This window comes from Platalea leucorodia, assembly GCF_965183815.1.
Source record: "Platalea leucorodia genome assembly, chromosome: 13".
In the NCBI taxonomy this organism is placed as follows: Eukaryota; Metazoa; Chordata; class Aves; order Pelecaniformes; family Threskiornithidae; genus Platalea; species Platalea leucorodia.
In genome coordinates this window covers 16,815,969-16,885,454 of record NC_138835.1, presented here as the reverse complement: position 1 = coordinate 16,885,454, position 69,486 = coordinate 16,815,969, and the positions used below count along the sequence as shown (strand labels likewise).

Sequence of the window (69,486 nt, the reverse complement as noted above, 5' to 3'; positions counted from 1 at the left end):
CTGTGTTCCTTCTGTTCCAAGCCATGTAGGCAGGATGCAACACTGGCAAGGAAAAGACCAAGCTGCTGCTTTGCTGTGTTAGGTACAAAGAGAAATGTGGTGGAGCATCGTTCGGGCAGGCTGGGCTCCAGTCCCTCAGGAGGCGGACGGGGAAAACCGGGGGGTCCCTTCCCAGCCCGCGTCCCCGGCTCACGCTGACAGCACGATGAGGTCCTGGTGAAGCAAAGGGGTCACCTTCCCTCTCCGAGCATCCTCTGCACAAGTGACGGGCGCTGCCTTTGCTCCGGAGCGGAGCTGAGGTGCTGGCAGGGGAACCTCGGGGCACGGCCTGGGCACTTACTTCGATGATGTCGACGTCCGCGCTGGTGAAGTCGATGTTCAGCAGCCTGGGGAGGGGAAGCCCCGCTCCCAGCACGCCTGTGGGTCACAAGCCAGCCCAGCTCAGTGCTGCGGGATGGGGGGTCGCTGCCAAGCTTCTGCCCGGGGCTTGGTCCCCAGCTCCATCCTCCCTGCATGCAAAGCCCTCCCTCCGCGAGTGCAAGGCTCTCCAGAAAGGCTTTGTGTCATACTACACCTGCATAAATTCAGCGTCTAGGGTACGGCCTAGCACAAACGAATACGTGAACAAGGTATAAGAGCTTCCTTACTGTTCAGTGCAGGCAAGAAGGCAACATCAAAAATCTGGCCAACGAGCATCTCCAGGGACGAGACCTGCAACGGGGAGAGGGGTCGCTTGGTGCCACTGCTGGTCCCGGTCCCGTGGTCAGCCCAGCTCGCCCTGTCCTCGGGCACGTGGGGATGCTCCGCTCACACCAGCTAAACCCAGCCTGAAGCCTTGGTGCTCCAGCTCCACACCCACCTAACGCAAGCTCCCAGTTTCACAGAAGTTGGACTTTAAGCATTCTATGGTCAATTTTTAGTCCCAAAATAATGCCATTCCACAGGGCCCTTCCCACTGGCATTAAAGCTGCCTGCAGTAACTACCCCTGGAAACCAAACGTGCTCTGTCTGCAGGTATCCTGCGACAGGAGAGCCCAGGATTCCTCCCAACTCTTGCCGTTGTCCCTGATGAGGCACAGGGACGAGCCTCCCCAGGCACATCCCGAGGGGACGTCGTGGGCATGTGCGGGACGTCCCTGAGGACCCAAAACCTCTCCCTCTCAGTGAGGATTTTTTCTGAAAATTGCTCATGGATCATCCATAAAAAAAAATCCATCTCCAGAGGTGAAAGAAAGGTGCTATTAAAAATACGACACAACCATTAGACCATAATTGGCCCTTATTTCTCCCGAGGCAATATCTATCAGCACTCCGCTTTCTGCAATGGATTTTGAGTGTTGCTGAGGCTGCTCGTGTTCTTACATCAAAACCACCGATGGACGAAGACACCAAGGAGAGATCAGCCCTGCAGGAGGAAGCAGAGGTGAGTAAAATCGGAGCAGTTCCTCTGACAACCCAGTCCTGTCAATGCCCTCATCGTCACGCAGCCCAGGAGGTCCCACATCCATGGCCACCCTGGCCACCCCCCAGATGAAGACCAGTGTCCTACTTCTCCAGGCTGACGCCCATCTTCAGTTTGTTGTCCTTGACCGAAAACCGGGCCAGCAAAGAGGTGTCCTGCGGTCAAACAGAGAGGTCAGGGCAGGGGTGGCTCCTCCAGCCCTTGCCCAAGCCCAAGCCTGCGGCCCAGCCGTGTCACGCCGGGTGCAGGTCCCATCTACCGGCACCCCTGCACCCACTGCGCGGGGAGGGGGAACCGCGGGAGGAATGTCTGCCTGGGTTGCTCCTTCATACATACAATATTGAGAAGGCAGAGAGACCTCTGGACATCATCTGGGTGGATCACCACCACCTCTGCGGTAGCCGTGAGCTGGATCACACCTTTATTTTTCTTTAAGGTCACCACAGGTGCTTCAGGGACTGCAATTTTCAGCAGCAATTCACATGACTTGGGGTACACCTCGAAAACCTGTTAACATCCAAAGGTGGAAAGTTTCTGCTGGCAGGAGCACAGAGAGTGCTGAGACTGGACCAGGCAGAGCAAACGAGTAACCAGGAGCCAGAGGGCAGGCTGCCTGCTCCGGCAGCATTTGCACAGTGCTGCTCCCGGGGGCAGATCTGGTCCTGAATTGCTCCAGTCCAACAAGTTTGCATCTCAGCTGGCTGAAGTGAAGCCAAGCTAGCTGTGTGCTCAGCCCATGGACGCCCTGGGTCTCGCTGAGAGCATCTCATCCCGGTCGGAGCCCCACAGACAGCCCCGCATCCAGGCGGACGGGGCAGCTGCGAGGCTTCCCCCGAGAGGGATGCAGAGGACAGGGTGACAAACTGGGCTCTGGCCTGCCGTGGCTTCCAGTTTTGGACCTAAGTCAGAGCTCGTGCAAGTCCATGGGACACCGGAGATGATGCCTCTGAGGAGGATGAGACAGGGACACCTCCCCTGCCCGGGACACTGCTGCTCTGACCGGGTTACCTGCAGTGCAAGGGGGAACCAGGACTCACCGCAGGCACCAGGGCTCCAAGGGTCGATGTTGTTAGCGGCGGGAGCTCAGGAAACTGTGACAGAGAAGAGAGAAACGCTGCATGCCCGTGTGGCGGTTTTCAGCAGAATCTGCCTCCACCGCAACGTGCCTGAGGGCGTCAGGCGCACGGCCTCTCACTCGCTTTTTTCATCTAAGATGGCAGAGACCCTGATAAATGGCACGGAGGTGCTAAGGCATTGCACGGTGGGACCAGTCTGCGTGGCTGCCAACCCTGAGTCCTTCCAAACCCGGAGCTAGGCAGTGCTCCCCGCTCACCGTGCCGGTGGAGATGTCCAGGTCCAGGGCACCCTCCTCCTGCAGGGCCGACAGCACCGAGCGGAGGAAGTTCACAGAGAGGCCCAGCTGGGAGGAGCTGGTGTCCGCCATCGGTGGCAGGGGTGGCACGGGGACCCGTGGCGGTGTGGGGACAGCTTCTGGCTTTCCCAGCGGGTAGTCCACCAGGCCTCCTGCCATCCGCCCGACGACAGTCTGGAGTTACAGGGGAAGGAAGCACAGGCCAAAATGTTTGCAATATTTGCCTTTACGGATCACTTCATGTTCCTTCGGTGTGAAATTGCTGCACACACGACCACGCCAAGTCAGGCCCTGTGACACGTCCTTCTCCAGAGGTTCATGAAATGCAAACCCTGCTGCGCTCTCCCATGACAGCGGCAGCAGCAAGAGCAGGGCACCGAGCTGGGACCTCCCCCAGCTTTTCACAGCCACCTCGGAGCCCGCTGCTCGGGCGCAGGTGGCCCCAGGGACAGCCCGAGGAGCCCTTCTCAAACCCGAGTGAAATAGCACACCCCCTGTACGTGGATGGAAGGAGAAGATGCAGGACTTACGTTCAAGTCCACCTCGAGGAACTGTCCGGTTACCAGGGGAAGGCTGGACACGGTGTACTGGATACCGCCCAGCAAACCCAGGGGCACCAGTGCTGGGGGGAGAGGAAGGGACTCAGCGATTCCCCGCTGGGCTCGGGTGCCAGGACCCTCCCCTGCCCAGCAGCTCTTTTTTTCCAGAAGAGCCCTGGCTCGCAGGTGGGCTCAGGAGAGCCGCTTGGCTCCGGCCCCCAGTGCTCTGTGCTCAGCGGTAACGCCGCAGGAGACATTTCCCTAACCAGCAGTGCGTGCCACTGCTGCAGTGGAGGGGACAGCTCACAGCTCACCCCATTGATGCCACCCTTATGCACCCAGGGGTCCTTCTGTCCGTGATTAGAGACAGAGAAAGGGGAGACGTGGGGAGGGGACAGCATCCCTGCGGGCACGCTGGGGCACTGCTCCCTGGCTGCTGCCCGGGGGTGGCAGGGAGCTGCCGGGGGTCACCGCTCCCTGCGCAGGGCAGAGCTGGGGTCCGTGGTGCGGAGCAGGGGGGTGCTTTTCCTGCCTGGGGTGCAGCAGGGGGGATAGTGTCACAGTCCTCGCGTGGCCAGAGCGGAGGTGACACGAGGGGGAAGGCAGGGAAAGGCGTGGGACCCACCAAGTACTCACAGTTCACAAGACCCAGCTTGTCATTGACGAGTCCCAGGGCGATGTCGACCACCGGGCAGAGCTGCAAGAGTCGGGGAGGGATGGTGAGTAGCCTGCGTTCAGAGCCGGACAAGGACACGCAGCCCAGCCCCGCTCTGCCGCGCTTTCCCTGGGAAGGGGAGCACCAGGCGTGCGGGATGGCAGTCCCCGCTGCTGACTCCACGGTGCTGCTGAGGCTGCACCGGCTCTGGATCTGGCCCTGGGCCCTTCATCAGAGAAGCGGGGTTAGGACTGGGTCCCAGGAGCCCATGTGGGATGGCTGGAGAGACCCTGGGGCTTTCAGGAGGGAGGAGAGATGCAATTAGCCCACGACACGGTCCAGAGCATCGTCAGAAACTCCCAGGCACTTGGGCAGACCTGCGCTGGGCTTGCTGACCTGGCATTTGGAAGGAGGGAGCAGCTCCTCCCAAGCAGATGGAGACATGGCACCGTCGCCTGCTAATCCCAAAGCACCGGGCGGGCGGGTGGATGCAGCAGCCCTGGGACAGCGGCCGTGCTCCCGCTCTGGGACAGGAGCGATGCCGCAGGGAGCTGCACTGCAGCCTTTCGGACTCATTGCTCCTTTCCAGGGTGGAGGTTTTTTCCAACTTACCACATTAGGAAGAAGTCTGTTCAGGACACTTGCCAATAAATTATCCACAATCGGGAGCAGGCTGTGGAAAAATAAAGGAGCACCATGAAAAAAAAAACTACTGCAAAGTAAATGGGTCTTGTTAAACAATTCCCTGTGAACAGTGTGGAGCGCAGACCTCCCGGAGCAAGGCAAATGCAGCAGCAAAGTGCATCGTGTATGCTTGGATTTTGCATGAGATAAGTGTAATTTGCATCCCAAAATAGCCAGTGGGAAATTATTGCTGCCTTTTATCTAGTAGTGTATAGTCTCCTTAAATGAGCAGAAGCAACCTCAGCCCGCGTGGTTTCTATGATTTACATACCACGTGCTTACGTCTTAGAAGCTCCCATGCGATGTCAGTTAAAACGGCCCGTGAATGCGGCACTTGGGACAGAAATGTCCCCCCAGGACCGCTGCGGGGTCGTGCAGCCCTCTGGCACAACACGTCCATTTGCCGCGACTGGGCAAGGGGCACACGGGGACCACCACCACCAGCAGCCCTTTGCTCAGCCCCGTGACGTGGCCGGTGAGCGACTGTCACCTGCCGGGACGGCGGCTGCCGGTGTCGCAGTTGCCTGTGGGACTCGGACGCGCAATGGGAAATGCCCTCGAGCATTCGTTGTTCTGTGGGCACGGGCTGGGGGCCGGCAAAGCCCGGTGGCGAGGTGGCTCACGCCGGCAGAGGACACCTCCATCACTCACCCTCTCAGGAGTCTGACTTTAATGCCACCAAGGAGGGTATCACATCTTTCTGTCACCAGTTTGGGGCAGCCCGTGCCGTCCATGGTTAGCCTGACCCTTGATGTGATGTTCACTTCCACTGCGATGTCGAGCAAGCCCAGGAGGCTGTGCAAGGGGAAGGGAGCGACCTTCAGCGGAGCAGCCTCTTCCCGGTGAACGGGAGCAGTGTCCCCCCGCCGGGGACACCCCTCGTGGTGGTGCCTCCACCGGGCCCGGGGGCACGGCTGGCACTGCCACCAGCAGCACCAGCACCAGCCCGACCTACCTCTTGGCATTGAGGGCCACCCGGGTGTAGAGGTTGAGGTGGACGCCGATGCCAGGCAGGAGCTGCAGGGACACCCTGGGGAGCGTCAGCTCCACGATCCTCAGCCTGCGGGGACAGCGAGGGGAACACCAGGAGTGATGGCTCTGAGCCCAACACCCCGCCATCAGGGCTCTGCCGCTCACACAGAGCCACTGCTCAAGGGCTGGGCGAGTCAGAGGCCATTTAGACCAGAAATGGCAAAAGACACCAAGTTTTCTCAGTTATTTTCCTGTTCTAGCTATTTTCCAGTTTTATCAGAAGCTTTCTTCTAGTTGCCTTATTATTGCTTGTGCTTGTGCTTCTGCTTGGTGCTGGGCTTCAACTAAGAGTTAAAATGGGACGGTTGCAAACAAGCGAGCATTGGTTTGGCAGCGGTGGCACTGGCTCTGCAGGGCCAATGTATAGTTCAGTGCACCCTCTATGGGCAAGCGCCTTTCAACTACTGTCTCCTTTAACTTTCCTTGTGTAGCTCAAGAGGCTCTTTTGCAGCCAGCAATGCAAACCTGGTGGGACTTCCAGGCAACGTTTATCTCAAAGCATCAGCTCCAAACCAGATCTGAGCCTCTACTGAAGCACCACCATTGCTGCCCCTGTACGGCTCTGAGGTTGCCCCCCTGCAAGGAGCCCGGACGGTGCTGTCCTTACCCGGTGAGCCCCTGGGCCGTGCTGAGCAAGCCGCCTTCCCCGAGGACGCCGAGCAGGCCGCCGCCTCCCAGCAGCCCTCCATTGCCCAGAAGTCCTCCTCTGCCAAGAAGGCCACCGGGGCCACCGAGGATCCCTGCCGTGCCAAGGAGATCTCCGTCACCGAGCAGATCTCCTTGTCCCAGTGCTCCTCCAGCAACTCCCGTGGGGATGCCACCCCTGGGGACATCACCACCAGCTGCTGGCCAGCCTCTGGGAGGGTTTCTGGAGCCCCCCTCATAAGCACCTCCACCACCTCCTCCACCCAGCAAGCCACCGCCAGCATCACCCCCTCCACCAAGCAGACCACCAGTCAGCCCCCCCAGCAGCCCTCCACCACCGCCACCCAGCAAACCACCAGGAATACCACCAAGCAGACCACCGCCACTGCCACCACCACCAAGGAGACCTCCTCCGAGGCCTCCCAACAGATCTTCACTTCCATCTGTGCCGGGACGTCCACTCCCGAGCGGCACCTCTCCGAGGACACCTTGGAGGGCATTGCCTTGCCTGAACGAGCCTGTAAGAGCTGGAAACATCGCCCGCCATCAGCCTGCGAGGCAGAGCTGCATCCCTGGCCCCCGCTGCAGCCTTTGAGCAGCGACTGGCAGGCAGCTGCCGGCCCCCTGCCCACACCGTTACTCATTGTGCTCCTCAAGCACGGGCTGCCGAGGGGTTTGTGCTCTTCATGACCATCGCTGCCTATCCCAGTCTCTAACTGTCCGCTGTCAGTTTTTCCCATGTATGATGCAACAGCAAAAGGGCTCCAGGACAGGAGGCACCACGTTGAGAGCTGCGTAAAGAACCTCGGGGGAATTTGCCTGCAGCCGCACCAGTAAGACAGCAAATGGTGTGGAACAGTCACAGGGCGAGCACTGATAAAGCCTAAATGTGAGATAACTGAGGTGCGGCTCACGCCTCCTGAGAGGTGCAGGTCCCAGGCGGAGCAATCCCCGACACCGGCAATGTCTCTGCTTTTAGAGCCTGGCCGGTTGAAATTTTAATTACAAAAAAATGACTCCATGTTCAGTTTGGAGGGGGAGGTTTGCACGCAAGCCTCATGCTCTTCCCCTTCCATGTGCAATTACCGTCCCCTCCCCGGCTGATCGGGCGTGCTGGTACCACGGCGGCAACCCCCAAGGACCACCATCGGTTCCCATTTCCCAGAGTCCCGCTAAGAGGAGGCAGAGGGACTCACCATCGCTTAAAACACCTTTACTGAGCCGGAGGACGGCATCTTTTGGCTCACTTAGTGATGGGGTCAGCAGGGCATATAAGAGGGCGATGCCCAGCGCCGGTGCCATGGTGACTTCTGCTCGGCTGGGAGCGCTGTGGGTGCCGGCGGGACCTGGGGAAGGACAAGGGGAGAAGAGCGGGAATAGGCTGGGCGACCCCCTGGAGATGAAGGGGAGTCAGATATTTTGAGCTGGGTGAAAATTTTTCAGTGAATAGAAGACGTGGGCTTTAGGAGGACCCAAACGGTTCACGAGAGAGCCACGTTCAGCAGACAGGTCTGGACACACACAAAAGGGGCGAAGAGGGAGGGCGTCCGCGCGCTCATCTGCAGGGACGGTTTCGAGCACAACCCCAGCACCTGTTTGCTTGTTCCCGTTGATGGGCACCCCGGGCGACCTGCGCCTTGCCGCCCCGGTCGCCGTGACGTCATTTCAGACTTGCAGTATGAAATCGTTACTCATAACCTATAGACTACACTGAGCTCCCCTCGCTAATAACCGCCCTGTCAGGAGGCACGCAAATCCATGCTGCAATTATACAAGCAACTCACATTTGGAATAAAGCCTTTCTTTTTAAAATGGCATGTTTTAACCTTATAACAATAAAGATGATAATAACAACCTTAAGAGCATATTGCAACACAAAAAATCCCTAACTTCTGTGTCACATGATTGTGGTTTTCTTCAGAGAAGGGTTTTCATTTTACTATAGCAACCTCCTTTTCTGATTTTTTCAGGCTAGTCACTAAATATAAACTAAAATTACTTACTTGCATTTCTACCATTATTGGTATTTTTCCCATGTTTTTTCCTTGCTCACCAGAGAATACTGCGAGGCCCGCAGGTGAAATGGTGGCTCTGTCCTCCCAAGCTTACGACACCCTGTACCGCCATTTTGACCATATTTACCTGGTCTTATCCCGAATTTCAAAGCCTGGCTTTGGTCTTCAGTGCTCAGCTCTTGGTCAAGGGGAGACCTTACGGCTGTCCAGAGGCACCTCTGCTTTAACGTGTAGGAACAGCGGGTCCTTATATAGCGAAGCTGATGTGGAAAAAAGTGGAAAGATACCTGAATTGCAAAAGCTGGATGAGTGGATTGAGTGTATAAAGCAGAATTTGTGGTTTTAATATATTCCAGTATAAATAAAGACTTGTAAAACAGGGAACAACATTGAGCAACAGGTTACTGGATGCCCAGTTATCAGCCAGGGCTGTTAACCAAGAGCCCAGCGCTAACGCCAAGGTGAAGGAGCCCGAGCCTCTGCGGGCTGCAGCACATGAAGCTGCCGCTGATCCCGAAAGAGCCCCGCTGATCCCGAAAGAGCCGTGCTGGAAAATCAGCTTATTCCAGACAAATCCCTGCTAACACTTGCACTCAGGCAGTCACACACAAATTACTGTGTCAGGGTAATTTTTCAAGTTTCAAGGCTCCAGAAAAGCACCACGAGATTTTTATCTCCTTTAACGTTCAGCCCAAGAAGCGGTTCCTGAGGACCATCCCACCCAAGAAGCGGTTCCTGAGGACCATCCCACCCAAGAAGCGGTTCCTGAGGACCATCCCACCCAAGAAGAGGTTCCCGAGGACCATCCCACCCAAGAAGAGGTTCCCGAGGACCATCCCACCCAAGAAGCGGTTCCTGAGGACCATCCCACCCATCCCCGCAGCTGCCAGCCACTTCCCGGCAGCGGGTATTTCCAAAGCCTCAGAAAAGCCCCTGTGCGGTGGGACATGCGATCCACACCTCAGCTCCAGACCATAAGGGCGCTTTTGTCCTGGCGTCCTCAACACTTAATACCTTTGTGAGATAAAAAGCGCTGCTAACAACCCAGTGCACCTTACACAACAGGGGGATAATACGCTCCTAAACAAAGCGGTAGGGAGGTGTAAGCTCAGTTTATCTGTGCCTGGCTCCGTACACAGCCTTGCACCGCAGGCGCTGCTGGGCTCCATGTGGGACGTGCGGCAAACGAGCCCCCGGCAAGGAGCTGCTCCCCTCGCAGCGGCTGCCATGAAGTCTTCAAATGAGTGGGAAATACCAGCAAGCCCTTTGCTAAATTTGCGCCGTCGTTGCATTGCGAGCACCTCCTCTGCACCCGTCAGCCTGGCGCGAGCAGCCCCAGCGCTGCTGCAGCCGGGCAGGGGATGGGCTGCAGCAGGGCACCCATGTGCACCAAACCCCAGCTCCCGTGTGAGGCTGAGCTTCGAAAACGCTTTCTGTAAGGCATCGGCTCGTTCCCTGTAGGTACAGCCTCCTCTTCGAGCTGCACTGCCTGTCCGCGGGCCGCACGGCGTAGGGGCATGGCCAGAAACCCGTGTCAAATAAACATTTAGAGAGGGAAATACTGAGGCAGTGAAAGGTTTTATTGAAAGAGCAATATGAGAGCAACCTTAATGCCTAAAGAAGAGCTCTGCTTCCCAACGATGGATGTTAAAACTGGCCACAGAAAACCCTCCCTACCATCCACCAGCCGAGCAGCTTCCCCTACACCAATGCCAGGCTATGCCAGGACCGGCCGACCAGAGACGGTCGCCAGTCCCCTTCGGGCCACGGCGATACCACAGGGCAGTGCTCAAGGGAAAATGAAAACGGAGAGAGCAGAGATGAGCAGGGCTCTGGGGCTCGTGGCACGTTGCCTGCCTCAGATGGCGAGCAGGGTTGAGGATCCTCCTGAGCAGGACCCTTTTAGAGAGGTCTGGTCGGGAGAGTTGTCTGCCTGGAAGAAGCAGCACAAAAACTATTCAGTTTTCTCATTCAGACCTTTGCCAGCTTTTCCCATATCCCAGGTGAGGTTTTCCTGTGGGTCCGTGAAGGCAGAGGGACCTCCTGGAAACCGGGAGCAGCCCACGGGAGATGGGCTGGCCGGGGTGGCGTGGGGCTCATCCCCTGGCTCCCCGGGAAAGCAGGGCTGCGGGAAGTGTGATCCTTACGTCGGTGATGTCAACCCTGGCGTTCCTGAGGCTGCTGTTGAGAACGTTGGGCAGAGGGACCGACACGCGCAAGGCATCTGCAAAAGCCAAGTGAAAGCATCTCGTCACGGGGGGAAACCCCGAATGCAGGCAGCGAGGGAAGGGGGAGAGCCCCAAATCCAGCTGAGTTTGAGAGCAGAGGGGACCCAGGCCCCGGCCGTACCATTAATGGCAGGTACATATGCAGTCTCAAGGACTTGCTTGATCCACCCTGCAAGCGGGGAGACCTGCAGGGAAAGACGATGTGTGTTGGTATCAGAAGAGAGCAGCGGTTATTGGGATGAAAACGGCGATGTCAGGGTTAACAATTAGGCTCTGTCACTGCAGGATGCTCAGAGCTACGAAAGACAAAGGCTGAAGTTTCCTTCAGTGAAACTCTTGCAGGACTGAGGGCGGGGGGATACACAGGGACATGCTCTTCGGGTAATTTCTTCTTGATTATTCCTCCCCCTTTCCCAGCACCCCCAGTGTGCTGCCAACAAGTGAACATACTCGTCCAAGTGTCACTGCTATAGGGCATAGGGGATCGGCAGGGCAGACAGCAATTGGCCTCTGCCAAGAGAAGAAGAAATGTGAAGACTGAAGAAGAATTGGCATTTTGGTGCTCCCTCCCTACGCAGAGCCTCTGGCCATCACATCGCCTCGATCCAAAGCAGCATGCACTTACGCTGAGAGGGTCGAGTCTCAGGGGTGCCCGGGTCAGGTTGATGCTACAAAAGATGAAAACAAGGCAGAGTTGGGGTGCATCGGGTGCAGCCCTCCTCCAGCTTTCCACATGCTATCAGACCCTTTCTTGGTCCGGAATTTGTCTCATCCACATAAATATACAAGGACTTTGGAAATAGGGTAACTTTTTTAAAGCTTCTCTCATCCCTTCAGACGTGCACTTGGTCTGAGGTCGGGGCTGGAGGAGGCAGGAAAGCTCTGGCAGCCCCTTACGTCCCTACCACGTCTACATCGCGCTCCCCGATCGCTGCCGCCAGCCCCATCTTGTCGGGCTCCTGGGAGCGTCCCCAGGCAGAGCCCCTTCCCTGCCCGCAGCGACCGCGAAGCTCGGCTCTACCTGTCGAGAGCCAGGGAGGTCTGCAGTTTGCCATCAGAGACCGACGGGACGATGTTCAGAACAATGTCCTGAAATTGGAACAACGAAAGGAATGAAGTTAGTTCCCCACGTAGCTCCCAAGACTGAAAAGGAAACTCAGAGTATTTGTAAATAACCCATTCCAAGAAAAAACACCTGACTCTGCCTAGAAATTGCATTTTTTTGATGGATGGCATCATGTATATCTCTCCCCAGGGTTCGCCTTTCCTGTCCTTATTTTGTACTATTCCTTAAACATTTCACTTGCGCTTGGTTACGAGCATTTTAAAAGGACTGGACCCCAGCGTTTTCGAGCTGTACTGACTTCAAAAGTACAAGGACTACACGGCCACGGCAGGACAAGGCGAGCGATGCCGGAGAGCAGCCAGGCTCACCCCTCGCCCTGTCTTGGAGGTCTCGTCCCCCGGGAGCACACTCACCGTGTCGAGGGAGAAGAGGGGCCTCTGGGAGGACTGCAGGGCGGGACTGAAGATGTCAATGGAGGCTTTGAGGGTGGCGGTGGCTCTTCTGCCCCTGACGGCCACCACTGGCTCGTCGGCCACCCGCACGCGCAGCTCCAGCGGCAGAGAGCCGGGGAGGATCCTGGCGAGCTGCACGGGGCAGGGGGAGGTCAGGGCAAGGGGGTCTGTGCACGGCCGGGGCGGGCAGAGGGGTTGGAGATCAATGCACACAAAGGAGGTGGCTGACCTGGGGGATGAGCGGGAGAAGGGCAGAGGTGGACAGCGAGATGCTACTGGGCACCTGCGGGGACAGCACCAGTGGCGTCGGCGGCTGGAAGGGTTTGTGCAAAGCCCACACTGGGCTCGGCTGGACCCCACAAACAAACACAAGCACGCGGTGGCGGGCACCCTTGGGTCACCCAAGAGCAACCAGGACCCCGACCTGGCCCCGGAGAGGGGTGTCGCGACCCACCTTCGAGCTGGTGATGCTGAGGTTGAAGGCTCCCTGCCGCTGGACCGACTCCAGTAGGACGTCGAGGGCGCGCTGGGAGAGGCTGAGCTGTGGCGGGCGGCCGGTGGCCAGCAGCAGGGTGGCAGCGAGCGGTAGTCCCTGCGCGGAGGCCACCACGCCGCCCTCCGTGTCCCCAACGGGGAGCTGTAGGGGACAGAGCAGGGGGGGGACGTTGGCAGGGCTCGGAGGGCCGCAGTCGCACCAGGCACCCTGCCCACCCGCGGACCTTGCGGAGAGGCTGACGCAGGGTTAATAAACACACAGCCGCTGCAGGCTGTTCTAGCACAGACGGTGCTTGCACTTGCTACAGCTTTCCCCTTAAAACACTGCCACACCTCCCGGTCAGTAAGAGCCATTGCCAATACTTTTGGCCTGATTATGGTCCCTATTAATTACGTATCAAACTTTTACAAACCACTGGAACCTGCTTGGGAATGGTGACCACTGACCCTGTATCAAATTAAGCTTTTCTAATTAACAACTATGAGAGGGCTATAATTGTGCTTAATTAAGCAGTGCCAAGCCAATCTGGCTCATGCTACCCTCAAGGATTAGCGAGTAAAAAATAAGGTAGAGACCCAGTGGTGGCATTAGCACGGACGTGGCCGGACCACGCTCGTCAGCCCCTTCCAGCGAATGCTTTCCTGAAGACAGCTGGAGTTAGAGGAGCCTTCGACAAATGGCCACCGCATTCAGATGAATTAATTACCCAAACTCACTAAGTCAGAGGGTTTGGGGCCGGGGAAGCGGTGGCACTTACGTTCAGGTCCAGCTGGATAGCATCGCCACTGATGATGGAAAAGGGGGGCAGATCTCCCAGGGCCCCGAGCGGGAGCACGGCTGTGGGATGCAGGGAGGAAAACTTTGAAGCTGCAGTGAGACAGAGATGCTCCTAAAGCCCGTGGTCCCAAGCGATGTCGGAACCAACGGCGGCTCCTGCTCACAGCGTTCCCAGCTGGACAAGCCACTAGAAAGCACTATTTTGCAGAAAAATATTGTTTCTAAAAGCAACAGTTCCTGAAGTGGCTTTCTGCAGGAAAAATCGTCTGCTACTGCTCTGGGGCAAGGGAAATTGAATGTTGTGCTTCAGCCGAGAGGTGTGTTTTAGGAAGATGTTAAAATATTTGTATTTACCCCATGTTAAAAAACCAAACAACCCTAAGTGCAGGGGGTCACCCGGGGGCAGAAGAAAAGCAGGGTGGCAGCACTTACGGGTCCCGGAGCCGAGCAGAGCGCTCACCGCGTTGAGCCTGGTGTTGACAATGTCGCAGCCCTGGGGAGGCAGAGGAAGGTCAGAGCCCTGCGCCCGCAGCACCGGCGGAGGTACATGGCGTTAACACGACTCGTAAAAACTGGCTCAGCACGGGCAGGAGCCGCTGCCGGGCAGGCTTTGGTGGACGCCCTGGTACTGCGGCGCTCAGCATCAGGCAGGCGAGTGGCCCCTCTAAGCCAGGGCGGGTTTCACCTCCCGGGCAAGACCGGCTCACTGCGACCGCTAGACCAGCGCGTGGCTCAGAAACCCGTTTGCCCGCAGAGCCTGGCACAGGCGATGGTGCCGGCGAGGTGCCGGTGCCCGCTGGCGGGGAGGACGGACTGGCCGACCCGGCTGAGCCCGCAGCTGAGCAAACAGCCGCGTCCGTGGGGGCAGCCTGGCCTGCTGCCTGCGCTGCCTGCCCTGCCTGCCCTGCCTGCGCTGCCCGCCCTGCCTGCTCGCCCAGCACCGTCCTGGTGGCTCGCGTGAAGACCGCTCTGCAGACTTACCAACGCACGCAGGCCATCACTAAGGAAGTTTTTTAAAGGCTGATCGAGAAGTGGCACTTTGGGTCTGGGGAACAGGAAGATAGAAAATAAAAAGTGATGTAGATTAATGGCTGGAAAATAAAAGTACTTTGCACAGGAGAAATATGAGGCCTCACTTGCACTGTCCAGGGCCACATTCAGTGCCAAAATATTACCAAAACCACGCCCTCTGAATCTGGCCCAGTGCTAGGTTCCCAGAACAACCCAGAAATATTCTTTCTTGAGCCCAAATTTTAAAAGAAAGCTCGGCAGTTCCCCTCCGAGGCCAGCACCCGAGTAGCTCAGCCTCCGAGGCGTCGGGCAGAACCGCACTGCCTTCGACGGCCAGCAGCACTGAGGTTTCCCACTGCCGCGGCGGCCACGTGCTGGCCACGAGCACCCCGCTCACACGGATGCCAGCCTCACACTGCTGCTACCCCGCACGGATGCCTACCTCAGACGGATCTTTATGTCAACAGTCTTGCAGTCCTTATCGTCCTGGAGAGCCGCCCACTTGTCCTGGACCAACAGGGCCACATCTGCTTCCACCTGCACACAGAGCCCCCTGCCCGGCGCGCTGCGTGGGGGGAAACACAGCACACGGCTCAGGAAATTTGCTGGCCGTCTACTTTCCAAAGAGATGGGGGCCCCCCTACCCCGAGCCGTGCCCCTGACGGACACTCCGTACCTCGTGCTCTCAACCAGCAGCTGGGTGTTGAAGCCCACCTGGTGCCCAAAGCCTGGCAGGGAGCGCAGACTTATTTTGGGGAGGGTGTTGTTCAAAATTTTTGGCCTGGATGGTTGAAACAAGGAGAAGGCAGTAAGTAGAACATTTGTGCAGCGGATGCCCTGTCCCCTCAGCCCCCAGCGCTGTGGGTGATTGCAGAGCTGCAGTTTCAGGGTCCTCTCCACCCTGGGTCAGCAAGGATCCCTACCCGCCAGAAGCAGCTTGCAGCACATACAAGGCACGCTTGCATGGCAGGCACATACAGCACCTCCCAAGAGCTGAACCCTCATTTATGAACCTGCCCCAGGAGGGGAAAAGAGAGGGCCCCGTGTGTTCAGACAGCAGGCTCCAGACCAGAGCCTCCTTTCCTCAGCGTGGCCCAGATGCCCCAAGGGCTGCTCAGGGAAACCCGTCTCCCACTCTCACTCACCCTGTGAGATCTTCTCCATTTCCACGAAGAAGACTGCCAGCGAGACCATCTTTGCCAAGGAGACCACCTTTGCCAATGAGAATATCAAGGACAGCATCAAGGAGACTGTCAACAAGACCATCTTTGCCAAGGAGACCACCGAGGACACCATCTCTGTCAAGGAGGCTGCCAATGACACTATCTCTGCCAAGGAGACCACCAAGGACACCATCTCCGTCAAGGAGACCACCAACAGCACTATCTCCATCAAGGAGACCACCAACGAGACCATCTCCGTCAAGGAGACCGCCAACGAGACCATCTCCGTCAAGGAGACCACCAAGAGCACCGTCTCCGCCAAGGAGACCGCCAAGAGCACCATCTCCACCAAGGAGACTGCCAAGAGCACCATCCTCGCCAAGGAGACCACCAAGAGCACCGTCTCTGCCAAGGAGACCACCAAGAGCACCATCTCTGCCAAGGAGACCACCAAGAGCACCATCTCTGCCAAGGAGACCACGAAGAGCACCATCTCTTCCAAGGAGACTGCCAAGAGCACCGTCTCTGCCAAGGAGACCACCAAGAGCACCATCTCTGCCAAGGAGACTATCTTTTCCAAGGACACCACTGAGCAGATCACCGCCAAGGAGACCAGCTTGGAGCTTCTGGAGGTCACGTTTGGCTAGTGAATGTGTAATATCTGAAAAAAAAAGGATGAGAGGTCACTGTGAGCTATGTGGACTCAGCACACAAGCATGCGGTGTCAGCCTGGCTGTTCCTTCCCCTCCACTGTCCCTCTATTCCCCTCTCTACAATAGGGGTGGTGGCACCAGACACTGTAAAGTATCTGAAGTGCCATCTCCCAAGTGCTTTATAAATGCAAATTGTCAGCATTGCCACTGCTGCTTGATGGATGTGGTCCAGCTTCTGATTTTCTGAGCATGGTCAAGAGACAGACAGAGCAGAACTGGTCTCAAAAAAACCATAAATCCTGTCTCTTCCATACACTTACCATCTACATCTGCTTTGGCAACCGAGGACATGATTCCAAGTCCTTGTGAAGGGCTCAGCAGGCTGCAGAGGAGGAAAACAGCCCAGAACACAGACATCTTCGGTCCCGATAACTGTGGAAAGTGATTGTGATCAGTGCAACAGCGAGCACAAGCCAGCGGAGGGAGGAAAGAGGAGGATGGAGGAAAGAAAAAGGAGGAATGCCTGTCAGAGAAGACAAAATCGGAGTGGAAGCTGCTGGCACCTCTCCAACCTCCTCGCCACAGTGGTGGGCACAGTAAAACTCCTGATGGCGCTTTCCTGCAGGAGGAACCAGGACTTCAACAGCAGTTGCTCCAAAGCCTGACCGTCACAGCAGCCAAGTGAAAAGCAAGTGGTTGTTCTGGCTCTAATCCCTCAGCGCCAGTGAGCGATGGTGGTGACCGCTCTGGGCGATCTGGGCGCACCTCTTCTGGGCGGGAGTTTGTCCGAGAAACCAATCCTGCATCCCGCATGATGGGAAACCGGGATGTTTCTGACAACATGGTTGTCTCCAGTCACGGAAAGGAAAGCAGTGGCCTCTCCACCGGACAAATGCACCGACATATCTAGTAAGGAGAGCTTCTCCTTGTTCGAATGTCATGATCTCCACACAAACATGAAACATCTGAGGCTTCCCTCTGCATAAAAGCACCTTTTGCTAGAATTGTCAGAAGGAGAAAATATTTTTTAAAGTTTCAGTGTCATTGAACTATTTCTGTGGGACCTACAATTTCAAGTAGCTTTTTTTTAAAAAGAACTATAATGAACTTCATTGCCCCAAATCTATTTAAATGTAAATAGTGTATCAAAAAGGGATCAAAACAAGTGTGAGAGGTCTAATTCACCTGAGGTAAAAATCTACCTCAGATAGCAGAGCTATACCAAAAACAATTTAAGTTATAATTGTTTATGAAAACCATGAAATATCCTTTCTTCTTCAAGGACTGCAGATACAACGGACATGCATGTCTGTTCTTCAGAAACTCATAGGGAAAGCCACCGCACATTTCACTTGTTGGACCATAATTCAGGCAGGCAAGAATAACAACTTTTGTTGGAAAGCCAATACTCAAATGAACGTTAAGGATTCTCCTTTGGAGAACATTCAGGTTTGCAGAAGCAGAAGCTAAGAGCATGCTTTTTGAGGAATAGGTTTGCTCTTACCTGACCAAGCTCAGGAGTGCAAGGCTCTCTCTAGCCGATGTCCCTGTCTTCTGAAGATGACCTGCAGCAAGCATCCTCATATATAGAGCTTTACAGCAGGAAAGAGGTAGGCGATGTCATCGAGGACATCCAGAACTGGATCCAAAACAGAATCCAAAACAAACACTGTATGGTTTCTGGTGACTTCCACTGCAAATATTTCCCTAGAGATGTTAGGAGTTAGGTAAATCATTGAGCAACGACCCGTAGGCGCAGAGGCAAACTCGGCCAGCTCTGGGTGCCAGTCCGCACACCGCTGCCTGGTTTCACACATGGGCATCAGCCTTCGAGCTTGCTCTCGTGTCAAGATGCGAACATGGCTGAAAAGTCATGCCCTGATAAAATACTTATTTTTTCAGATAAAACTGAGATTTTGACTGAAAAAAAATGTGTCAAAATACTAGCCCCCCCCTCGCTGTTAAGTACTTCTACAGTTCTTGGTGCTGCAGTACTGAGCACTTTACCCTCACAGCAAGCCCATGCAGTGGGGACGTGCCACACGTTATGGGTGATACATGGAGGACCAGGCAGCACCTTCCTCAATGTAAAGCCAGACCGTGGTGACAGTAACAGAGCCGGGTATTCACCGTCCAGGCCAACAGGGCAAGCCCAGCGTTCCCATCCCGACGTGCCTACTGACTGCGCCCTTACCCAACATTCACCGAAGCCAGCAGCGCCTGTCCAGTGACCTGAATGGCTCATAATCCATTTGAGGAAACGGAGGTATTGAATTGGGAAGGAATAGTGACACCGTGATAAGGTGTATCGACCGGGTGTCGCGGCTTTACGGATACCCTGAGCTGACAGACTCTTCGGAGAGATGCTACCTGATTCCGAAATGCTGCACTGGTCTCACTGGCGTGGCACTGTTTCCAGGTCCATCACCTCTGCCTCAGAGCACTCCAGGAGGACGGGAGGTGGGATGCGCCGTGATGGGGAGATACCGTTGAGAGGGTGGTGCCATCGACCACGAAGCCAAGGAGCTCCCAGGCTGGAGCTTATCGGCGCCGGATCATTTTGAAGTCCTGGAGGGACTGTTGATCCCAGTGTGGGCATGGCAAGAGAGGTGGCCTCCCTGCCACACCATCCCATGCAACAAACGTGCTGCAGCTGCACGGGGTCTTCTGCCTCCGCAGCGTGGTTCTGTCCAGGCCCCTGCCCTCTCAGATTTTTGGCCAGGTTTTTTTTATGCTGAAAAATTGTGTCACACCTGGTCCATCATGGCTCATTTACTGCCAGATGATTTACTGCTACAGGCAGGAGGAAAGGAGAAAAATTTCTGCTGAGCTGTCATCATGTGCCCCCACAGCCATGCTGGCTTTTTCCCTTCCGCCCCGTCCCGGTCCCGATCACCGGCACCGCATGGATACACGGAGCCGCTGCCTTGAGCTGCACCAGCGCAGCAGCTCTTTGGGGCAAGAAAGAGCAAACTCTCCTCTGCGGGCGACAGACCAAATGCAGCCCCTGTGAGCGGACCGTGTCCCGGTGCGCACAGCCAAGGCTGTCTGCGGTGGGGGGAGCGCCGTCGGCCGAGGGGACGGTGGTGAACTATTCACTCCCCTGATGCGCTCCTTAATGGCAGGGGCGGATGGGCTGCTCCTCAGCTCGGAAGAATAATAGTCCAGAAAAATGCTTGCTCAGAGTTAATACTTTCTGCAAACTTGGAAATAAGTATTTTCAGCAGATTAGCCAGCTTTTGTCACATTAATTCCGGCTTTAGAAAATATCCTAGCTAAGGGCCAAGGAAGGGACGGCAAAGGTGCCAAAGTATTTAAGGAGTTGTCACTCTCCTTGCAACCTGCTCAGCCAGGCACCTCGGGAGCACAAAGCCTTGCTGTCACAGCTAGATGATGACATTTGATAAGGTGGAAGAGAGTGTTAACAAGATGGTATTATGTTATCATCCCTCCTGAAACACTTTATACTTTGGGCAATCACCATACGAAACCCAAATTACCATAACGACAGACCTGATAATGGTCAGCACACAGTAAAGGGGCACTTTGGCACGGCAGAGAATAGCTTCTGAGCAGTGACCTTTCAGGCATGACAGTAACTTGGCCTCTCACCAGCCGCTGCTGAATGCAGAGGTCTCCAACAATTAAATATTTTGGATAAACCGAAGCAGATTCCCATAAAGAGAATGACATCGTGAGGTCCAGGTCTCGCTAAAGCAACTTTCAAAGCCCCAAGAACACGAAGCCAAATCACTGTGTGAGGACGGAAAGGCCAAGTCAAGCGGAACGGACTTGGTCGAAGGGAGAAGAATAGGACTGGTGTGAACAGACCCTGCTTTGCTTTCGGATCACCTGGAAACCGAGACCGAAGGGCAGGTGGTAAGAGGGACGTATCCCCGGGAAGCGTTAGAGATCTTGACATGAGCGAGAGCGCAGCAGGCTCTGGCCAGGGCAGGCAAAGCGCAATGCATTAGCCCTGGCTGAAGAGCCAGACGGTTCTGCTCTGCTCTCCCCTCGAGGGCATCGTCCAGAGGTGGCCCTTCTGCCCGGGGAAATTGCCTCTGCGGGACCCCTGAGCCGGAGCAGTCTTGGTTTGCTCTTTCGTTCCTCTGGGACCATTAACTGTGAGAGACTGGTGCGGCCCCCGCTGCTGGGGGGACCAGGGCTGCCGGGGTGCGTGTACAGCTCCGGGGGACGATGCCGGTGGCTGCGCGTGTCCCAGGGCCCAGTGCCCCAGGGCACCAGCTACCAGCTACGCCACGGTGCAGCTTGGCAGCCTGGTTCAGCGTTTGACGAAAAATTAACTAGGAGCCCCCTGAGGTTTCCAGCCTTGATTTCTCCTAGGAGGGTTGCATACAGATATTTTGATTCCTTTCTGTTCTTTGTAAGGGAATTCAGGCTCAAACTGTCTAATTGTTTATTAGCTAATGCAAGAACAATAAGGGAAATCTCTTAAAAAAACATGCTTGGCATTGACAACGTTTGCAGCAAAATGAAGAGAGAAGGCACCATAAACACCAGTGCTCACGGGGAGCTGGTTTTATGGCTGCTTCCCTCATTGCTTAGGGCTCCTGACGAGGACAATTCCTCACCCGCGCTGCAGAACAAACGCCTGCTGGGTCTGGCAGCGCACACAAGGAAACAAATGGATTCTCAGAGCCTGCCTCACAGCCAGATTTTCTTGGGGACAATTTCTTAACACCACAATGATCTTTTCAAAGATATCCTTAATTCCGCACCAGCTACCTGTCACCAGGAAAAAATGTTCAAATCGTGTTGGCTTGATGAAATCAGGATCAAAGCTGTTTATTGACTTGCTAATGACAGGTAATTATCCAGCAATCAGTGAGCTATATGCTTGGGATCGATAGCTGCAACGCAGCCGATAAACCACGACGCTAGGCTCTTCTGAAATATTAAAAAACAGATGGAGATGTCTAAATGCCCATCTCTAACTCATTCCGAGCAGTCCTAATCCCCCCCGACCGCAGTGAGCCTCCCCTCCTCCCGCAGCACGTGCACCCCAGGAGCAGGGGCGTCCCCTTCTTGCACCCCCTCCTGCAGGAGACCCTGGTGCTGCGCCCCGCAAGCAGCCCACGCTCCTGCCTGCAGCAGGCGAATGCACATGCTATTTCTGTTGCAAATGTGATTTATTTAGGGACCAGTCCTTTCAAGAAACACGACCTCTGCCCAGACATGCCCAGCTGGCTCCACTAGAGCCGCAGCGGGCCAGAGTCTCATCGTGGGGTGATGGGGTCTTTTTATTTTGGCTTGTGCAGTCAAACTATTGAAAAGTCAAGGAAAGAGGAAGAAACGCCCCAGGAACCCTTGCTGCTCCCTCTCCCGCCTGGTCCTGCTGCGTCTTCGCAGCAGCGGCGGGTTGCAGCCGTACCTCCCCGCGCCTCAGGTCTCCGTGACGGGCACGTCCAGCACTAGAGCATTCTGCAGATTTAAAAATACGAAGCACATGGGTAGGATTTAGCCATTGCTTCCATGCTCAGATGTGACGGACTAACAGCACGAACTCCAGGGATGAGCCGGGGTACAGAAAACCCACCACGTGAGCAAGCCCCTCGGTGCCTACCTCGAACCCGCCGAGGTTGGCCCGCCGGTAGGTGATGCGCAGCAGGTCGGGCAGGGGCACCCCTCCGCGCAGCACCCCTGCAACGGGGGCAGCCGCTGACAGAGGCGCTGGGGCTGTGGCAGGCGCTGCCGGCGTCTCCGGCGCTTCCCTGCCTGCCCGCTCTCGCGCTGCCTGCCCGCGCCTGCCCAAGGTCTGGCAAGGGGTTTGGGGAACACTCAGAAGGAAAAATGGCAGGGCTGAAATTCCTTTGATTTGCAGGACAGGAAAACATTCAAAGCGGTTTCAGAGGAGCAGCCTGCATCCTTTGCAGGGATCTGTTCAGTGCGGGCAGATCTCTCCTGCCTGCAGAGGAGTGGGCACACCGGAGCCCCAACCGGGAGGCATTGCCCTCCTCCGGCTCCCGCTGCAAACCCCACGGGTGCAAAACAGCCGGCAAGTGATTTTCCTGGCAGTCACTCACAGCCTTGAGGGCAGGAAAAGCGTGCAAGGTCAGCCAGGCAATGCCATCGCCAAAAAAAGATAACAACAGTCTATAGGAAAAGAAATGAGAACTTTTTTCCCCGCGCAGATAGCTATGCTTACTGTTGATCGAAGGCACACAAGCCACATGAACAATATCTGCCAAAACTCTTTTCAGCGGAAGCTCCTGAAACACAGAGAAGCGGTGTAAACTGCCCATCGCTCCGCGTGCCAGCAGCCGCGTCCGCCACGCTCGCCCCATCGATTCGTCCAGTGCCTTCTCCCATCACAGGAAAATTGCAAATGTCCCCGGGAGCAGAATGGGAACCTTTGAGAAATTCTAAATTGCCATGAAAACTGCCCCAGATGAGACCGTCCCCAGCCCCAGCAGCGCTCTGCCCTCTGCCCGGCAGTCGGTGCCGGGCACCCAGGCACCCTCTTCACAGCCCAACGCCCTGCCGCAGCCAGCCCAAATGTTATCCGCACGAGCCCCCGGGCGCTCCCCCTCCCAGCATCTCTACCCCAGCACCAGGATCAGAGGGGGACGAGGAGACCGAACACCCAGCACGCACGGCCTCAGGGCAGCCCTGCCCGCGCTCCCACCCGCCAGCGCCGCGCCGGGGAGGGTTGCTCACGGCCAAAACTCTCCCAGGAATGAACACAGCGCGTTACAAGCAGGGACGCCTTCCAGAGCGTTCACGCCTGTGGGCAAATGCTTTTGGCAGTTGATGTGCCATTTGTTATTCCTTGAAATGCTATTCCTTGAAAAAACATTTCGATCTTCAGCATTCACTTTGGTTTTCTTTTGTGGTTTTTTTTTTTTAACAAATCTGGTATTGATAATAAAAGCAGTGGGACGGGGCTCCAGGGAGAGCATTCCTGGTACAGCATTACACAAACCGCCAGCACGGAGATTCGCAGCCCCAGCCCCACGCACGGCGCAGGCTGCCCAACTCACGTCAAACGTCCCGAGGGAGGAGGAAGCCAAGGCCACGGGAGCCAGACTGCAGGGAGAGGAAAGGCACGGCATCATTCGCCCCCGCAGCCCCCGGCGAGCTGCCCTGGCACCCTCAGCAAACTCCTCACCCAGATCTGGGCCCCACTAAACCTCCCCCTTGCACCAGAGGTGCCGTGGCTCCGCCAGCCGCCCGCCGGGAAGGGGCCGCTTCCCACCGAGAGCATGTTCTCCATCCTGAACCAACTTCAGCCCGTCAAACTTAAAGAGCAAAAAACCCAAACAGGTTTTAGGTCAGCTGGATTATGTCACGTTGACCCTCATCTATTTTTAAATAGCTGTTAGTATAAACTATAAAAACGTCATGCAGAGACAGCAAAGGCTCCTTCTGAAAATGCACGGGTGAGATGCAGCGTGTGGCCTTCCCAGCAGCCCAGGTGCACGCTCTGCGCCACGGGGAGAGCGCTCACCAGCACCAAACCGCCGGTTCACCAGTGCCACGTGCCATTTACGGCTTCGGTGGGCTCCTGCCTCCCTGCCAGCCTCTGTGGTGCCAGGCTCTCCCGAATCTGCACCGAGGAGGGGGTGGATATTCGTGTGGCCCCCGTCGGGGTTTGTCCCAGCCTGAGCCGAGTCAGGGCTCAGCGGATTGTCTGCCCTCGGTGACAGATCTGCGCTTTCCCCTTGCCAGGGGGAGGGAAGGAGGTGGGTGAGATGGGTGGGGGGCTGGATGGATGGATGGCTGCCAACTTACTAGTCATGGTGGTGAATTTTGCATTCACAAGGTTGAGCACCGCATCCACGGCTGGACACAGCTGTAGGGCGAGAAGAAAGATGTGAGAAAACCTTGCACGGAGGCTTCTGGTGGGAGCAGAGCTTTGTGGCTGCCAGACCAGCGCAGCTCCCACCCTGAAGCACCAGGACCCTCCGTTATTAATTATCCAGACAAGGGCTTGCCTCAGTTTTCTCTGTCCCCGGCTGAATTAGGTTATTCTGGAGTAAGCCTGCCTTAAGCTGAGTGAAGAACAGGGCCAGACCCCCCACAGATATCTGACTTAGCCAGACCGACTTGATGACACGTGTTAAGAGGCTGCAAGTCTGCCCTTTGACAAGCCTTTAGGAACAAGCGTGCTCAGCATCAAGATCAGCTCTGTCTGAGCATCGCGTCCCTAACCGCCGGGCTGGGACCTGGAGGCTTTAGGCAGCGGCGGTGCCTTTGCTGGGGGTGGTGACTGCATAAAACCAGTAATTGCTGCAGATGCTCCCTTCTACCAGCCTGCAAGCTCCTTTGTGTGGCCAAACTGTGAACCCTGTTACGGTGCAGGGAGGAGGAGGAGGAGGAGATGCTGTCTCGGAAACAAGGATGGGAGGAGGATCGGGCTTACCAGCCCTGGCAGCACCTTCTGAAGGGTGCTGTCCAGAAATTTGCTCATGACTTTGGGCAGGATGCTGGGCAGAGACAACACGTCAGCCGGCACGGCCGTTATGCACATAGCAATAATTATTTACTAAAGATCAAAAGGCAAGAAAGTCAAGCGCTAAAGAAGCCTATCTGGTATGGATTAAGCCAAAATATGCCTAATGTCTAATAAAAGATGTTTTCTCTCTTTACAAACCTTTTCTCAAGAATGCCATCTTCTGGCTTTAAACAAAGCTAAAGGTTTCCATGCCTAAAATCAGCTCTGATATCCCAGGAGTACAGCACTTAAATGAGGACTGATGCCAAAGACGAACAGTGCATGGAATAACAGAGAGAGAGCTGGCCTGAATTTCTCCATAAAACATTTTGGTTTTCTTAGTGGAGAAAATGAACGGCAAAAAGCATTTGTGTTCTGTAGAAGCCCGCACCCGGAGACTGGAAGGTTTAACACTGCTGGTACCCACCTCTGAGGAATTACTGGTATCGGCAGACCACGGCCGTTGTCCTTTGGGCCTCGCCTGCTGGGGAGGTTGGTTTTAACGCTGACGAGAGCGATGTGGCAGCTGCTGCAGCTGAACCTGGGGATGCCCGCGGTGTCCTGCCACAGCCGGCTGCTGCCCGTCAGCTTTGCGGCCAGCGCGATTTCTGTGTTTCCTCCTATAAAGCTGCTCAGAGCAAAGCTCGGTCACCGCAGGCCAAGCCCCGGCCGCGAGCGAGCCCACCCCAGCCCCGCCAGCGGCTCTCCCCGCCGGTGCCGGCTCCCGCTCACCTTTTCCCAGCGATGGTCATTTGCACCAAGACGACCATGAAGATCCCTGAGCCCGGCGAGAGTGCCAGCGATATCACCGGGGGACGCAGGTCTTTCATTTTGAGCCTGTGGGGAAAAAAAAAAAAAAAAACAAAGGAAAAGAGCCAGGAAAGCAGAGCCCGCAGAGGAGCCAGGTCGGGCTGCTTCCATCAAAGTCACCTGTCACTGATATTGCCATCACCATCTTTATTCTTCTACTTCTTGTTTAAACTTTCCATTTAAAACCACTTTTAAATTTAGAAACATGTTTCTTCCTAACAAAAAAGATTGCACCACTTAATTCTGAAAAAATTTAGGAAAAAAATGCTTTTGTGTTCAAAACATCTCCATGCTTTCACCCAGCACGAATCTGCGGGACGGAGGGCCAGCTCTGATCCCCCGGAAACCTCTGGGGTGCCCTCAGGACACTATTGACAAAAGCCGGGCAGCCCCGGCTTTGAGAGCAAACCCCCCGGTGCCGCAGAGCCGCCGCAGCAGTCCCCAGCCGGCACCGAAGCAGGAGCCGACACGCTTTGTTGCCTTTAAGTTATAGTTTCTCCATGTATTTGTAGACACAACCATGCAGAAAATCATCAGCTTTAATATCACACTTGTTAGCGGGGAGTGATTCGTTTCTGCCTGCAGGCTGACACTTCCCAACCTTCTGCTTTTATTTTCTCATTCCCAGGTTCAGGCTCGTGGTGTAACGCTGCTGATCATCACTCACCCCGAGATGCCTTTGATGGGCTTGGTGGTTGGCTTTTTTTTTGCGGCTTCCTCTGCCATTTTCTGCAGAACATCGCTCTCATTCAGAGCAGTGGAGATCGCTGGAAGGTTTGCACAAGATGAGGAGTTTAGCACAAAACCCCCAGGGAGGAGCCTGTGCCGGAGGGTGAGGGGCCTCAGCACCCTCCAGCGTAGCCTATAAAACATCATTATTTAACATATTCCCATTCCAACACACACAGGCACCATCAGGACGCTTCCCGTGCTGTAAATTCGGATTACCAGTAATCTTTGCCATCCCTGGGGAACGGCTGGAGCTCGGCGGGCACTGTGCAGCAGCGAAAGGCGGCTTCCCTGCCACCACGCAGCCAGTGCGCCGCTGCCCGCTTGTCTGCACGGACAGACAGACTCGTGTCCACACACGGACAGACAGACTCATGTCCACGCACGGACGCTAACGTGACCGAGCGCTTACCGCGGTCAATCGTTCTAAGATCAATCCTGATGACAGCTCCCGGGCCATCGGCTCCTCCCGACCACGCCAGCCAGCCGCCAAGGAATAAAATGCACCAAATGCTTGACATCTTCCAACCGGGTACGGCTGCTCGGAGCGCCAGAGGCGGCAGAGGCCTGCGGGAGTGCGTGGGCTTCAATGGACAGAGAGAGGCAACGAGCTGGAGACGGTTCCCAAACCGCGTGTCAGGGGCTAAACGCTGCCCTCGCACTAGAGGAAAGCGAGCAGGGCTCCATGCAAGTCCAGCAGAGCTACATTAGCCAAAACACAGCCTGAATACGAGAATCACTCCCCAAAATTCCCATGTCTGAACACCCCAGAACAGCCCCATGAGGACGCGTCTGTGTCCCGCACCACCCGCCCCATGGTCGGTACCCCAGCGGGGCGCTAAGCCTTCCCCTTCCACAAGCACCAGAGCTGCTCATGATGCCTAAAACCCGCTGCAGAGAAAGGGCTGGAGCTGCCTGATGGGGCACGTGGCCCGCTGGGTCTCGAGGCCACCCTGAGCCCCGGCCCCAGGAGCGGCAGGAGAGCCCACGGCTGTTGGCCATGGCAGCGGCACGAGGCGTGACGAGCCTCTCCGCAGGCTATGGCCGCGGCTCCACCAGGCTGCTCCGGCTTGCCCTCCCACTTCTCGCTTCCACCGCAGGGGCATGACGTGAGCTGCTGCACCTCGCCGTGACGGGGACTCCTGCAGGGAAGGGCCTGCCGTCACCTCGCCCGCTTCTTTTCCAGCGGAGAGTCCCCAGAGGTTATCCAAGCTTTGCACCGATCTCCTGGAGAGAGGCAAGAAACAGTCTATGTATAAATCCTGACTGAGAAAGAGGAAAAAGCAAAAGAATGAAAGGGCTGGGTAATCACCGTGATGTAACCTAATCCCCGAGTGTTTCTGATATCTGCCAATACAAATAATTTCACTAATAAATTTGGAAGTCCAGGTAAGTCCTCGAGCCCCAGGCGCCAGGCGTGTGCTCCCAGCAGGCTGAAACCACTGATCTTGCTCAACGCCCAGGAGGAGCCGATGGAGACTTGCACAAGTCTGAAAGAGAAAAACCTGATCATTTAATTACATGGTGCAGACAGAAGCGGGGGCGAGGAGAAACCTAAGACATGTAATGGTAAATTCTGCTTTTGGAGATACCCGTGTAACTGCAACTCTTGGGATGCATGGCTCTTGCTCCCCAAAGGTGCATGGAGCTTGTGCAAACGCCAGGGGAGGACATGGGATCAGCCGGTGGAGAACCCGCTGCAAATTGTGAGAATCTCAGTCATGTTCTTACTGGTTTCAGCAGGGTTAGAGTGAGGCTGAGAAGAACTGCCACGAGACCAGGCTCCTCAGCCCCGTCCCTGTCCCGCCACGGGAGAGCCCTGCGTCCCACCAGCCTGCAGACAGGCTGCAGACAGGCTGGCCACGCTGCTGCCCTCGCTGTGGCTGCCCATGCGCCAGCCCTGCCTGAGCTGGGGCTAGTGGCCACCACAGTGTCCTCACCCATCCCCTCCCAGGTGCCCCACCCAGCAGGACCCGGCTCTGGGAGTTCACCCCAGTCAGATCCTGCAGTACCAAGTAATTTATTTCTTCCCTTCATTTCCTTATAAAACGTGTCATGAGCTTTAATCTGCCATCACCTCCCTCCCAGTGATGTACTCGGTGGCTCTCTGCTAAGCCCAGAGAGGGAGATTTACATCTTATCTAACAGGAGTGTAAGATTTATAGATAACTCCCGATAAGGGATGCACCATGCCAGAAAGACGCTTTTGTGCTAGTAACTTGATCAGTCATTATACTATAAGTTGACATCTAATTAAGCCTCCACAGGGATCATCAGGTCCAGAACAGCTCTTCAGGAGGAGAAAATCCACATCGAAGCACCACGGTGCCATCTCGTCCCGGCAGCTTATCCCCAGACCCTTGCACTGCTGTAAATGATAATAATGCTTCACAGATAAATCTCCAGCACTGCTTCGGGAAGAGCTGCCGATATTACCCACACTGGAACAAGGCCTAGCAGGGGCAATTTTCCAACCGTTGCTCTAAAACGCAGCAAAGACTTATTTCTCAGACTCTTTTCTAGTTTGTGTCCGTGTCCCTACCGATGTCAGATGCCACAAAACGCCTCCCGCCGCCCCAGGGGACTCGTCTGCATGTTACAGCCTTCTCAATGGATTTACTTTTCTGAACACATTTCTTGCCTCTAAATGGGCTGCATGCATCAGCGCAGACGTGTAAATCCTGCTTTCCCTCGGTAGGCTGCTAGACGTATATCTTCATATTTTCTCTTGACACTGCCATTTGGATGCCTTCAATGGAAATGCACAGCGCGGCTGAAACCCCGCTTTTCTTGACATTTCTCTGTCGTGCCGAGAAGGAAAGCAGCACTGCGCCGGTGAGAGCCAAGGCTTTGAACGTGTCAAGATGCACCTGGAGCCAGCGCCCAATAACTCACTTTGCCAGCGCACAAAGGACAATGGTTGCCTCCCCGGGCCGCAGGTGTTTCAACAAGCGCTGAACACCTCATCCCATTGCCAAGGGACTCGGACCGAAATGGGCAGCTCAGCCCTCTCTGAAAGCCTGGTCATGCCTCAAAGCTGAGATCACAAATATCGGGGGGGGGGAAGACAGAACACAGAGCATGAAGGAGAGCTGGGTGAGAACGCCGAGGATGTGCTTACATGGCGTCTGCAGGCGGTCCATGCGCCGTCCTCCAGGCCAAAAGGACGCCAGGAGAACACGATGGACCCCAGGCACAGGCAGGAGAGGAACCTCGACTCCCTTCCATGAACGCTTTCCTGCTTGTAGAGACATCAAAGAGGGCGTACGTCAGCCACCTTTTTTTCTACCAATTGTAACAAATATTGCCAGTGGCTTTTGATTGGGAAGGGGTGAAAGAGAGGAAGGAATTGTTGCACATGGGCCATCCTGGAGGTTAGAGAACATACCTTAAAAAAAATTGATCTTCTGTCTGGTCTAAAACTCACTGAACCCAACAGAAACACTCCTGTTGCTTTCAGCAGACTTACCCAGGCCCGGTGGAAATGAAGGGCATCCTTGATGAACTGCCAAGAGCTCCTTCAGCGCGACACGTGCAGGTCTCATCCCTTCTGGTCCCAGCTGCCCAGCCGGGAGAGCGACACAAACCGCAGCAGCCTCTTGCTGGTGTGGACGCGGCGGCGGCTGTCCCTGGGGTGTTCGGAGGAAAGCATGGCTGCAGAGCAAAGGAGCTGATGTTCGCTTTCTAACAATGTGTGATTTCTTGGCACTCTCCCACCAGAGACCTTTGTGCTCCTCAGTAACAGCGCAGTGAAGGCAAGCTGCCCCAGCACCCGCTGTTCGGTGTTTCACCTCGCCAGGTCAACGGCCAATGTAATCAAGTATGTGGGGAAACAATAAAAATGGTATATAAAACAAAGCGTCCACCCAACGTCCTGGTTTCCAGCCCTCTTTGCCAAATTCTGCCCCATCAGCCTTGGTTATGAGGATATATAAAGCCAGCACAATTCCTTGGCGTGGCCACGGCAAGACACGGACTGAGCTGGAAGAATGGGAAGACTGGCCAGGAAAGGTAAAGATGCATTTGCAAACTGAATAGCTTGATACGCGCATTGCTTGTACCTACTCCGGTGTCCTGTAAGGGGCAGTTCTCATCAGAAGTGCACTGTCTGCAAGGGCTGATATAAATACCTATGTTTTCTGCAGGTTAAACTTTCTGAATTACTTGTTTTCTTAATATTGTAAGAGCATTACAAACATTATAAACAATTCCCAAATGTTTTTCAGAGAGGTAGGTAACACTTTCACCTTTTTATTTGATTTTAGCCTCCTCCATAACTTCCATTCGTTCCTCAATTAATTTTAGCTCCTGTTTATTTGCTAGTTTTATTGTTGTAGGCCATTATATGCTCTTCAGCAAGCATGGTATTGCTGCAAGCACCACTGTAGCTTACGGGCTTGCAGGGGGTTTTCAAGGCCGAGCTGTCTGTTAGTGCTTTTAACTCCCCAGGCACCACAGGAGCGCTATGCCTTGTGATGGCCCCAAACCTGCAAGCTTGGTACCACAAACCTGACCTGGGAGCAGATCCATGGCTCCCGAGTGTGGCTCCGTGCCTCGGCGGCTCCGTGCCTCGGCGGCCAGGCCAGGGCCATGCCGCGCTGACTGGGCGGCTGTGGGTGCCCTCCTCTTCCAGGCGCCAGCATGGCGAAGCTCCGCACCCTGAGCATCCTCCTGAGCCTCCTGGTCCCCGCGCACGCCACCAGGTCGCCCGACTGCGGGGGCATCCTCACCCCGTCAGGACTGAGCTACCGTAAGTCCAGACCCGTATCTCCCGCGCCGTCAGCAGGGTGGGGAGGCAGCCGCGTCTTTCAGTCGGGTGATGAAATACCAGCCGCCGTCACCGGAACCTTATCTCATCAATCAGCTCACTTTCATCATCCCCTTTCTGTAGCTAGTAACGGGGGGTTAGCAAAGGATGGAAGTGTGCGCCTGGACAGATTTCAGGCTGTCCATCTCTGTGCACCAGGCCACAAGCTCCAGAGGGTCTCATAAAAGCTCTGCCTTTTTTCGCAGTTGCTGAGGTTTCCAAGCCCCACACAGAGGCAGTGCTCAGGCGGGACCTAACGGCCCCGGCAGCCCCAGACCTGTTTCTCGGCTCCCCAGAGCCCAGCAGGTGAGTCCGCGCCTCTGCCTTGCCCAGGCTTTGCCGCCGTACCCCTGGTTCGCGCTGGTGTAGAGCTGCAGTGTTTGAATATCGTCACAAAACGCATTTTGCCAGTGAGGGCAAAAATCCTCCTGGAGATCAACACGGCTGTTTGCCAGAGCGGTTTAGAAATGAGCTCCTGGCTCCTCCTTTGGGGGCTAAGGGCAGCAGCCCTGGTGCCACCTCGGGACATGGAGTTATCCGTGCACTGTGCAGATCTCATGGGCTTTTGGGGTTTGCCCACTGCGAGAGCAGCCAGGGATTGCACCTCAGCCTGTGCCGGTCTCCTGACACCTTCATTTCTGCTCCAGCAGGAACCAAATTAACTCCGTCAGAGTCACCGAGCTGTCTCTGTCGCTGGTCCCCGACTCCGGGCTGCGGCTGAGCATCGATGTGGACCTCGGCATCACACCCGCCCCGTGAGTGCCGGGGCCGCGGGGCTGGAAGCAGCCCAAGCCCCCGGCCGGAGCGAGGGGGCCGCATCCGGCACCTGGGGGCTGCCGGCGGGAGCAGGGGCGCCGGGGCGAGCGGGACCAGAGCGGTGCCCACGCTCCAGCCTCCGCCTCTCCTCCCCTGGCACAGCTCCACCACCAAGGTGATGAGACTGTCCATCCTGGCGGACCTCCACCTGGAAATGAACCCCGAAGGGAACCTGGAGCTGGTGACCTCTGCCTGCAAAACCACCGTGGAGGAGAGGCAGAGCACCGAGGAGGTGGAAAGGTTGACCCCATGGTTTTCCGTGTTATGGGATCTGGGTGCCGGGGGGAAAGAAGAAACTGAGGCACAAGCATTTCTAGGCAGGAAGGTGACATGACTGAGATCTGCTCGCTGCTCTGAAAGCTTATAAAGGTTAACATAAAAACTTTATCTTCATGGGAGGAACTCTGTTCTGCTTGCAGGGCTGGCTTCCCCCCTTTTCAGAGGGTTTCATTCTCTCATAAGGGAGCGGATCTTTTGAAGTAGTGTAGCAGGAGCATTTTTAATGCAAGTCCAACGGCAATTCTTCAGCGGTTTAAGGGTTTTGAATTGTAATCGTAGCTTAACAGATGACAGAAAATAATGGTAATGCTGTCTCTGGATGCCTTTTGGGTCAGATAAAAGATGCTCACCTACCCTTGGCTGAGCTGGTTCCTGCCTAACTTCTTCCGTTCTGTTGTTTTCATCCAGCAAGTCCTCTAGTTCAGATGCAGACAAGGAGATTAACATCGGTAAGGTAAGATAAAGTTTGTGAAGGCATGCGACAGGAGAAGACAAAGTTGTACGGTTCTGTAAGAATTAGAGCACTTTAAGTCAAGCTGGTGCTTTGCCAGGTCTCCCCCGCAGCCCCCGGTCACCGAACGCTGCCGTCCCCCGTCTCCTGGCTGCCGCCCGGCCGGCTGCTGGGGATGCCCGCACCAGAGGTGTTCGGGGGATGCCTGGTGCCCCACTTCATCTGCCACCTCTCTTTTGTTCTTTATTCCATAGATTTGCCTGGAAGTCTCCAAACTGCTGCTGTCGCCAAATGAACAGCTGATATCTCTGACAGGTGAGCGTTTGGCTTTCAGTCTCGTTACAGACTAAGGGCTTCGGGGCTCATTTTGGAGCAGGTCATGAGATGGGCCGGGCTCCCACCCTGCAGCAGAAACCCAGCAGCAGCAGCTCCGCCACCGCCATCTCCCCGGGGACCCGCTCCCTCCGCCCGGCTCCCTTTCCCTGTCTCTTTACTCGGGAAACCCAGACGGTTCCCAGACCCAACCTGCCGTCACTGCTCCCCTCCTCCTGAGCGTCCTTCTGCTCGGTTTGCAGCTCAGTTCCCCATCACGCCGAGCTGCCAGGTCCAGTACCTGCCCCTGGCTGCACCCATGGTCTCCGAGCAGGGAATCACCATATCCTTGCAAGTAAGTCCTCGCTTTCCAGCACTCACAGCCCAGCTCCAGGCTTTGGGGGAGCCGCTTGCTCCCAGTACTACGTGCCCCGAGACACCTCAAACTCCTTCTCTCCTTACCTGTGTCCCTGCAGACAACTTTCCAGGTGGCAGGGGTGGCAATCCCCCTGCCAGTCAGCCCTGTGCCATTCAGCATGCCCGAGCCGGTGAGCTCCAGCCCTTCACACCTCACCCTGGCCTTCTCTGAGCACTTCTACACCAGCCTCTTCTTCGCCCTGGAACTGGCCGGAGCCTTCAACATGACCGTCCCGGTGAGTAGAGCAAGCAAGGAGTAGAAAATATGCATTTGGAGGGACAGCCCTGTCCCATGAACAGCTTGGAGGAGCCATGCGCCCTGCAAAGAAAAGAGCATATTTCTCTGAGTGCCCATGGGAGTCGCAGCCCCTCACCCCTGGGCTCCCAAAAATATTGCTGGTCTAATGATGCATGGAGAATTTGCCATGAAGAGTAACCAGAATGCTGCTCCCGGCATGTGCTGGCGTGCAGGAGGGCTCCTGCACGTATCCGCACGCAGCACAGCGCTCACCGCAGGGTCCGCACGGCCGTGCCGGACACGAGCGCCCGAGCAGCAGCCCCGAGCAGCCATCGGTCAGATCACAAGCTGTGCTTTGTCTTTCAGAGCCCGCTGACCACCGCCACCATGGCACAGAAGATTACCCAGGTTCGTTGCCATTGCTGTCGCTCCGAGAGGCACGGCCCCAGCTGGGGCAGTGCCCCCCGGCCGCCTGCCCCCCACCCCGGGGTGCAGGGGACCGCTGCCGTGCCCAGAAATAACCCCCCTCCCTCGGCAGATGGGCTCCCTCTTCCAGGAGGACCTACCGGTGGTGCTGCAAGCCGTGTTCAGGAGCTCACCCCAGGTGGTGCTGGAGGAAGGCAAGGCAGCCCTGAAGCTCTTCCTCACCATCCACGTCGGGGCAGGCTCGCCAGCTTTCCAGAGCTTCCTGAGTGTGAACGCGGTGAGTGTGCCCCGTGAGCATGCTGAGTGTGTTCTGTGAGCATGGGGAGCATGGGGAGCGTGCTGAGTGTGCCCTGTGAGCATGCCAAGTGTGCTCTGTGAGCGTGGGGAGCACGGGGAGCATGCTGAGTGTGCCCCGTGAGCATGCTGAGTGTGTTCTGCGAGCGTGGGGAGCACGGGGAGCGTGCTGAGTGTGCTCTGTGAGTGCACCGAGTGTGTTCTGTGAGCGTGGGGAGCATGGGTAGCGTGCTGAGTGTGCTCTGTGAGTGCACCGAGTGTGTTCTGCGAGCGTGGGGAGCACGGGGAGCGTGTTGAGTGTGCTCTGAGTGCACCGAGTGTGTTCTGTGAGCGTGGGGAGCACGGGGAGCGTGCTGAGTGTGCTCTGTGAGTGCACCGAGTGTGTTCTGCGAGCGTGGGGAGCATGGGTAGCGTGCTGAGTGTGCTCTGTGAGTGCACCGAGTGTGTTCTGCGAGTGTGGGGAGCACGGGGAGCGTGCTGAGTGTGCTCTGTGAGTGCACCGAGTATGTTCTGCGAGCGTGGGGAGCATGGGGAGCGTGCTGAGTGTGCCCTGTGAGCGTGCCGAGTGCGTTCTGCGAGCGTGGGGAGCATGGGGAGCGTGCTGAGTGTGCCCCGTGAGCATGCTGAGTGTGTTCTGCGAGCGTGGGGAGCACGGGGAGCGTGCTGAGTGTGCTCTGTGAGTGCACCGAGTGTGTTCTGTGAGCGTGGGGAGCATGGGTAGCGTGCTGAGTGTGCTCTGTGAGTGCACCGAGTGTGTTCTGCGAGCGTGGGGAGCACGGGGAGCGTGCTGAGTGTGCTCTGTGAGTGCACCGAGTGTGTTCTGCGAGCGTGGGGAGCACGGGGAGCGTGCTGAGTGTGCTCTGTGAGTGCACCGAGTGTGTTCTGCGAGCGTGGGGAGCATGGGGAGCGTGCTGAGTGTGCTCTGTGAGTGCACCGAGTGTGTTCTGCGAGCGTGGGGAGCATGGGGAGCGTGCCGAGTGTGCTCTGTGAGCGTGCCCAAGCTGCACATGGGCACTGCCCTTTGCTCCGAGACCCGGCCCAATTGCAGCCGTTGCAAGGGGCTGATTTAGCCTTTACCTGCCGCAGCACTCGCAGTCCCGAGCAGCGTTCGCCTCCATCGCGCAGAGCAGGGCGTGAGGAGCACGTCGCAGGTGGCAGCACACGGATGGGTTCGTCGCATCCCACTATTCAAAGCTGAAGCAGGACCATTTGCTCACTCTGATCCTGCCCTCTCTTTTCCCCTTGCAGGACATGTCTGCAGGACTCCTTCTTAGGGTCGCCGACACAAGGATGATGATCTCTGCAGCAGCAATAGAGTAATGAACCCAGCTATGCTCTGAGTCCTTGGAGGGGACCTGTCCCAGGCATAGCAGGGAAAGGAGAGGCAAAGTGGTCCGGGGAATTTCTTAGCTTTTATGGTTTGGGCACTGCAGAGGTAGCTCTGTCCCGAAGGAAATGGTGAGACTCCAGTAACGTGGTTAGAGAGAAAAGTGGAAATTGCACCCTTCCACCCCCCGCGTTCAGCGCAGGCGCACACGGGCAACGGGCACACGCCACCACCGTCCGCCTCTGCCTGTTCCTGCCACACCACCGGCACCGCTGCCGGGGGAAGCACCGCTCGGCTGCCCCGTCTGTGGCTGGGGGGGCTGGCGTGCCCGGCCACGGCAGTGCCTGTGGCTGCCCATGGCTCCAGCCCCCGGCCCCGCAGCGTCCAGCGCCCCAGCCCGCTCGCCCCAGCGCAGCCTGCCCGCTCCAGCCAGGCCCCACAAAAGCTGTTCAGTCTGGGTCCCGGCGGCCAAAAGGTCTCCAAGCCCTTGCTGCTGTGCCCGGGGGGAAGTCAGGCTCCCGCCGCCGGCTCAGATGTACCCGGCACCAAGTTCACTGCCGGCTTGGCCCTGAACTCAGCCGTGGTGTTTGGGGGAACATGAAAGTCTTGGCTTATTATGGCTTATTACAAGCAGCTCCTGTGCCGCTCTTTGTTTTCCAGGGATATAGAGCTCAGCCTGGCTGCCTCCGACGTGGGTCCCGTGCCGGTAGGTGCCCCCAGCCGCGCACCCCCAAGTGACCGAGCACAGCCGCGTCCCTTCCTTATGCCGTGCTGCTGTGACTCGCTGAGCACAACAGCCCGCGCCTCAGCACCGTCCTCGAACAGCCTGGGCGCTCTCAGCGGCACCAGCCAGCTTGCACTGCCCTAAGCCATCCTAGGCAGCGGTTATCAGCAGGGAAATATTTACTTTGGGTGCTCGCGGCACCCCGCAGAAGGCAGAGGCAGGTCCGTGCGGGATGAGGAGGTGCCAGGAGCATCAGGACCCCTCTCTTGCTGGTGCCTGCCCCCTCTCCTTCTGCTTTAGAGTCGCCACGAGCGAGCTGACGGTGGGTTTCCCTTGGCAGGCTGCCTTACTGGAGGAGCTGTTTTTGCCCCCAATCCGTGAGGAGGTACCGGCTCAGATGAACGGTGAGGAGCTGGCAGTTTTGCAGCAGTGCTGCCGCGCAGGACACACGACGAGGACGAAGGCGGCACCCGGCTGGCACTCTTCCCTCTTTTTTTCTTCCTAGTGGTCCTGAGCGGAGGCGTATTCCTGCCCCACATCGCCAGCTTTACCTACACTGACGTCAACGTCGTGATTCACAAGGTAACAAATAAGACATTCAAACTGCCCCCTGCTATGTTTGCTTTGAAGGGAACCCGGGAGCAATGCTTACCTCCTGGCTCCAGAACACATGGGAGCCTGCTCCTCCAGCCCCCTTAACCCACAGAACCAAGTTTCATCGCTTTAAACACCCCGGTTCCTCTCTCGCCCCACCGGCACGAGCAATCGCCGTGCTGGGGGGGCCGCCGGCCTGCGGGGAGCCCCGCGCAGCTGAGCCGCGCCGCGCCGGCCCCTCGCTCAGCCCCCGCTCCTCCCCTTGCCCAGGACTACGTCTTGGTCCCCTGCAACCTCGAGCTACAGGAGAGGGTCGTGGGCTGAAGTCTGGTGTCCAGAGTAAAACAGCGGCAGAATTGTTCTGTTGACCCTGAAATCGTGCTTTGTGTCCGGTCACTGCTTGAAACGTTGAAAATCTTCTTTCTTGCCTCACTAAAACAATGCTTCCTCAGATTTAGGGCAATAACGTCATTGCACTAGCAGCTTTCTCTTCCAGTCCTGCTCTTGGTATTTTTGTTGCACCAAGAGGATGGATTGTAACAATGTTGCATACTTTAATTAAATATTTATCTTTCGTACTGCATTTTCTGGTACGACTATTGACTTTTTTCCCCCTCAACGATTTGTACCTGAAGACAGATGAATTTTGCCTTGCTAAGAACTGGTACCAGTACAGATGTCCAGACCTTACATTTAATTAAGGGAGCACAAAAATGTCACTCATTTATAAGGATGCAAAGCAGCCCCGTGCCTTTCAGCTGCGGAACGACACGGCCCCTAACAACAAGAGCTCTTTCATCTGCTTTTCCTCCGTTCCTGGTGTTACTATGGGAACATGGCGGCTGGTTTCCCCGGGTCAGAAAGAAGGCGAAAAAAACAAAAAATCAGGCTGCACAATGGTTTCTAATTTTAGACTTGAAGGCAGTTATATTTTCAAAACTGTACTTCTGACAAAGCTCATCACAGAGAAAACGCCGAGTGAAACGTGACCGCGCGGGTAGAGAGGGCGCCCGCCCCAGCGGCTGCGTTTGCCGATAGCGGGATGCTCTCTCCTGCTGACCCAACGCGCCTCCGCGCTCGAGAGCTGTGCAGCAAAGCACGGGGGGAAAATCCCGCAACAGACTTGAGGGTTGGAAATGGAAGGGTGGGCTGGAAACGGAGGGGTGGGCTGGAAACGGAGGGGTGGGCTGGAAACGGAGGGGTGGGCTGGAAACGGAGGGGTGGGCTGGAAACGGAGGGGTGGGCTGGAAACGGAGCTCCTAAAGCCGCCCGAGCTGCTCCATCGCTGGGTGCTGCCGGCAGCTGCCTCCGGACGGGGCGGGTGCCTCGCTGTACCGATGCTCGAGAAGAGCACCCTTAGCACCCTCATTGCTGGCTTTGCAGCTCTCACGTAAGCTCTCTGATGGTGATGTTGCACTTAACACCCCAGCCATGAAACCACATTAATTACATACACATCTGCTTTCACTTGCAACAGCTACACATATCGTTTCTAGCCTCTGGAGCTGCTGAAAAGCACTTCAAAGCCTCATATTTCAGAGACTCAGAAATAGGAAAGCAAACAAAACAAGCCAAGTTGATTTATTACAAGGAGTGAAAAACCCTGAAGGTTTCTATGCCTAGCTTGGGGACCTGACTAATGATTTTAATGCCCAAAGTTGGCAATAGCGGGAACTGCTCCTAATAAAAGTTCCTGGTAGAGCTGCAACCATTATTCTTTAACTAATATATCTTAAACCAGTTTCCCAAAAGGAATAAGCTACAGTAGTAAAAAAATGTATTTATTTGCCAGTGGATGTTCTGGCTTTAGGCTTTCCCGCAAGGCTCTGCATCTGCAGCGTGGGGCCGGGGTGACGGGAGCCCTACCTGGGAGCGGGCGCAGGCGCCGGGGCAGAGGGGGCTTACGCTGGAGACGGGGTCTGCTGCTCCTCCTGGCGCCCGATTCACTGAGCCCCCGCAGAGCTGCACCCGCAGGGGACGGCCAGCGCTCTCCCCAGCAGTCGCTCTGGGTTCACCTGGAAAAACAAATGCGGAAAAAAGCGTTTGTATTAGCGTCTTTGGCATAAACAAACCCCATCGTTCTCCTGGGCAGTACCCCTGGGTCCCGCAGGACACACGGCCTCCTTGCCGGAGGCACAGGCAGCAGGCCGTGACAGCCGGAGGGTTCAAGTGCTGGAGAAGCAGACGAGCCCCTCGGCCAGCCACCGCGAGCAGCAGAGGGATGGAGCTCTGCCAGGGACATTCCCGGAGCAAGAGCGGGAGAGCCCGAAGTCCCGCGCACAGCCCGGGCAGAGCACCCAGCCCATCTCACCCCGCTCCTGCGGCTCACCCATACAGAGATTTTCCAGCGTGTCAGGGTGCTGGTGTGCTGGAAAATGACCGTTTATAGTGGTTTGTCCACTGTGGACAGGATTGTCCCAGTTCTTATGAATTCCGGCTTGCAGTTTCCTGCTCTGCATTTACTCCTGAACCCACCAGCAATTCAGAGCTGAGTTTATGAGTTGCAGAAGTAACAAGTTACACCAAGGAGATGCTGCCCTTTCCTTTTGAAAAGGTTCCTCTGCTCCTTCCCACTCAGCCCCATGCGATAAGGGACACGACGGACCCAGGCCCCGGGAGGAAAGGCCGTTTCCAGACACACAAGACGGCTTTCCCACTGTTCTGGGTCCCCGGGCTCGCGCAGCCCCTGCGCCGGCTCTGCGAGGCAGCGAGCTCTGCAGCTACACGCTCCCCGCGTCTTTTCTCTCCCAAGTCAAACAGACCCCGGGACAGCGCCACATCACAGACCTCGCCGCAGCGTGCCAGCAAAATTAATCCCACCCCTGCAAACCAAAATGCACACGGCAGCGCTGGCCAAAGGAGTGCAGAAAAGGCGCTGAACTTTACTTACCATACAGAAGGTGTTTGCTCGGGAACCAGAACAAAACCTTGTACAAACAAAGCCCATTATGGCAACCTGCGGGCAAAAAGGATGGATGGAGAAGCCAAGCCCAACCAGTCCGGTAACCCCGAGGTGGCACAAAGCAGCGGTGAGCGCTCCGGCTGCGCGGCTGCCAGCGCAGCATTACCCTGCCCGCTGGGTAACGGGGTCACGCAGCCCCCGAAACCCCGCTCTGCCAGCACCACGGGCATACCGGCGTCGGAGAGCTCGAGCAGCGGCGTCTGAAGCTCCCGGCTCACGAGCACGGCCCAATGGGCCACAGTGTTCCCTCTTGTTCTCACCTCGCTTTGCAGAAACTCCTCACCCGCGCAGTTCAGCTGGTGCCGGGGCCGCCTGCAGCACGCTGCTTCAGCAGGGACCCCACCACCGCGCAGGAGCATCGTTCCTGCCCAGGGACAGGGCAGGGTCCGTGTTACCGGCAGCTGAGCAGCCTTTGGAGAGCACGGTCCCACCGGCACCGTCAGCCTGCACGGGGCTGGGAACCAAAGGAGTCGTTCAGACTCGCCAAAACACCGGGCTTCAGCATTGCCGTGTACTTCAACCCACCCAAAACCCTCCTGCCGTGACACGAGACGTGCCAGCCCACGCGACGACAGTGCGCAACACCGGGTTTGCCATTTGGCACAGCACAGGAGAGCTCTGGGGGGTTTGCATGAACCGGGGCTGCCAGGGGGTCCAGCGCGTCCTCTGCCGCGTTCAGCGACTCCTCCGCAACATCTGGCTGCGGTGCTGGCAGTTAACGCACCAACCAAGGGCTCTGGCCAGGCGGGTACGGAGCCATTCCTGCCTCTCGGCAGCGAGGCAGAGCAGGACATCGCCCCTCTCCGTCACCCGATCGGTGCTAGACTCCTGCCGCGCACCGCTCTGCTTTCACAGGCGCATACCACCGCCAGCTTTGGGGACAGCAGCAATAAGTAGCACGCTAATAATAACACCTAGTGCTGGGAAAAGCAGGTGTCTGAGAGGCCATTGAAGACCTCGGATTTCTTTACTTTTTACCCGGAATCATTTGTTTTTCTGAAATCACAAATGCCCGAATCCTTTTCCCTGCGAGGTGCAGAGACCAACTGACCGTCACACCAGTCGCAGCAGACGTGGACCGCTGCAGGTGGGGGGGCTCCAGTTTTATCCTACTTCTCAGTTATCTGGTAATGAAGTTTTCCCTCCAGATTCTATTAGGAAATGCTTCAGGGCCTTTGGAAATTTGATTTCATTCTGATTTCTGCTTGTGGATCAGCATTTGGTCGGTGGGTTACCTGGCCAGGAGTAGCCACCAAAAATCCAAGCGTGGTTTTTCTCAGGAAGTTTGAGTGGAAAAAGTTTCAAACTGAAACCCAAAATCTGAGCTGTCCCAAAGGAACCAGATCCCACAGCAGGAGGCAGGACAGATACTCTCCCTGAGAAGCATCAGAGACCAGAACCTCATTCCAAGCACTAAAAAAGGAGCAACGTTTATTAAAAGAGTGAGATGCCAAACGTATCCTGAGCTCCCGCTCAGCACTTCATACCCTTCTGAACGAGGATGGTGACATTCGCTTAGAAAGCCATAGGCAAAAAGTTCACTTTTTCACTATATCAAGAACAATTTTCCCTCAGAACAAATTTAAGAATTCCACTACCGCACCACATGCGACTGCTATAGCTGCGAGCCCAAAATCGTGCTTATTTCTCTAAATAAATATTTGTACACAGAGCTGCCTATCGGGTTTTGGCTTATGCAAGTACCTTAGCACTCACACGAGCCAATTAACTTTAAAGTGTCTTAAATGTTATCAAGAATCTTGAATGGAGTTGAGAAAAGCAAAGTAGATAATGCCGGTCTCGATGTCGCATCCTCGCCGGTCTTTCTTCCTCTCTCTCCGCCCAGAAGGGCCCCTCCGCGCTCGCTCTCCCAGCTCACACCAGAATCACCAGCAGGCCCTGCGGAAGCGCGAGGAGCGACACGGCCGCGTTACCTCCTGGCTTCGAGGGACGCTGGGTCACAGCAGCGCGCCAGCGACGCACAGGGAACAGAAAACCCTCTTGCAAAACCCCTCACGTCAAATATTTAACGAGGAGGGCACAGGACCCTTTGGGAAGCGTCGGAGAATAGCCCAGCTCCTCTGGGACATCTCCAGGGTGCACAGGGCTGGAATTTGGTGCAATTCAAGACACTTTAATGGTGCCACTCGGTCGGGCTTGGAGAGCCCCTGGGCCCACATCAGAGCTGCTCCCACAGAGCTCCCCAGCCAGGAACGGCAGCCAGGAACGGCAGCCTGGCCGGGGGGCCCAGGCCCAGAGGGGCTGAACATTGCTCCTTGCGGACCTGGATCCACAATACTCACGGGCACCAAGCACTCGGCAGCATTTGCTGCCCTGAAGGAGGCCAGCAGAGCAACCCTTTCTGGCCTTTCAAGGCTTCAAATCTACAGCTCTTGCGCACTAAACCACCGCGGGCAGGGTCCTGTTACGGGAGCCAGCTGCTAGAAACAGCCCAGCGAGCTGCACCCGTGCCGTGCAGGGGGAAAGAGCCCTTCCAGACACTTACCGCTAATATCTGGATATCCACCTTTATTAAGGGAATGCCCAGCACGTTCGGCAGCGGGATCCCGATGCTCAGAGCGCCTGCAGGGGACAGACAGGTCCTTACACGCCGCCGGAGGGGCGAGCCCAGCTCCCGCCCCGCGATGAAGCTGCTCCCGGGGCGGGTGAAGGGAGCAGAGCTGCTCAGGAGGCACGGACGGCTGCAGCACCACGCGCTTTGGCTTTCCCTGTGTTCTCTGCCACTAACTGTTGCCAGGGCCCTTAGGACTGAAGCTGGGGTGGATGGGGTAAGAATAAGGTTGGGACTTTTAACTACCGCCTCTAAATGGGGGCTGCAGACCTTTAATTGCTCCAGCTCTCCTGCTACAGCTTTCAATCACGCACACACATCCCTCTCCCCTCCTCCATCAAAGCACTCCCCGTGCTGCAGCTCTCCCGGTCACCTTACCGTTGATAAGGGGCAGCAACGTTTCTGCCAGCAGGCTGCTGCAGTGTGGCTTCAAGTTCGAGATCTGAACCAGAAAGGGAACAAACGGGTGAGCGGCGCTGCCAGGCACACGACAGCGGCAAGCAGAGCCCGGCACCGTGGGTGGAAGGCAGCCAGTCCTCGGGACTGGAAATCACTTCCCACTGAGACAGCAAAAGAACAAATAGTCCCTCTTTTCTTTAAAGCAAATCTACTTTTCTTCCTCAATTTGTATTTGGTCCTTCCTTTGGGAAACCTTCTACCAGGCAAAATTCCCGCCGGAGCTCTGTGTAAGCTTTGCCCAAGCAGGGGTGAATAAACAAACCGACTTCAGGCTTTACATTTGCATTATTAGAAAAGGCAGAAGGAAAAAAAAAAAGCAGCAAAAGAAGAATTGCTACGACCTACAAAGTAGAGCAGCTAACAAGTAAGACCCTCAGGAGACGTAATCCATCACAGCCAGGACACGTTTCAGCATCAGACAGCGACCGCGTGTCTCCCTCCCTCCGAGAGCCGCAGTGCACAGCGCGCTCTGCCCACCAGTAAAGCTCAGGCTGGTACGGGAGACTTACGTTACTGATGCCAACATCAGAAGACTCCAAGGAGAGGGAAATGCTGCAGGGAAAGTAAAGCAAACAGCACGTCAGACACCAGGACGCCGGGCAGAGCTCGCAGACCCCTGCCACGAGACCCCTGCCTTCTCCTAGCGCCGCGTTACCCAGCCCGTGGGCAAGGGATCCCTGCGAGGCAGCCGTAAGGGGATCAGCAATATTGCAACACAAAAATCAAGCGCTGCCACGCTTGCAAGAGAGAAAAGAAAACAGGAAAATAGAAGCAATAGATCAACACTAAAAGCTTCACCCTGTTTTTATTTGCTTGTAAACGGAACAGCAGTGCAGCAGGGCACACACTAGCTCCTGGCGTCCCCTCCCCTCTCCCGTGCCCAGGTCGTTGCTCACCTCGGGAAGGGAGCCAGCTCCTGGTTAGCCGAGAGCAGAGCTTCGAGAAGAAGCATCCAGCCCGGATTTAAAGACCATGAGCTCCGGAGAATTTGCTACAGCTGCTAATCTGTCATTGCAATCACACAACTATCTCCATAGCTAAAACGTATGCTTTATTTCCACTTTGTATTTCTCTTTTCTACTTCCATTGAATCTTGTTATATCTTTGTCTATTGAATTAAAAGCCCTTTGATGCATTTCTGTTCTCTATATCGCTGCATACAAGCTATGCCAATGTTGCTTCTAAATCTAGCTCTTTGACAAGCTAAATGGCTTGAAATCCTCAAACCTCACCCTAGAAGGAATGCTTTCCAATCTTTAATCATACCTTGACTGGCATTAATGACAGCACTTGCCTTTACTCCTTTATCACTCATGTCCAGTATCAGACATTTCGAACTACTGCCCAGGCTCAAAGTCAAGCTGACAGTCTCACAATCATTCAGGTTACCTCATTTCTCCTTGTTATAAAACGGACACAGACTTTTCCTCCAGTCTCCTAAAACTTTCCCACTGCTGTAACGTTTCCCGAGCGCCTGCAATACCTGCCCGCCTCCCGCCATCAGCCAGGCAGGAAATTCTCAGATTCACGAAATTAAATGTCCGTTTTACAGACATTGAAAAACATTTCAAGTTAGCGGCTCCAGGCGTTGCAACGCAGGGAACGTCACCAGCCGGTAAGAGGGCAGCACTGCCCGGCTTTCTCGCAGCCGTGTTTGTGCAAGGCTCCCGTCCCTTCTGCCCTGCGCGGGCAGCTCCCGCAGCGCTGTGCCACCGCGGGACACGCTGCCACAGCGCTCGGAGCGGCCCTGAGCAATCGCGGCCCTTCCTCTCGTCCTGCTCTCTTCTGGCTACTGCTTCCCAGCAAACTGAACCCGAGCTCCGGGAAAGCCGGCGTTTCCCGGCACGGCTGAACACCCAGGGCTGTCCCAGGGGAGCGAGCAGGCTGGGGCGTCGCAGGGGGCTTGGCTTCGAGCAGCCCCGCGGGCCAGCGTACCTGCCCAGGGACAACCCCAGCACCAGTCTGCCTCCAGCAATCGACACGCGGACGTTTAGACCGAGGTCCTGCAAGCAGACAGGGAGAGGATCAGCCCGTGGAGACGTCCCCATCCCAGCTGCCAGTCAGCGGCTGGCTGAACACAGCACCAGTTTGAGGTCTTTACATCCACACTTACGGCCTTCAGGAGCAGGAGGTTGAGGATGTCTCCATCTAAACGCTTAATGAACACCTGAATCATGACCGAAAGCTCAACGGTGGCTTTGTTTTCTTCCAAGAGGATGAGCGGGTTTCCAACCAAAATTAGCTTAATGCTCAGAGGACTGGTCCCGCGGCAAGTGGAGCACTGTGGGAAGCGGGGACAGACGGAGGTGGCTACCCACGCCCCAGACCCTGGCCAGCAGGGGACGGGCAGGCCTCTGGTGGACTCTCACAGCCCCAGAACTCTGTAGGGCCCCCCCCGAGGCCAGGCAGACCTTGGACAAGCCACCCCGGCACGTCCAGGAGCATCACTTGGATGGCCTCGGACCTGGCGAGGTTCACACAAACCCCCGGGCCAGCAGAAGTCACTCACCCCAGAAGGAAGGAGGGTCGCGATGGCTTCTTGCAGATGGCTGGCGCCGGAGAACTGTTGGAACAAAAGCGCAAGCAGCCCCGATGAGCACTCCAGCCGATTTCAGCCACACCGTCCTGCCGGGGCCGCCCTCTCCCACTCGTGTCCCTGTTCCCAGCCAGCTTCTTCGCACGCCTGGGCCAGTCCCTGAGCCCTCATCCACTCACTGTCCCCAGCGGAGCCCCGGGCAGCTCAGTCACGCACAGATCTACGTTACGGCAGCATCCCGAGCCCGCCGCCTTCCCCGTTGCTCCCCAGCTGCTGGGCGATTCCCGGTCAGTCATTAAGGTGAGAGCAACCAGCAGCGGCAGGAGATGTAACCCACAGGCCTCCAACATTGCCAGTCTGCAGACCCCTAATAGTTCCCAGTGGAAGGAGAGATCGGAGGTACAGAAAATGCATACGCCTAGAGAATGGCATTGCATGAAGTTGCTTTTCTCAGTGACGTTTTAAAGACTCCTTGAAACAGATTACAGACCTCCAGGAGTCCATGGCATAACCAGTGCACAACTGGTTTCAGCAGGTATCCCTGGGGGTGCCCATACAGAAACAAGAACGGGTGATCGTTGCGCGTGCTATTACAGCTTTCTGAGAAGGCAGCGCTGGGGCTCGAGCGCCTGCGAGCGAACACGTGCACACGTGGGCCCCGGACCGGCCGCGTGCTGAGCGCCAGAGGCTGTGCGTGCCGTGAATGCCATGCACGGCTTGCTCCCCGAGCAGAGCCAAGGTCACGCTGACGCGTGTCCCTTGCCGCCTCCCCTGGCACGACATACGGCTGCCGCTACACTCACGACTTCTGGCGTGCAGGTGAAGGTCTGCGGCGGTATCTGGATCAGGAGGGACAGGGCTGCATTGAGAAAGCTCTGGCGCAGTCCCAAGACCAGAAGCTTGTCCAGCAGCGGAGGCAAAGCAGAGGGGGACGAGTCATGGGGGATGATGCTGCCTCCCACCTGCTTCACCGCACCCTGCAAAGAGAGGCGACACGGACGTTAAAGCGACCCTGCAAAGCCGCGAGGCATGCCCAGATCCTCGAGACGGAGAGCGCGGGGTCTGTGCCAGCTGAAACAGCCCTCCTCTCACCAGCAGCTTAGGGAAGGCACTGGGCTCTGAGCAATTCCCTCCATAGTTAATAGACGAAAGGAGCCGATAAAGGCCAGAGTGCGTAACTGAGGCCTTCTTAGCTAGTACCACGCTTTGTCCAAATCACAGCTCACTGCTTCAGTTCATCCTTGAGATTTCAATCCAAGAGCAAACGAGCGGTGAAGGTGCTGCCAGCGCAGCGGCCCCAGCCCTGCCTTCCTTCCCTCCCTCCCGCGCCCAGCCGAGGGCCAGCCATCCTCGGGCTCCACAACAAGCTTGCACCGATCCCATCTGCTCGCCAAGGAGCCAGCTCCGACCATCTGGGGGTGGCGGGGGCAAAGACCGACCCCGATGAGGTACCTGCACTAAAGCAAGAGCAGCACCGCTGATCGTACAGACGGCAGTGTTTGTTATTAGCCCTTGCTGATCTTTGCTGACGTCCCAGTTGGTTCTCACTAGCCACCTTCTTTTATTTAAGCTCCCCTGTTTGACAGTACTCTTTGGTTTTTGCTGGGTTTTTTTCCCCCAGTGATACGGCAGTAAAAAATCCATCAGCTTGGTTTAGCATTCACCCACCACAGAGACGGAATAGCGAAGGCAAAAAGCAACAACACCCGGTCTGCAGGCAGAGCGAGGGAGAGGACGAAAACTGCTTTTCCCAGCAGTTACAAACAGCAGACGCGCAGTCTCAGGATAAGTTGGCAAACAGAGCAAAAGAGGGCTTGAAGAAAAGTACACACAGTCACTTAGTGGTGATTTGGATAAGGATCTAAATATGTAGCTAGCGTTTCCAGAACAAGTCATTAGCCCAGCTCCTTCATGTGCTTGTACTGGAAGAAGACCACTGCTCCCAGGGGATGAGGTGAAGAGTCCGAAAGCCGCAGGGACGCAGCCGTGCTCACGGAGTCCTGGCACCCAGCGTTAACTTACATCTAAATCCAACCCAAGGAACAAGCCAGAGGTAAAGGGCAGGCTGGCCAGCTGGTAGTGAATCGTTCCTGCCGTGCCGACCGGGATCACCGCTTCACAGAGAAGAGAGATCGTTACGACTGCAGGAAATAAGCTGCAACACAAACTCCTGCCCTGGCTCGCGGGCCCCCAGCCAGCCCTTGCACCCCCAGACCAGCTCCCGAGCACGCGCTGCTGTGGGGTGCTCACTGCTACTCAAAATGGGCAAACCACCCCCAAATCCAGCTTTGTGGGACCTGCCTTTAGAATACAGCCCATAAACAGCATCAGAGATAATAAGCTAAATCCAAGGGGGATGTATAAAAACGGCGTAGGGAGGGCCACGGTGCGAGCAGCTCACTCGGGCTGCGTGGGCGCGAACCCGAGGTTCAGTAACCTCGAGGTCCGGCAGCAGCGCAGCTCCTCCCCGGGGCGCCCGCGGGCTGGGCGCGGGAAGGGGCGCTGCCAGCGCAGGGCGGCAGGGAAGGCGGGGAAGCAGCACCTCATCCTCCAGGAAAAACACACCATTGAGAGTGCCCAGGAGCTGGATGTTCACAAGGTTGACGACAATATCGACTACTGGACACAGCTGCAACACAAAGCAGAAATGGGACTGCTCAACCCCCCTCGCCACCCCTCTGCAGCGAGCCGTCACCCCACAGCCCGAACAGACCCGCTCCTTTTAATCTAAATCCCCAGGGCAGGAGTGCTGGGGGGCAGCAGGCAGCAGCCGGGCTGCTGGGAAGGACTGGGGGGCAGCGGAGCATCCCTGGAGCCGCGGTACCGCACCACGGGGGACTGCTTTGAGCTGGGGAATATCTCAGGCGTCGCCCGGCAGGCAGAAGCACGCCGGCAGCAGCCGGGCTGGCCACCGGCATCCCTGCCGAGCGGCGCGGGCCAGTGGCGTGGGAAAGCAGCACAGAAAGACGGCACAGCTCGCTGTGACCTCGTAGCGCGTTGTTCCTGATATTTCTGCGTTTCAGCAATCTTCAAGCTTACCAGACCGGGCAGAGTCGCTGTCAGCTGCTTAAGCACTATCTCATTTACCGACAGGGAGAGTAAGCTGGAAAGGAAAGAAAAAAATCTCCAGTCACTACAAACACAGCTCCAGGACAGGAGACCAAAGGGTCTCCAGCCTTCATTTTACACACTGCTACGTCCTCCGTCATCCCTTCGCGGAACCTGCAGCTAACGCGGGCAAGAGCAGGGGCTGCGCAGGCGGCAGGGCGGGCGAGGAGCTGCTCGCCCCCCCCGGGGCAGAACCGGGCCCATTTCTCAAAGCGACGGCTTCAGCGCCTGGGGCGCGCAGACGTCATTGCACGAAAGGAGTGAGCCTCTCGCAGCGCAACCTGACTTGGGTCGTCTCCCTCTGGTGTTTAAATCAGTGCTATCGTTAAGGGAAGGGGGAGTTGTTACGAAATACCTTCGTGCTCGTTATTGGAAACAAACAACTTACACGTGGAGTAACAAGAGGAGAAATCTGCCGTGTAACATTTCAACACTGCTGATAATACATCGCTCTGGGATGCGTGATGCCTGAAGGCAGCGCAGAGCCATTTGCTTTTAATAATCAATATATTTCTGGACTATTGAGTTACAACATGCAGCACCACACTCGGCAAGCCACAGGCAGCAGGAATTCATACTGCATCGTGTTATTTATGCCAAGGTCTGCCTATAGACGCATCTGAGGAACGGCCGTGAGGTCAGCCACATGCATCCACGCTGCCCCTCACCCCCAGGAGCTCGCTTCCCCCGCACCATCGCTTTAATCCTGCTAATGCTTAAAATATGACCCGAGAGCGGGAGAGTCGGGTTCCTCTATTCACTTACGCAGGCTCTTTCAAACCAGCTGCTGCACTGATCGAAATATAATGCATAATGCAAAAATTAATTTGGAGAAATGCAATGAACCTGAAAAGTGAGTAATTCAAAAGCAATAAAAGAAAATATTTCCCATGATCAATTTACGGCTGCATTCATCAATACGTGAAGTCAGCAAATTCTTTCTGCCAGGAATTTAATAAGGACTGAGCAAGAGAGAGGACCTTCACAGGGAATTACACACACCCACCGCGGGCAGACCGAAAGTCCACACGCCCAGCACCCTCCTGTGCCGCAGCCAAAGGCAGAGTGCGAAACCAGGGCAAGCAACGGTGCCGCTCTCCTGGAACGCTCCTGCCCCGTTATTCCTGCCCTTTGGATACCAGTTCGCCAGCTCAGTCTGAAGGAAGTGCACTGGAAGAGGTACCAAACCTCGTACTTCAGACCTTCCCATTTCCACAGGCAAACAGGGTAAATTAACCCTCGTCTTCCAACAACCACATTTTTTGCCAGTTCCACTGAAGCGACTGGCTTTGGCAGGAGGAAAGAAATTACTTCCCTGAGGCCTGGCTCTGTATCAGCTTAGCACCGTCTGCGTCCTGGCAGACTGTCGAGATCACTGGATAAAGAGAAGAGGATTACAGGCAATGGAAAACATAAATCCACAGGCACTTACCCAGAAAGGAGCTTGATCTTTATGGCACCAAGAATGCAGAGGCAGTCTTCGATGACGACCTGGACTGTGCCCGATTCAAAATTTGTGCATTTAATGTTTGCAGTAATGTTCACATCCACTAAGATATCAATTAGTTCTGAAAGAAGGCCAACCAAGCTGAAAAAAGTAAATGGGTTGAACAGATTCCATCTCTCAGCCTCTAACCAGAGAAACTCAGCAAAGCCAGAAGCAACAAACTGCACCTCCACCTCCCGCAACTCGTTACAAACGCCACAAACCATCGTTTGGCGCCTGTCTGTGACTTTATTATAGGTAAGAAACACCCAGAAATCCATAAAAGACGCAAAACATTGCACCATAGGAAGCCCGTGGGTAGGAGCTTCCCTTACGAGCCACCGCGAAACACCGCACTCACCAGTTGCCGCTGAGCTCCAGCTTCGCGGCGATGGTCAGCTGGACCCCGATTCCTGGCAGCAGCGCCACTGACAGCCTGGGGAGCCGAACCTTGACAAGGTGCAGGCTGCAAACAACAGCACAAGCTGGCACAAATTAAAAGCACCTTCTACCAGCTGAGCAGCTGTAGGCACCGAGGAAACCACAGCGTCCGCATCCCACAGCCACCTCCACGGGAGGCCGGAGCATTATAAGCAAGAGATACCAGCTCCAGGATGAGAGACAGAGTCTGCAGCTGAAACCCCAAGCAGACAACCTGGAACCAGGCTGGGGTGGAAGCCAACTTTATAGAGCAGTCAATATTTCCCCTCCGTGGCACCTTCCTCTCTCCCTCAGTGCTGCCAAGCATCTCAGATATCAACGGCAGCACCAGAGCTGTCACTCTGCATCTGCATCCATAACCTGCAGCGCACTTCACCATCCACCTTGCTACCACACAGAAAACGTTTGTCGGGCCAGAATTTCAGTATCAAAGTAGAACGGGGATAACTACTCGGGCCAGTCGTGCCAGCTGCAGCTCAGCTTTTGTTGCTTCAGAATTGCTGCTCTAGGTGCACTCCCGGAGAAGCCCGCGCTCTCCACTTACCCAGTGATGCTGGTGGGAGAGTTCAGCAGACCCCCTTCACCCATGATGTTTGGGAGCACAAGGCCCTGGAGGTGCTGCTGGAGAAGCCCGTTCTGGAGTATGGCATCCGAGAGAACTGGAAAACATCTCTGCCTGAGGACCGGCACTTGCAGCAATGACCTCTTCTCCACTCGGTCAGACCCGTCCTGGCAAAGGAGTCACGCAACAAAGCCCCACCGCCCCCCAAAACTCCCCATAAAGTCATCAGCTGTCGCAGTGCAGTCAAACCACACAGGGGACGATATTTTTACAACGTGCACCAAACCAAAGCTGCCCGCAGCGACTTAACCAGGAGGGGCAGCAGCGGAGACCATCCCAGACCTCCAACCTGGAGATCACGGTGCGGTTGTGCACCACCAGCAATGAGAGCGACCCCGCGCAGGGGGAGCTGTGCTTCAGCTCACAGCTTCTTTCCCCTTTGTGAAGGGGGTTGTTTTGTTTGTTTGTTTGTCTGTTTGTTTTAAATAGAAGCAACTTGCAACAAGCCTCCTTTTTCTGCTGGAGCATTGCAAATATTAACACGGCCGCTAAACTTCACAGCAGTTGTTTGTCAAATATGAGCTGCTCCAATATGGAAATGAGAAACTAAGACAAAAAGAGGCAAAAAGCCAGATCTAGCCCTGAAATTCTGGCTGGCTGGCTGGTGCTGAAACACGTCCCAGTTCTGGAGCAGAGAGATCTCCCCGACCCGTGAACCCCGCGATGGCTGTCAGAAGCTCTAAGCAAAGTCTGCAGCCCTGAGGAACTACAAAATAAAGACGAAGACGCTCAGAAGGTTTTACTCCACACCATGGTCCCACACAGCTTTCAAAACAAACATAACTCATGTTTTCTAGTTACCGTTCTGCATTGCCCCCGGACTGACGGCGCAGGACAGACCGGACAAGACTTCTTGAGAGGGCGAGAGGAGGCCACAGAAAAAGATGATCCCAAAAAGCTTCAACATCGTCATCTCCAGAAGACTCCCCTGCTGGCAAGGGAGACATCAGAGCGAGACGTGGGGGGAAAGCCTTTAAGAAGGGATCCCAGCGCCTTTACGAGGAAAGAGGTCGAGCGAGAAATCCCTCCTCGACTCTTTATCGAGCTCAAGCAAGACTCTGCTCGAGCCTGGGGCAGCAGGACCTTGTCATGTCCACATGCATGGAGAGACTTCAAGTCTGGGTCAATAAAAGCCCCTTCCTTGTCCTTTGTGACTTGCCCCCAATATTCTACGTGGTCACACAAAAGAAAGCCGCTTTTCCCCTGAGCTGATGTTTAAGCAGGCGTTATTTCCGTGTCCCTTAGATGAAGCTACATGCGTTTTGGTACGGGTCTTTGCGAAGGGAAGCATCTGAGGATTACTCTTGTTCTTTCTAAACTTCAAAAGCAATAAACTAAAGCTCAAGTGATAAAAATAAGCTAACTATAAAGTTATAAATAATAATTCTTAACATAAATTCAATTATGAAATGACAGACATCATAGGCAGATGATTAGGAGCTGGCACACAGCAAAACCTCAGCCTAAAGAAGCCAAAGCCCAGGCACACTACGCGTGTCCTTCCAGAGCTGCACGGCGATAACGCTACCACCACGCACGTCTCCCCGCCAGCACGCAGCCTTCGCCAGCCCAGGCGTGGCGGCACGGACGATGTTATTACCCGCGTCAGCTGCAGCCAGCTGGGGAGGGCTCTTGGGTCTGCCCGGGCTCTTCTGCAAGTCCTCGAGACTCTGTGCCGTCCTCCCTTTTTTTCCTGCAACTGAGATGGAAGCAGTTGCCCTTATATAAAACCTGCAGCCAAGCAGACACACCTTCTCCTCGCAGCCTCCCGTCTCACGAGCAGGCATCCCTCTCCACTCTTGCTCTTTGCAAGCAACACCCAGCTGCCACCTCTCGTGATTTATACGAGGTAACGTCACCGCTGACTTGACCGGTTGCCGTTTCCCTTTGTGGCCTGGATCACTCGGATGCCGCTTCCCCCCCCAGTCTGTTTCCAAAAGGATGCCCTGTAGCGGTGGTCCCAGTGGGGATCCCCATGATTTGAGGAAAGCAACTTTTTAGGAAATCATGAGAATTACTGAAGCACTTAAATCTGACAGGAGGCTGATGGGGCTGCCTGTACGGGAAGGCAGCACACAGAGCACGTGGGCACGGATTCAAGGAGGCTTATAGTAGGAAATGATCGACTTTTCCCAGTCCCCAAGGAGCTGCAGGGCTTATAACGCTCGATCCTGTTTCAAATGCAACATGGGAAAGGTTTTCTTGACAAAAAGCAGCATGGAGAGGTTGCAGAAACCTGATAAACGTTGGCTTTGTTAAGACCAAGCTTCAAATTGATTTCAGGTGTATCTGTAAAGGGTAGCACGAATTGACTATAAAAAATGAAGTTGTAATGAAATGTATAAAGCCAACAATAAATATCATTTTGAATAAGCAATACTTACGCTAGCTGAATGAGCCGAGGGCAGCAGAAACACGTATTTCAAAGGAAAATCTCATCCCGCAGGGATGAAAATCTCATCCCTCAGTGGACGCCTTGGCCGGGCTTCGCGGAAGTTTCCATTGTGCAGAGCCCCGGGAAGATCTTATCTGGGGACTTTGTTCGGGTCTGGTCACCCATGTTCAACAGGGACGGACTCAGATGGAAACTGGGCAGCAAAGGGCTGCCGAGACGACTGGGAAACCGGTGAGGGGCCGGCGCGCTCGGCCTCGCGGAACAAAGACGAGCAGAGATACGATCGTTCTCCACAAACAGAGGAGAGGGGAAAATACTGGGGAGGAGGAGGAGAGCTGCTTGGGCTCACGGACAATGTTGGCACAGGAACAAACACAAGCCAATACGTTCAGGTTGAAGCTGCCACCAGCACGGCGAGTTTTGGGCCAGCTTTCCCGTAGGAATAGAGAAGGCAGCAGAAATAGCCTTAGGATGCTTGGGATATGTCTTCTTGCAGTAACAGCGAAGTGCTCCCACCACGCAGGAAGGTCCTTCAGCACGTGCTTCCGAGGGCTCAGACTCAAAGAAGCAACCCCATCACAGAAACGCCGCAGGAGCTCATTTTATTTAACAGACTCAATCTGGACTGCATTTGGCGTGCTGATGACAGCCTAGTCCCCAAACCAGGGAATGCAGTTAGCCCCGAGGAGGAGGCTGGAGCAGCAGAGCAAAGTCAAAAACCATCTCCCCCGGAAGATGCAGCTGCCCGCCGAGGTCGCGGCTGCGGTGCTTGGTCAGCGGGGAGCAGACACGGAGCAAGGCTGCAGCCCACTCCCAGGCCCTTCACGGGTGCAGAGCCACGCAAGCGCGGGCCCTCCCGCCGCTGACCCCTCCCCAGCACATCGCCGTGCCTGCGTCCGACCACCGGCTCTCGCCTTGCTTTCCCCATCTTCTCCCCAGGTGTCTCAGGGTGATTTACGCTTACTGTGTTTATTGCTGACTCTGCTGCTTGCCCTAATGTACTTTTACTGCCCTGGGACAACCTATCCGTGTTTCTCCGTTTCTGTTCCCTTCCAAAGACCCTCATCCAAACGGCCAAGGCCGAGCGGTCATCATAAATGTCCACAGTGAAGCGTTCGGGAGACTCTGCTCTGGCCTCGTACATGCTACAGGAATATCGCTGCTGGCAAAAGTCAGCTGCTGAGCATGTACAAAAGCAGATTTCCAAACGGTTTCAGACACGCGACTGCATGTGCAATAAACACCTGAGTCGTTGCATATGCACAACACGACTGCGCGCTCAAATCGGATAATCTCGCAGTTAAACGGCACGAGGCAGACATCCGCGTTCATACCTGACGCACGTGCGCTGTACCAACGGCGGCGAGCAGAAGCTGCAAGGCGAGCGGCACGTTTCATACTCCGCCGTAGATATTTCTTCTTGCTGTGCGAGTTTTTCTTATTCAGTCGTATCCTTTGCTGCCCTCTCACGCACCTATATTTCATTCTCTCCTTGTAGCAGTGATTTAGATATCACTTACCAGGAGGCTGAATTCCCTTCTGCAGTGACAAGGGAATATATATTAAAATGAAGCATTGCAAGAAATGCTAAAAGAGATTATCACAACACAAATGCCGGCAAGTGGAAGGGCTTATGGGAAGACCACCACCCGCGGAGGAAAGGGACTCCAGCGCAGCCGCTGGCATTCGGAACCGCCCCGAGCTCGCAGGCAGACGGCAGGTGAAACTGCACCAGGAACTTGAGAAGAGTAATATTACCGTAAATAAATAGTGTAACTTATTAAATACGGTTCAATTCACTGATATTTTTTCTCTAATGTTCAGAACCAGAGAAGCCTAGGGAAAACTTAGGAGAATTGCATACGTCTCAAACTAAAATGTTGAACAACATTAAAGAACAACAACAAAAAAAAAAATCAGAATTTTTCCACCACAGTTTGAAGAACACCACCACCTTTTGATGACAAATGGTGGTTTTGAGGTCTGCAGGCTACAGGAAGACAAAATTTCTTCATTGTTATGTGGCGAATAGAGAAAAGAGTAATCTCAGCCTGGAAAACCTCTTTAATGGGTAAAGAGTAACTCCTTAGTAAGAAGACACATAAACTGAATCCTGTCTCTCGAGGTGACAGGCCCAAATCTGAATTGATTGTGAATGGCACTGTGAGGGATGCCCTGTGCAAACGTTCAGCCCGTTCTCCCGCAGGGACGCTCAGTTCAGACGCCGACGGGAAGCAGCTTCCCCGATGCCAACGAAAAGAAGCTCGAGAGAAAGGAGAAAGCACTCGGGCGGGAAAACGACACTGTGAACCTCAAGCTAAACGAGGCTGCTAGAACAAAACTGGAAAAGGAAGGGGAAAAAGTGAAGTAAGTTTTAAACACTGACTGCACCCGGGCAGTGAACCGCCAGCCTGGTTTCCGAATAGCTGACGTTCGGCTTGATGAACTCTTTCCCCACCCGGCGCTTTGCTGGGGAATACGGCAACGATGGCAACACGGCCGGATTTGCGCTGCCGTGGGCCTGACGCTTGGGCCAGCGTGCTGGTCAGTGGCCATCCAGGAGACTGGCAAACGAACGCAGGGAAAGGTGGCAATCGGTGCCGTATTCGCTCTGCCCCACTGCAAGCAGCCTCGCTCCGGGGAGATTTTTTTCCCACTCCTGTTTCTGCACTTGCTCAGAGCAGCGGAAGGAGGGAACCCCCCAACCCAGCGTAACGCGCCGAGTTACGCGGAGCAGAACCGCCGCATTAGCGAAGCATCTGTCGGCGTAAAGTTACCCGTGTTCCCGTTGGGTTTGGGATGGATGAATCCTCCCGCAGCCAGACTCAAAAGCTAATTTCTAGCAACAGGATTTGTCAAAACATGAGCTAAAACCTCCTAGAAAGGAGCTGGAGGGTTTTAGTGAAACCCTTTTTACTGAAGGAATCAAACCCTCCTCGAGTTCTGGGACTGGACTTTAGCCCAGGATTGTCAGAAACCCACAGTCCCCACTGCCGGGTTCACAGTCAGTTTAGCGGCTTCCATTGTCAGCAGCCCAGGAGGGCAGAGCAGCTTAATTAATCCCATCGCTCTTTACAGCAGCAGCGAGCCCTGCCAAAGCGATCCCCGGCTTGCGCTGACCCGGGACGCCCGCTTAGCGCACGCACCGGGGGCTCGCGGCGCGTCGTGCGTGGGCAGACGTCAAAAGCATCGCTTCCAGATGTACTCGTGTCTGATCGCTCAGCCATGCAGTTTCCTACATGGGCAGCTTGAGAAACAGAGACGCAATCTTGGGGAAGGGCCCGAGAGCACAGGCAGGAGAAACAGGGAGAAGACGAGACTCGCGGGCAGCAGCTCTAAGGAGCCGCCCGTCAAGAGGAGCGAGAGGAGCAGCACTGATTTCTGGATGCATCCGCAATGCCGAGCATAAACAGCAAGGCAGAGGAAAATCGCTGCCACAAGATAACAACAAATCAATGTCTCCAGCAATTTTATAGACAGGAAACTTTCTGCTTCCGAGGTGTGAACTGAAGTAGAATGAGCGTAACGTTACCGGCCACAAAAAAGGGAGAAACTTCATCAGCCAGACGCGAGGTGACGTGCTGCAGTGCAAAACTGGAGGCGATTCTGCAGACGTCTTCTGGCCTCACCAAGACATCAGAGCTCCACAACGCGATGCTGAAAGCAGCGCTGGCCAAAGGACTCGCGGGGGAAGCGGGCCACAGCAGGCAGGAAAGCCCTGCAAATCCCTCCCCGGCGGCTTCAGGCAGGCGCTGGTTTCACCGAGTTTTGCAATATTTTCACAGAATCACAGAATGGTGTGGGACGGAAGGGACCCTCAAAGGCCATCCCGTCCATCCCCTGCCACGGGCAGGGACACCTGCAGCCAGGTCAGGCTGCTCACAGCCCCGTCCAGCCTGGCCTTGCACGTGTCCAGGGATGGGGCATCGCCCACCGCCCTGGGCAACCTGGGCCAGTGTCTCACCACCCTCAGCATTAAAAATTTCTCCCTTATATCCAGTCTGCATCTCCCCTCCTTTAGTTTAAAACCATCCCCCCTTGCCCTATCGCTACTGGCCCTGCTAAAAAGCCTGTCCCCCCCTTTCTTGTCGGCCCCCGTTAAGCACTGAGAGGCCGCAGTGAGGTCTGCCCACAGCCCCCTCCCCAGGCTGAACCCCCCCAGCTCTCGGCCTGTCCCCACAGCAGAGCTGGGCCACCCTCGGAGCATTTCAGAGGCCTCCCCTGGCCCCGCTCCCACAGCTCCATGTCCTTCCCGTGCTGAGGACCCCCGAGCTGGACGCGGGGCTCCAGGGGGTCTCCCCAGAGCGGGGCAGAGGGGCAGAATCCCCCCCTCGCCCCGCTGCCCACGCTGCGGGGGATGCAGCCCAGGAGACGCTTGGCTTGCTGGGCTGCCAGCGCACGTTGCCGGCCCATGGCCAGCTGTTCGTCTACCAGCACCCCCAAGTCCCTCTCCTCAGGGCTGCTCTCCACCCCTCCATCCCCCAGCCTCTGCTGACACCGGGGGTTGCCCAGACCCCGGTGCAGGACCCTGCCCTTGGCCTTGTTGAACCCATGCGGTACCCGGGGGCCCACCTCTCCAGCCTGCCCAGGCCCCTCGGGACGGCTGCCAGGGTCTGTCCGTCAGCTGCACAGACCGAGTTGAAGCCCAAGTGCCGCCCTGAGCATCCTTCTGGGTGGACTTCTTGCATCTTGATGTTTTCAGGTCTGGCACGTTCCAGGTTTCCCCGGGGCATCCTTTTTCACCCAGCCCCACACAAGGCAAGCTCGGCCGCTTGCCACAAGCCACCCGATGTCCAAAGGCCTGGTCAGGTCAACGGAAGCGTCTGTAGCCTCCCCGCGGGACTGCCGGCAGCCCCCAGCGAAAGGCCCCGGGGCGCGTGGGCTCGCTGCCCCACCTTTGGGCCGCGCGGCCAAAGGGCCGCGTGCGTCCGCGCTGGCACCGCGTGCATCCGCGCTGGCACCGCGTGCGTCCGCGCCCGCCCGGCAGAGACACGGCAGCGCGCGTTTCTCAGCGACGCGACGCCCACCTCAAAGTCAAATCTCGTCCTGTATTTTAACCAAATGAATCCCTTTCCTGCCTTCATCCCATCACTTCCAATCACTCGCACTGCGAGCGCTGTGAACGCCTCAATTCCTCCTCACTCTTCATTCTTCCAATTTATTTTTTGTCTTCCTTCCAGCCTGGAAAATGGATTTCTGTCCATTTCATTGTCTCAGAAACTGTCGGCACTGTGGTGCCAACAGAGACTTTTTAAATAAAGACAGCTATTTCCATTTGACTGAAGGAGAGGAACACGGACTCGAAGCCATGTTTCTGTCTTGCCTCAGGTTTGGGGAAGCTTTGCTTTACAAAAAGAAAAGCAAGATTGAGTGAAATTGTCCTTGATTGTCTCTATTAATCCCGGGGAAGAATTAGCAGCAGCCTTATATTACGCACATACGTCTTCTGTAAGCAAAGATTTTAGACTTTCTGTCTTATTCTCAGCTTTTAATAGAGACTTGGCGGGGTCTCTCTGGACACAGCAGCAGCGCAGGCGGCAGAATCAGCGCCACGCTTCGTCCAGGATCCCTCGGGGGATAAATTACAGCCCCTACAAGCACTCGGGGTTTGGAGTCGGCGTTATGTAAATAAGTGCTCATTTCCACGAGGATACCAACTGCTCGAAAGAAACCGCAGCTGAAGCAAGAGAGCGAGTTCACGTTAAACAAACCTTGCTAATGAGTTCGTTATCCTGACGAGCAGGAGCGAGGTCTAACTCACCCACGCGCTATTCCCCTTCCGCGGTCAGGCCGGCGTCGGTCGCTACGCGGGTTCTGTCCCGGGGCAGAAGCCTCAGAACACCAGCGCGGCACTGAAAGGAGACGACGAAGAGGCATCAGAGGATGGAGAACCCGGCGCGGGCCGGGAGGGTGAAGGATGTGGCCCCGCCGGCAGCTGTCCGGCCTCCGGCCCCTGTGCCTCGGCATCCCTACATCTGCTGCGGAGAATTCTGAGCGCCCATCCCCGGCCCAGCTCCTACGCGCCGCGGAGACGCTACAGATCTCATACGCGTCTTCCCTCGGTTCCCTGCTCCCAAACTGAAGGGCAATTTCCATGCAAAAAACGGGCGAGGACCTCATCTCCCGGAGCGGGAACCAAGCGCACGGCGGCCAGAAGCAGCCGCGTTTCCTCGCCCCACGGGGCCGGCGGGGCCCGGAGCGGAGCCGGGCCCGCGCTGCCCAGCCCTCGCCCCGGCCTGGGGGCGAGCCGCCCCCGCCCCGCCCCGGAGGGGCCCCCGAGGCTGGTGAAACAGCCGCGCACCGCGGCGGGCAAGAGCACAAGGGAGAGGCCCCCGGGGCCACGCCGGGCGCGGGGGGCGGGCAGATGGCCCCGGGCACACCCGGCGCGGGGCCGGCGCGGCCGGAGCAGCCAGGGCCGGCGCCGCGGAGCCGGCGGGGCGAGGCTCGAACCGGCAGCCGGCGGCTCGAACCGGCGGGGCGAGGCTCGAACTGGCAGCGCGGCGGGCAGCGGGCGGCGCGGCGCGGCTCCGCTCCGGCCCGGGGCGCTGCGGCGTGCGGCGCGGCTTGGGTTGTACCGCCCCCTGCTGGCGGCGTGCGGCGGCGCACCCCGCAGCGGCCCCGCGGGGCAGGGACCCCCGGCGCGGGGCGGGGACCCCCACCTCCCCCCAGCGCTTGAACCCTGCACCGCCCGCAGCAGGGAGGGGTGGACGGGAGCAGCGCAGAGCAGCGGCAGGAGAGCTCTGCTGCAGCCTGGTGCCATTCAACGCAGGGCTGGAGCGCTGCTGCTGACGCTGTCAGAGCTGGAACCGAGGGTAAAACGGCTGGGGACGTTAGCAGAAAATGATTTCAAAGACACGCACGGGATAACGCTCTTCTGAAACAACTCACAGTGGGGTCACGTTGATTCCTGTGCACAAAAACGCAATACAGACAAAAAAGGGAGATCATTTAATTCCCCTTTAACTCTGAAAAACAATTTGATGCGGCAGCTGACACATTGCGAAGAACTAAGCATCAACCTAGAAAACAAATATAGCACAGCGGAGCGAGTCACACACCGGGCCCTCGTATTTCACGCTATGGAGTGAAGTTAAGAAAAAAACATTGGTTCAAGGCCAATTTCACTCACACAGTAAAAACGAGACTTTGTTAATGTTGGAGCAGCGCAGACCGATCCGTTAACAACACCCGCTAACAAGCTCCGCAGCCGGAGCTCGCACGCAACGGCAACACGCTCACCTCCGCGGGCAGGCAGAGCCACCCCGCCATCTGCGAGCCGGCGGCCCCACGGCGCCGCGAGAGTGCGCCGCGTTACTCAGCCGCGTAGCAGCAAAGAAGGTGCCACCGTTAAAAACTAATTAAAGCCTAAATACGGTTCCACAGTTGCCTTTCGCGTCCTATCACTTAGCAAGAGAGACCCTTTGTAAACATTTGGGGGCACAGATGCTTACAACTGGAATTTGTGCATGAAATTGAGCGCTGTGCTGCGGCGTTTCAGCTGGATCGCCGCAGATAACGGAACGGCTGAACCACAGCACGCAGCCCTTAATATTGTCTCCGAAATGAAGAACTGGATTCTTCGAGGCACGGCCAGGCTCCGGTAATTTCCAGCAGCCTCTCCTGACTGCAGATGCTCAGACCATAAGTAATCACTACACATTTTCGCCGCCACTGCTATTTTATTGCCCGAGGCAACCGCTCGCTGGTCTGCCTCCGAGATAGCGCCAGGCGAGCTTCAGAGAGCTTGGGTACTTTGAGTGGAATCTTCTCAACATCAAAGTCCCAGTAGGGTTTTTAGTGAGACTTTAGAAACCAAGTTAAGGATTTTAATGTGCCGTACACCAACTAGCATCAAAGCGACAGCCATCTGCAGGGAACTGCTGTTTAACAAAGTCACCGATAGCATGGAAATAGAGCTGAACCAAACAGCTTTATCACTGGTATTTTGGGAAACTTTTATGTACAGGAGATGAGCACTCCGGAGGTTTATTTGGAGCAGAGAGTCTGAATAAAAAAAAAAAAAAATTACTTCCCTATTTTCCATATAAAATTACTCAGACGAAAATGAGGTCTTGAGATTCTTTGAGCTTGTGCCGCGCAGCTCAGAATAAATATTCTCGCTGAATTGCGAGAAACCCTCACACGCAGAATCAAGGTCATCTCTAGCAGTTAGCAGGAGAGCTCTGCTCCTGATCTCCGCTATTTCAGGATACAATTCTTTTTTCTTTTTCAGCAGGAGTTATTGCTAAGCAGGGGCTCTCTGGGCTGGCAGGAGAGGGACCGTGGCTAATATGGCCGTAGGCAGCAGCAATATTGCTGCCTGGGAAACACGGCCGCGCTGCTCAGGCTCCGACTCTAAGACGAGCGACTTGTAAATCATTTTCTCCCGGTGCCGCTTGCCTCAGGAACCACGAGCATCCTGGCACTCGCACCGCCTCCTCTGCGTGCCCGCCGCACCGCGCCCGCCGGACCCGGCGGCGAGGAGGCTTGCGATCAAAGCCCCAGCGCTTCGGGGCACGGCGCTGCCTTCGCTAAACCCCGCCGGCAGCGAGGGCAGCGCCCGCGCCGCAGCTGCAACAAAGAGCATCTGTTTTGTCAGCCGAAATGCAATTCGGCACGGAGGAACGCGGGCGCTGCTGTTGCGTTATTGGCTTTATCGCTCTCAGCAACGCAAGCTGCTTTTCTGGAAGCTGGAGCAGCCATACGTTTTCCGCCAGTTACCTCTGTTTTATAGAGAATAATTAGGCCAAGCAAGGGCGAAGGCGCGGCGCTGTGGCGGAGCGGGATATGCGACCCCCTTCTGCGCCCCGCGCCCGGGAGGAGCGTGAAACGCCCGCTCCTCGCGCAGGTGACGGGACACTTAAAGATATAACGCACGCGCACAGTCGCGGCGGGTCTGTCTTGCCCGCGGTGCGGCAACGGCTGCGGAGCCACACCGTTCTCACTTGTTTTCACCAAGCCGTTATGCAAGGAGGGGATAAGACATTTTGAGATTTAATTTTCTAAGGAGAAAAGCAGGGTCCTGATTAGATTCCTGTTCCTTGTCAAAGCAAACATGCACCCAGCCCTCCGCTGCAACGCTCTGTCTTCCTGCCCCTTCCCTTTTTTTCCCCTTTTTTAAAGTAACGGCATCTTTTCAGACCAGCTGGCAACATGCCTACGGATGCCACGGCCCCACTGCTGAATACCACGCTGATGACATTTGCGCGAAGCAGCGAGCCTGAATTGAAACGCGTTGGAGAGCTTTCCGCGAGCCTCGCTGCTTGGACAAAAGCCGCTATCTGCTGTGAGCCCAGAGCTGGGCACGAGCGGGTTTCCCTGTTGCCACGCAGCTGAAAAATCAAAGACATATTACGAAGTTAATGCCAGCCCCGGGTGCCTCCACGAGCTATCAGGGCCACCTTTGGCTTTCCCAACACGCGGCGGCTTGCGAAAGGCTGAGCTGAAGCGGTATTTCATGGCTCGAATTGCTCCAAGTCCCCAAGGAACAAGTGTCAGGACTTTCAATAGCTATCGTGTTAATAACGAACCAGGGACCTCTCCCAGCATCAGAGCACAAACAGGAGTTATTTCTCTTTCAAAGCTTTGATTCCTAAAACCTTTCTTACATTCAGCTTGACATCAAAACACCCATCTCATTCACTCAGACTGTCACAGGAGAATTGTGTGCCGCTATTAGAAACAGCCCTGAGGTGAATTAAGAACAGCCTATAATGATGTTCCACTACAGCAACTTTATTTCTACCCAACCAAATAAATAAGCAATATTTTATCTGATGTGCCTTGGCTCAGCAGAGAGCGGCAGCTGCTCCCCGTATGATTTATTGAATGGATGTTTTCTAAATAGCCGAAGTCAGGCTCTGAAGCCAGTCCCAGAATCTCCTATTCATAACAGCCCAGCGCAGAGAGAGGGAGAGAGAAATTCAGATCCTGGATAGCGGCAAGTTTGGGCATGAACCGTTTTATTTGCAATTTTTTCCCCTATAAACAGAACGCACACGCGAGAAGCTGTATAACAAAATCTATAAATATTGATGCTCCACAGCTGGCAGCAAGGATGCCGGGCACAACCAAGGCTCCTGCGCAACTGCGGGAGCAATCCCCTCCCTTTCAGCCCAGCAAGGAGCGAAGGGAACGCTGGGCGCTCGAAGGCGCCTCGCGTGCCTCCGGAGACGGCCCGGGGGCAAGGAACGGGCGGAGGGGGCAAGGAAAGAGGCACCTCGCCACGTCCTTGGAAGCGGCACAGGCGGCACCTCCCGGCACCGCAGTCCCACTGCGGCACGATGCCGTCGCACACCCAGGCCGCTGCCCTGCCGCACCGGTTGTCCCAGAACAGCCAGCCCCTGCACCGTGGTGGGATAAGCAGGGGCAGAAGTAAAATAAAGAAAAAGAAATCACAGAAGCACAAGACCTCCAGCAAACAGGACTGCGGCATAAGCAGCCAAAGCAGGGATTTTTGGCTTTTGGAGAGCCGGCAGGAGGAAATGTATTTTCACATTGGCGATTCAAACATGGGGTATTCTGCCAAAGGCCATCGCTGAAGCCAAGAAGTTAATTACATTCGAAAGATGTCTGGACATTTACACAGACGTGAGGACACAGGGAACACCGCAGCGACCGGTAACCCGTGTCAAGGGTATTACGCTCCGGAGGGCCCCAGCTCCTGCGAGAGCAAAGCCAGGGGAGGCAGACGGTGGTTTCCCATGCGCCGCAGAGCGCTGCCGCCTCCCTCTGAAGGGCCTGAAAGCGATAGCTGGCAGCAAGAAGTGACGGCCCCAACGGGCAGAGGTGATCCGTTTGGGTATTTCAGTTATCTGAATGCCAGAGCAAAGGGAAGAGCTGACGAGGGCAGAGCAAAATCCTGACAAGGCAGCAAGTGCCCGGCATAGCAGCACTGGGGTTCCTGCCCCGCGACGTGAAAAACGCCCGGGTATTTATAGCCGAGGAACGCCAGGCGCCCGGTCCCCGCGCCGGCCGAGTGCTCGCTGCCGGAGCGGAAAGGCCGTCCCCGAGGGGCCGGGGGAAGGCAGCGAGGGGCCGCCGGACCGCGCGGAGGAGGCACCGGCTCCAAGAATTGGCATCTGTGGAACTGCCGGTGGAACAGAACCGGGCTGGGAGGAAGGCTCAAACCGCATTGCCTTGGTGGCTTGTGGTTAGCGTTAGCCCTGCCCCTGATGAAACACCAGGGACGCCCGAAGGAAGAAACAGCTCGAAGCGCCCACACAGTGCTCGGAAGGCTTGTCCCGACGCCGGTTCCAGTCCCTCCGTGCAGGCTCCCAGCCAAAGGAACCTTTGATGCCAGCGGGGCACACGTTCACCACAACGTTCCACTCACACAGCTACCAAAAAAAAAAAAATTTCTCTGATACTTTGCCCTCGACTAATATGCACTTAAAGAACTAACTAACCACCCGGCCTTGCCATTGGAGAGCGGCACAAACATTTCCACGAGCAGATTATGGACCAGAAGTACAGAAGCCAAGTTATAAACAGGTAATTCAATAAACAAAATAGTGAAGCATTTCAAAGCAGACTGTACCAACCTCATTTTACCTGCCCTCCTACAAAACAGTCAAATATCTATTTATGAGACTATAACTACCTGTTTTCTATGCCATTCACCAAAAAGAAAAAAAATAATCAAGGTAAAAAGAGGGCGTATTTTAGCTGTAAAGGAATTATTCATTCCATTTACATTTGAATCAATTATCCAGGCAAAGCTCAAACACTGCCAACATGATTTAGGTGACTGAACACACATCATAAACAGCGTAGCATTCAAGTCATATAATCCGTATCTGCCATTTCTGGATAGCTGCATGAGCAGGAAGAATATCCCGACTCGCAGGGTGCCTTTACTTCTGAGTAGCAACGTGCTTTGCTTGTCGTTAGGAACGGAGCCTCCGAAACCTCTGTTGGAAGCAAAGCCTTAGTTTTACACTCAGCCCGGCGGACCAGGGATAAAGCCCTGGAGGGCTGGGCCAAGCACGCCGGCTGGGACCAGCGCTGCGCACGAGCTGAAGAGCCGGACCAGAGCAGGCAGGCACCGACCGGGCTGAGCAGGAATTTTGCCGTCCCTGCTGATCACTCGTGGACCGGGAGAGCCCCCGCTCGTGCTGTGCCCAGAGGGAAAGGCAAACAGCACGACCGCCTCGCGCAGGTTTTGACGAGGACGGACGTTATCTACAGAGACTTTGCCGACGATGCCCGGCAGCAGCACGGACGCCGGCTGGAGCGCTCACCACGTCGCAGTACGGCCCGGCGGCGCGGGGTTCCCCACGGCGCTCGGCGACCGGACCCGCAGGCAGCCGCTGCGCGGCTCCGAGCTGCGCGGCAGCGAGGCGACAGCCCGGCCTCTGGGGAGGGCCGAGCCCGTGGTGTAGCAAGTTGACCTCATCTACTTTTTGAAAGACGGAAGGGAGGTTTTGCAGCTATCTCCCGGCCACAGAAAAGGCAAAGAGGCGCGGAGGCCACCACCAGCCCTGCAGTACCGCCTGCTGCCCCGGCAGGCTCCCCAGCAGCCCACCGTCACGTTTTGACCCGCGTTTGTTGGGCCTGGTCCCCTGCCAAGGGAAGGCTGAGCGCAGGCGGCTCGCGGGGCGTCCGCGCGTGAAGGGCTGGGGGGAAACCCTCTGCCGCGCCGCCCCGCGCCCCGCTGCTCCCGCCGCCCCGCTGCTCCCGCCGCCCCGCGCCCGCTGCTCCCGCCGCCCCGCGCCCCGCTGCTCCCGCCGCCCCGCGCCCGCTGCTCCCGCCGCCCCGCGCCCGCTGCTCGCCACCGGCACGCGAAGGGCGGCCGCTCGCTCCCGCCCTGGAGAACGGCAAGGAGAAGGAACCAATTCCTGTTCTGGGGAAAAAAGATCAGAAGGAAAGCGCTGGCAAAGTGCAGCCATTTATGTGGAGCGACCCAAAGGAAGCGGGAGCAATAGGCAATGTCCCAGGCTTCCCCCTGAAGCACACACCCCAGTAGGACGCTGGTTTGGAAAGCGGCGCTTCTCGCAGAATGCAGTTTTAACAGGGAGGCTGTTTAGATCCTCTGTACTTCCTTAGCCGTAACTCAAAAGCAGACGCAGGACTTTTTCCCACCGTTAGCATAATCAAAGTTTTAGAATAAAGAATTACATCAATTAAAATATCTTCAGCTGATGATGGTCTTTCTCTTTACTGTTCGGTGTCAGAGACACAACAGCAAGCAACTCGCCCTGTACCTCAATATTGCCTTTTTCTGGCAGTAGTTATGCCCCACAACACACCTCTAGGAGAACAGCAGATGAAAAAAAGCTCAACTAATTTCACAGCCAAAGAGTGAATCCTCTCTGCTGCTAAGTTTTTCTCAAGTAGAACACAACTACTCCGCAATAGAGTTCAGCCTTGTACCAACGCGAGAAGAGAGACAAAGAATTATGAAGCTATGAATCCCATTAGCATCAAAATGCAGCTATGGAGACAAGGGGATTTTACGGAGATAAGGTATTTTTTGAAAGAGTACTAGGAGGAGGAAAAATTTCTTTTACAAAGCACGCATTTTTCATAGACCTGGAAACCACAGCACATTATAAAACTGAATTTGTTGCTGTTGTTTTTACTTTACAGCATTAATCACCAAAGGCTTGCTTAGGTGGGCAGGAAAAATCCATTTTCCATCGTATTACCTTCAAGAAGCGTTTCAAGACCCAGCTAAATGCAAGCAAACGCTTCTGAGCCCAGCTGGTCCTGCGCTAGCCGGGCACGCAGGCAGGGGCACGCAGGCAGGGGCACGCAGGCAGGGGCACGCAGGCAGGGGCACGCAGGCAGGGGCACGCAGGCAGGGGCACGCAGGCAGGGGCACGCAGGCAGGGGCACGCAGGCAGGGGCAGGCAGCCGGCCGGCCCGGCCTTCTGCAGCCGTCCCGCGCTGCCGCTCCCGCAGGCGGACAGCACCTACAGCGCGGCGGCTCCAGCTCCGAGGCACCTGCCTCTGCACAGCTTCTGCTGGACGGGCGTTTTAAAAACCGCGGTGTTGAGAAAAGCCGCTGCACCCCGAGATGCTGCAGGGAGGGGGAGAGGCGGCTCGCCCCGCGTCCCGGAGGGTTACCTGCGCGGAGGGCAGCAAGCGGCTTCGTGTGTCAGTCCTGGGGTCCTGGCTGCTGGCGTTTCTCCGACTTGGACGTACGCGGAATAAACGGCGATCCCAACACCCTCGGCCTGCCCAGTCGCCCCATTAAGGTCTGACTAGAACCAGGATGAGGGATCAAAGCTAAGTACCAGAAAGGTTCAGGGCAGATATTTAGCAAATTTCTTTCGTATTTGCAAAAGCCTACGTGCACTTACAATACAGGAATATTACTCCAGCGACAACATGCTGCCTTTGCTCGACTCGTAGTAAAATTACCTTATTGCAATGTGCAGGAACAGATGGATTTGGTGCCTGCATCTGGAGATAAACAAACCTAAGCCAGGTGTATGCAGAAGCATGCATCAGGGCTTTTGAATTTTACTGCTCAGTCCCCCAGACAACCACATCTTCATACAATATATACACGCACATTGCTTTAGCACATAAACAGCGCAGACTAAGAACCAAACCGATGGCTGTGTATGTGCAAGATTCCTAACACCCAGCTCGCCTTTCACGGACGGACACAGGTAGAATACGCAATCGCTGCAGCAAAGAGCAGACACTTCAACTGCTCCAAAAGGGGAAAAAAACCCAAACAAAACAAGAAACCCCAACCCCCTCTTGGCTTGTATAATTTGGATTTTGACTAATGAGAAATCAGGGAAGAAAACACCCCTGCGGACTTACAGTCGATTTCCAGCACAAAAGCTCCCAAGGGGTCTTGAAGAAGGCTGATCTGAAAAACAAAAGGTGATCTGATAAGACAGCCCGAAGGCGGCATGGCTGGAATCCCACCCCGGCCATCCAGCAGCAGGCGGATTTCTGCTAGAGCGGCTTTGGGCATCGCCAGGCCAGCAGGAGCGGGTGTGAAAGCTGGGCTGCCCTCGCATGGCATCGCCACCGCTCGGCCCCCGCGCCGCCGGGCTGCGCGCTGCCACGCCGTCCGCTGCTCGTACGCAGCTTCTCGCAGGGACCGCCAAGAAGCTGCGGCCTCCCGACGGACACGGCTCTCGCTCGCCTCGGGAGGTGTTTCAGGGGAGCCGCTTTGGGCGGCTCGGGCACACCATTCTCCCTTTCCCAAATGCAATTACAGCTGCACGGAAACAGAAACAGATTTATGGATGAAACAGCAGTAGAATCAATATATCAGATCAGGTGGAAACCATGATTTTGAGCTGCTGCTGAACTATATTAAACCACCTAAATTAACTTAATTACGTGTCAAAACAAGCCTGCTTGATATACACGAGATCGTTGTTTTTAAAAAAAAATGTCAGTCCAGTTTAAAAAAGTGGGCTCGGCTCCCAGTCAAGACAGCTCCTTCGCTGAACTTTTCAAAGCGGCATGTACCTTGATACACAGGCCATCTCTGCAAAAGTTTTCTAGCCCTTCTCGAATTTATATTTAGATAACAGGGATGCCAATATTCAGCAATTTACAGACAGAAATCAAATCAGAAATATCAGTCAACGACTGATTCAAGAGAACACAGGGAGCCAGTTTAGGATGAAAGCTAACCGTTACACGCCTAAAGCGCCTAGAAGCCCTCAGGGCGGCTGCGATTAGCTCTTCACAGATCTGGGGGGAAACAGCCACCTCAGAAGACATTGAACTTATTTACGTAAAAAGAACTTTGTCCATCCCCGCCCTCCTCCTTTCTCTTTTCCGTAAGTTTTTCACTTCCCGTATGTTTAGGGCAGCATTTAAAAATGGAGCAGCTTCTCCGAACAATGAGCGAGCACCGCGGTGGTGCGCTCTGTCCTGCAGCCGCTGACGGATCGATGTGCGTGCAGCTGGAACGGGCCCGCTGCGCACGGGGCGCCCGCGGTGTCCCCGCGGTGTCCCGGCCCATAGACACCCGGGCAGAAGCGGGGAGCACCAG

The 69,486-nt window shown here is 55.8% G+C and overlaps 3 protein-coding genes across 3 annotated transcripts in view; 1 reads left to right on the top strand and 2 right to left on the bottom strand.

Annotated features, from left to right (window-relative positions):
* The window catches only part of LOC309596944 (BPI fold-containing family B member 4-like), a gene marked incomplete at both ends in the record, with an annotated part of 11,590 nt that extends 4,664 nt beyond the window's left edge, over positions 1-6,926 (bottom strand). Inside the window, 13 exons of the mRNA XM_082325709.1 lie at positions 341-417; positions 648-711; positions 1,363-1,405; positions 1,550-1,617; positions 1,799-1,969; positions 2,500-2,553; positions 2,796-3,008; positions 3,365-3,456; positions 4,010-4,070; positions 4,641-4,701; positions 5,364-5,507; positions 5,668-5,772; positions 6,352-6,926. Of these exons, the coding sequence (XP_082181835.1) occupies positions 341-417; positions 648-711; positions 1,363-1,405; positions 1,550-1,617; positions 1,799-1,969; positions 2,500-2,553; positions 2,796-3,008; positions 3,365-3,456; positions 4,010-4,070; positions 4,641-4,701; positions 5,364-5,507; positions 5,668-5,772; positions 6,352-6,926 (1,728 nt within the window). The remainder of the gene's footprint in view (positions 1-340; positions 418-647; positions 712-1,362; positions 1,406-1,549; positions 1,618-1,798; positions 1,970-2,499; positions 2,554-2,795; positions 3,009-3,364; positions 3,457-4,009; positions 4,071-4,640; positions 4,702-5,363; positions 5,508-5,667; positions 5,773-6,351) is intronic.
* A 23,959-nt stretch (positions 6,927-30,885) lies between these two features.
* On the top strand, positions 30,886-40,095 carry BPIFB2 (BPI fold containing family B member 2; the record flags this gene model as incomplete). The annotated part of the gene is made up of 15 exons (XM_082325708.1): positions 30,886-30,994; positions 31,258-31,357; positions 31,702-31,806; positions 31,970-32,107; positions 32,555-32,600; positions 32,852-32,912; positions 33,173-33,264; positions 33,386-33,562; positions 33,931-33,972; positions 34,103-34,267; positions 35,533-35,600; positions 36,272-36,317; positions 36,676-36,739; positions 36,841-36,917; positions 39,682-40,095. 15 exons carry the CDS (start codon positions 30,886-30,888, stop codon positions 40,093-40,095), a joined length of 1,704 nt encoding a protein of 567 aa, XP_082181834.1.
* A 1,671-nt stretch (positions 40,096-41,766) lies between these two features.
* Positions 41,767-53,527, bottom strand: LOC309597054 (BPI fold-containing family B member 4-like; the record flags this gene model as incomplete). The annotated part of the gene is made up of 17 exons (XM_082325951.1): positions 53,500-53,527; positions 52,716-52,814; positions 51,917-52,046; positions 51,038-51,152; positions 50,414-50,518; positions 49,999-50,154; positions 48,498-48,561; positions 48,024-48,087; positions 47,481-47,572; positions 46,262-46,435; positions 45,432-45,485; positions 45,036-45,203; positions 44,858-44,925; positions 43,432-43,474; positions 42,842-42,905; positions 42,398-42,474; positions 41,767-41,790 (listed from the first exon to the last, which is right to left on the bottom strand). Exons 3-17 carry the CDS (start codon positions 52,026-52,028, stop codon positions 41,767-41,769), a joined length of 1,380 nt encoding a protein of 459 aa, XP_082182077.1. The 5' UTR covers positions 52,029-52,046; positions 52,716-52,814; positions 53,500-53,527.
* Between the last annotated feature and the right edge of the window lie 15,959 nt (positions 53,528-69,486).